Source organism: Danio aesculapii, chromosome 1 (genome assembly GCF_903798145.1).
Source record: "Danio aesculapii chromosome 1, fDanAes4.1, whole genome shotgun sequence".
NCBI classification, from domain to species: Eukaryota; Metazoa; Chordata; class Actinopteri; order Cypriniformes; family Danionidae; genus Danio; species Danio aesculapii.
The window spans coordinates 58097587-58169675 of NC_079435.1; the positions used below are offsets into that span (position 1 = coordinate 58097587).

A 72089-nucleotide genomic window follows, 5' to 3' on the forward strand; every position below is an offset into this window, starting at 1 on the left:
AAAATGTACATTTATACTGTAAACAGTTTTAGTATTTACATAGCATTTATTTATTTTTGTTTATTTGTTTTTATTTATTTATTTTTTCGTTTTTTTGTTGATCTTCGTTCTGTTATATTAGTTTATTTTATTTATTTTCATTTTATTTTAGGTGGCACGGAGGCTCAGTGGTTAGCACTGTCACCTCACGGCAAAAAGGTCACTAGTTTTTCCGGCTGGAATTGAATAACTAAATTGGCTGTAGTGCATGGGTGTGTGAGAGGTATCCTCTATGTAAAAGATGCTGGACAAGTTGGTGGTTCATTGCGCTGTGGTGACCCCTTATAAAAAAAGCAACTAAGCTGATTGAAAATGAATAAATGAAGGAATTTATTTAATTTAATAAAAACTTTTCCCAACTTTGGTTAAACTATAGATAAACTAATAGGCAAAATTCTAAATAATACATAACGGTTATATTTGGATGTTACACATTTTACCCAAATTCATGCTGAACTAACTCTGCACAGTTTAACTGTAGTTTCATAACTTGTACATAACTTTCAGAGACTAATTAAGACCATTTTAATGAATCTCTTTGTGCTTTCCATACATGGTAAAGGACGTGTGAGGAAAACTCTGCCAGCAGCTGTTCTACAGAAACGCTGCATTATTTTTAAGCCTCAGATTCTAAGCGTCAACTCGGGCTTTAAAATAATAAAAATATGGTTCACCATCTGGCTTTAATCAAACTTGAGACCTCCTCAGAAACACCTTGCCCCTGACGATTTTTATTAAACATATTCAGCGCAGCGGCCCGGAGTGGTTTACAGTAGAGGTAATGAGGCCAATCTGCTGGTGTGACGCACATCATATCATCACTCCACAGGAAGTGACCTCGTGCAGATGTTTCTGTGTCAGGACTGTGGGATTATATAAATGACGTTCTACATACCTGTAACAGCAGCAGAATACATGATATTGTTGAATCACAATAATCTCAGCATATTGCAATAGACAACTGATTCTTTTCCTTCTGTGCTAATGCAAAACACATGTTGTAGAGTCATGACAGTATGATGATTCGGTGGCTTAAACTGTGTGTTTCGTTCGTTCTTTCTTTCTTTCTTCCTTTCTTTCTTTCTTTCTTTTTCTTTTTTTCTGTACCCTTCCATCCATTCTTCCTTCTTTCCTTCCTTCCTCTTTTTTCCATCCATCCCTCCTTCACTGCTTTTCTTCCTTTTTTACATCCATCCCTAAATCCCTCCCTCCTTTCTTCCTCTTTATTCATCTATCCATCCCTCCATTCATCTATCAATCCTTCCTTCCTCCTTTACTTTTTTTCCATCCATCCATCAATCCTACTTTTCTTCCTTCCTCCTTATCCATCCATACGTCCATCCATCAATCCTTTCTTCCTCTGTATCCATCTATTCATCCATCAATTCATCAATTCTTCCTCATTTACTTTTCTCTTTTCTATCATTCATCAATCCTTCCTTCCTCTTTCCGTCCATCCATCAATCTTTCCTTCCTCTTTATCTGTCCATCCATCAATCCTTCCTTCGCTCCTTCATTTCTTCCTTCATCTTTATCCATCCATTCATCAATTTTTTTTTAATTTTATCCATCCATCCATCCATCCATCCATCCATCCATCCATCCATCCATCCATCCATCAATTCTTCCTTCCTTCCTTCCTTCTTTACTTACTCTTTTTTCCATCCATCAATCCTTTTTCTGTACATCCATCCATCAATCCTTACTTTCTTCCTCCATGCAGTAATCCTTCCTTCCTCCTTTCTTTCCTATTCATCTATCAATTAATCTTTCTTACTTTCTTCCTCCATGCAGTAATCCTTCCTTCCTCCTTTCTTTCCTATTCATCCATCAATTAATCTTTCCTTTCTTCCATTCTGTTTTTCCATCCATGCATCAATTCATTACGCCTTCCTTTATTTCTCTTATTCCATCCATCCATCAATCCCTCTTCCTCTTTTTCCATCCATCAATCAATCCTTTCTTCCTTCCATTCTGTTTTTCCATCCATCCATCATCTCATCACGACTTCCTTCTTTCTTTCTCTTTTTCCATCCATCCATCAATCCTACCTTCCTTCCTTCCTTCCTTTTTCCCCATTCATTCATCAGTCCTTCCTTCCTTACTCTTTTTCCTGTCCATGCATCCGTTAATCTTTCCATTTTCTTTATCCATCCATCCATCCTCTTTATCCGTCAAGCAATCCTTTGTTTTTCCATTCATCTATTAATAGTTCCTTCCTTCCTTTTTCCACTCATCCATAAATCCTTCCTTCTTTCCATCTATCCATCCTTCCCTCATTCCTTCCTTCCTTATTTCCGTCCTGTCTCTTTTTCCAACCATCCACCAATCCTTCCTGCCTTCCTTCCTTCCTTTAATTTTCCCATTCATCCATCAATCCTTCCTTCATTTTTTCCTCTTGTCTGTTCTTTCCTTCCTTCAATCCTTTCTTCTTTTCATCCTTCCTCTTTTTCCATCCATCCACCGATCCTTCCTTCCTGTTTTCCATCCACCCATCCATTATCCTTCCTTTCTTTCTGTTCCATCCATTTATCTATCCTTCTTTCCTCTTTTTCTGTTCTTCCTTCCTCTTTCATTTCTTCCTCTTTTTTTGTCCTTCCTTCCTTATTTACTAACTTTCTTCCCTCCATCTGCTCTATTTAAGTTATATTATAAAACGTCATAGATTTATACTGGCTAATCTACACATTTATAAATGTTTTCATTCATACTTTTTTCTTATTAGTCAATTTAAATGCTTTATCTGTCTGTTTCTGTAGATAATGGGTTACAACACTCTTATTTTAACGAATATAACTCTTTAATGAAGTAGTTCTGTGTAAATGCACCAAATCACATCAATGCACCAACCGTCCATATTCACTGAGAAATGGATCAAAATAAGCCTTGCCCTCCCTTTTGCAGAATACTGTCCTTTAATAATGTACTTTTTTTCTTCTTCTTCAAGATCAGTAAATAAGTGCAGTTACAGTAAGGCACACAATAGAGCTAAAGCGTGCCAGGTTATAAACAGTGTTTGGCACAGACGCTACACATATGGTGAGTGTGCTTTCTGTGCCAGTCTTTCAACCTCATGAACACTCTTGCAACACAAAGCTGGATTTGTTTCTCAGTTATATTTAATACCCACTATACTGTATTTGTCTAAAAACACTTACTGCATCAGTTTATCACAGTAAACACTTAGTGAAGGGTGGCACGGTGGCTCAATGGTTAGCACTGTCACCTCACAGCAAGAAGGTCACTGGTTCAAGTCCCTACTGGGCCAGTTGGCATTTCTGTGTGGAGTTTGCATGTTCTCTCTGTGTTGGCAGGGTTTTCCTCAGGGTGCTCCGGTTTCCCCCACAGTCCAAAGTCATGCGCTATAGGTGAATTGCGTGAACTAAATCAGATGCAGTGTGTGTGTGAATGTAAGAGTGTATGGGTGTTTCCCAGTACTGGAAAGGCATCCGCTGTGTAAAACAAAAGCTGGAATATTTGGTGGTTCATTCCGCTGTGGCAACCCCTAATAAATAAAGGACTGAGGTGAAGGAAAATGAATGACACGATGCAATTGAATTATGTTCTTTAATAAAACTAAATGTTCTGCTTCTACTCCTGTAATGATGCTTATCTCAATTTATGGATCCTTGCAGAAAAACTTGAGACAATCACATGTTTTTAGCTTGATTTCAGCCTCTATGAGTGTCCTTCAGACGTGTTGTGAACACTGCTGTGAAACCTATTTAGCATAGAGAAGAATTAGTTAAATAAATGTGCCTTGCTGTTTAATTAGGTTATTATGGTCCTAGTTTAGTAATCCTCTCAGCTCCATGACATTGTTGAAATAATTGTGCTTCATTTGAGGAGTTGTAAGTGATTGCAGCTCAGATGCTTCTTGTTTTATTGTTAATATGTACAGCATGCATTTTGTAAGTAATCAAATTTCAGTTAAATGCCTTTCAGTAAAAAATATTATTATATTATACAACATGAACAGTTTCAAACAAAATCATTAGCCAATATGTGCAATTTGAAATATTTTAACCCTGTAGAACCCAAATACAGAAAACAAAAATATCAAAAAATGAGGAGGCCTCTGATGAAGAAATTAGTATTTATTAAATTTTAGTACGTTTTTAGAGAAATTTTGAAACGTAATAATATTGCAACATTGGGTTAGAGCAGAATATTCTGTATTTGTACTCACTTTGTCTGAACGGGTATATAGAGCATTTAAGCATTCATTTGCAGGGTTATTCACTTACTTAGCCCGATAGCAGTATATATCATGAGTGATGATCACAAAACAATCATATATATATATTATTAATAACATTCAGTGTGTTTAATTACTTGCAGTGATGGTTCATATGACAGTTCTTTTCATCTAAAAAGCACACGCGACACCGGTGAAGTAGTTGTCTATGTAGATCTTGTAGTTTTGACCCTCTGGAAGTGTGGAGGCGAGCTTCATCACCTGATAAATCAAGTCCAGATTTAAATTGTCATATTCCATCTACAGTTCCTTGATACACATTAGAATCATAGAACATGCCAGAGATTCCAGTTCTCACCCATAGAATGTACAATAAACTTGCATATGAGCTTCAGACGCGCTTTGGTGGAGGTGTTCACTGCTCCTGTCAGCGATCTCCCATTATTATCCAGCTGCAATCTCAACCGCCATCATATCGACACGTTTAGGGTGTTTTACTGTATTTTACATTTGTCTGAATATTTTTGAATAGTAGATATTTAATAAAATAAAGGTTTAAATGAACATTTCATACAAACATTTTAGAGAAAATGTCAGACAGGTGGGCCTTCAAAAATTGATTGGAGAAAGAAGTGGGCCCCGCAGTGTAAAAGGTTGCGAACCCCTGGTCTAGCATATATTTCCTTCACAAGAACTGTTCCAGTGGCCTTCCATTTACCTACTATATTTCTGACTATATTGATATATTATTAATTAAACTCTACTAACTATTAATTATCTATTAACAATTGAATATGTATTGAAATTGCAATCCTGTCAGCTCTGTTTTGAATCTGATCAGTCCGTTTGTAATGCTGACAAATCTTAAGATGTCTTAAAAAGCAGCTGTCTGCTTTTTACAGGAACTTAATCTGGCCTGAAACGTCTGACATTGCATCGCTGAGTGATGCAATCTCAGCTTGCATCATAGAGGCTGCATCCAGATACCATTGCTGAATACAGAGAAGCCAAGACTTTTCCTTTCTCATTTTTGCTAATCTGTGTTGTTTCAATCCCCCAGTGCTCGTCCAAAAGTCCACCGTCAGCATTTTTTCAGTTCATTTTGAAAGTAAAACAATGGCATCTGCTCTGCGGCCGCATTTCATTGATCACTTTTGACAAGGTCTTTAGCCGCTAGCCGTTTAATGATTACAAATACGCTCGCTACAAAAGGCTTTTTCACCGTAATACGCCATCAAGTCTGATTGACTCTCTGAGGCGTATTAATGAATGGTGTAATTCCAGCCGTAATGTGTGACAATGGCAATATTCAGTGTCTCTGCTTTATGTGTATGACAAATGGAAAGGCTTATTGTTGGCAGATTTGTGCGTCTGTTTCTAGATTAAAAAGTAGTGGAGCATGAATATCTATTATATTCTTACATTGGCACATTACAAAGCTGCATAAGCTAAAGCACCACTGAAAAATAAATAAATGGATTAAAATCAATAACTAAATAAATGCATATATAAATAAATGTAAAAATATGAATGAATGAATGAATGAATAAATGAACAAACAATTAAAAAATAAAACAATATAAAAATATATAAATAAAAATAGATAAAATAAATAATACAAAAAATAGAGAAGCTATATTGTCACTGGAAGAAAATAAATAAATAAAAATAAATAAATAAAATACGAATGAATTAATAATAAACAAATAAAGATAAAGAGCCTCAGCTGGGTCTGTTAGCGTTTCTGTGTGGAGTTTGCATGTTCTCACCGTGTGCACATTAGTTTCCTCCGGGTGCTCTGGTTTCCCCCACAGTCCAAAGACATGCGCTAAAGGTGAATTGGGTTAGCTAAAATTGGGCATCGTGTATGTGTGTGAATGATGTTTAACAGTGATTGGTTGCTGCTGGAAGGGCATCCACTGCATAAAACGTATACCTGGATAAATTGGCGGTTCATTCTGTTGTGGCAACCCCAGATTCATAAAGACACTAAGCCGAAAAGAAAATAAATGAATGAATGAATGAACAGACAAATAAAAAATATATTTAAACAAAAATAAACAATAAAACAATGCAAACAAACAATTAAATGTGTGTGTATGTATGTATGAATGAATGAATGAATGAATGAATGAATGAATGAATGAATGAAAAATTAAAAAAAATGCATATGAATGAATGAATCTAAATGACCAAATAAACAAATAAATAGAAACAAAATAAGTGAATGAAGTAATGAATGAATGAATGAATGAATGATAAATAAATAAATGAATAATCGAATGAATAAATAAATATTAATGAATGAATAATCAAATAAATAAATAGACAATTAAAAACTAAATGAATGAATAAATAAAAATTAATGAATGAAAGAATAAATGAACGAATGAACTAAAAAGTAAACAAAAACAATAAATCAAAACAATTAAATATGAATGAATGTGTGAATAAAAACAAATAAATAAATATGAATGAATGAATAAATTTAATATACAATTAACCAAACAAATTAATGAATTCATAAATGAATGACTAATCAAAAGAATAAATAAATAAATAAGGGGGTCACGGTGGCGCAGTGGATAGGACATTTGCCTCACAGCAAGAAGGTCGCTGGTTCGAGCCTCAGCTGGGTCAGTTGGCATCTCCGTGTAGAGTTCTCCCCATGTTTGCTTGTGTTCCCTCCGGGTGCGCCGGTTTGTGGTATAGGTGAATTGGGTAAGTGTGTGGGTGATTGAGTATGGATGATTGGGTTGCACCCAGTGATGGGTTGCAGCTGGAAGGGCATCTGCTGCATAAAACATATGCTGGATAAATTGGTGGTTCATTCTGCTTTGGCGACCCCAGATTAACAAAGGCACTAAGCCGAAAAGAAAATGAAGGAATGAATGAATGAATGAATGAATGAATGAATGAATGAATGAATGAATAAATAAATAAATTGTGCCATTTTACCAGCTTAAATGAATGTGAGCTTAATGACATTAACGTATCCTGAAAAGAGGAGAGTGTGTTTAGACCCCTAGAACTTTGTAAGATGAGACTCAAACTGAGCTTGATTTGTTGAAATGCTCATAAGCTGCCACTTGTTTACTTAATGTTTTCTCTAGGCTTAATTTGAGGATAAAAGGAAAGTCCCTTTTAAGCTTCTCAAGTCAGCTCTTTGTAATGTTTCTTGGCAGCTTTTGTTTATTACTGCTTCTGTTTACTTCAATGAGAGGAAATCTGAATAACATATCTGATGCTTATCTGATCCTTTCAGGTGATCAGTTTATTTCATGTTTGTTCAGATTTTTCATGCTGTAAGACAGAAATAATAATAAAATAAAATAAAATAATACATCAAATATTTAAAGTGGTACATAACAATCCATAAAATAAGATTAAAAAAAATATTAAATTAAATCAAATATAAAATACTACATAAAATACATGAAACAATACATGAAAAGTTTTTAAAATGATACATAAAATACAATACAACTATATATAAAATAAAATAATTAAAATATAAAATAATACATAAAATATTTAAAGTGGTACATAACAATCCATAAAATAAGATAAAAAAAATATTAAATTAAATCAAATATAAAATACTACATAAAATACATGAAACAATACATGAAAAGTTTTTAAAATGATACATAAAATACAATACAACTATATATAAAATAAAATTAAAATATAAAATAATACATAACATATTTAAAATTATATGTAAAAAATACATAGAATAAAACTGTACATAAAATAAAACTAAATTAATTGAATTAAATATAAAACAATGTTTAAAATAATACATTTAATGTTTAAAATCATGCATAAAATAATATAGTAAAATAAAAATATACATACAATTATAAAGTAATAAACAATTAAATGGAAAACATTGGATTTAAATAAAAAATATATCATAAAATAATATATAAAATAAATTAATAAATACAATTTAAATAAAGCTGAAATACTAAAATGTTGATTAAAATAATAAACAGTGGGTTAAAATGTCGTTTTGGTATAATATCAGTCCCCAATCATCTTTTCATTTTGTCAGAATATCTTGTTTTAAGATACCTCTGTCTCCCATGAATATCCTAAATCTGTTTAATGTGTGTTAAAATCATATGTGTTTTAGAAAGTCTGCAGTGGTTTAATGGCACTAAATGTTTCCTCGGGCCTAATGGTTTATTAAGCGATTAACTTCCATTTACATATTGTATCTATTATTGAGTCTGTAATAAAGAAATGAGGGCTGGTGCATTAGTCAGTTTCAGCAGCTAGATATATATGAGTTTGAATGAGTTCGTTCTCAAAAGTTTATTTCTATTTTTTATTTAATTATAAAAAAATATTTAATTGAATTTTTATTCATTTTATTGTCAGCATTTTATTTTTGACAATCTCACTTTCTTGGAATTCAATGATTTCCCAACATTTTTGTAATTTGCAAATGTAATGATTTTTCTCAGAATTTGAGTTTATGCTCCACATTTTTAGACATTTCTCTCAAAAAAAAAACATTTCTTGAATTTGTTTTTTGAATTTCTCAAAGTAATGATTTTTTTTTGCTTCTTAATTTATTTGAAATCATTCTCAACAGTCCATTTATTCTGTATTTTTTATTTTTATTTCATTTTAATGAATTTGTCAGTTTTATTTAGAAATTTCTTTCAAAAAACGTTTTTTTTTTTTTGGAGTTTAATGATTTATCAACTTTTTTTTTTTGTAATTTTTCCTCATAATGTGATGATTTTTCTTTCATTGTTTCCCTGAATGAATTTATTCTCAACATTTTATTTCTTTATTTGTGAAATTAAATATATTTTTTCCAAAAATAGTAACCTTTTTCTCATAAATACATTTATTCTAGATTTATAAATCTAAAATCTAGATATATCTATATTTAGAATTTTTTTTTTTGCTTAGTTTTTTGTTTGTTTTGCTTTGCTTTAGATTTTTTTTGTCTAGCTTTTCAGTTTTGCTTTTGATTTTTGTTTTGCTTTGCTTTTTTGTTTTATTTTGCTTTACTATGCTTTTGTTTTTTTCTTTGCTTTTTTGTTTTATTTTGCCTTGCTTTTTTGTTTTATTTTGCTTTACTTTGATTTTGCTTTGTTTGTTTTGTTTTGCTTTGCTTTTTTGTTTTATTTTGCTTTACTATGCTTTTGTTTTGTTTTGCCTTGCTTTTTTGTTTTATTTTGCTTTACTTTGATTTTGCTTTGTTTGTTTTGCTTTGCTTTTTTGTTTTATTTTGCTTTACTATGCTTTTGTTTTTTTTTTCTTTGCTGTTTTGCTTTACTTTGATTTTGCTTTGCTTTTTTGTTTTGTTTTTTTGCTTTGCTTTTTTGTTTTATTTTGCTTTACTTTGCTTTTGTTTTTTTTTTCTTTGCTTTTTTGTTTTGTTTTTTTGCTTTGCTCTTTTTTATTTTGCTTTACTTTGCTTTTGTTTTTTTTCTTTGCTTTTTTGTTTTGTTTTTTTGCTTTGCTTTTTTGTTTTATTTTGCTTTACTTTGCTTTTGTTTTTTTTTCTTTGCTTTTTTGTTTTGTTTTTTTGCTTTGCTCTTTTTTATTTTGCTTTGCTTTTGTTTTTTTTCTTTGCTTTTTTGTTTTGTTTTGTTTTGCTTTGCTCTTTTTTTATTTTGCTTTACTTTGCTTTTGTTTTTTTTCTTTGCTTTTTTGTTTTGTTTTGTTTTGCTTTGCTCTTTTTTATTTTGCTTTACTTTGCTTTTGTTTTTTTTTCTTTGCTTTTTTGTTTTGTTATGTTTTGCTTTGCTCTTTTGTTTTATTTTGCTTTACTTTGCTTTTGCTTTGTTTGTTTTGTTTTGCTTTGCTTTTTTGTTTTATTTTGCTTTACTATGCTTTTGTTTTGTTTTGCCTTGCTTTTTTGTTTTATTTTGCTTTACTTTGATTTTGCTTTGTTTGTTTTGCTTTGCTTTTTTGTTTTATTTTGCTTTACTATGCTTTTGTTTTTTTTTTTCTTTGCTGTTTTGCTTTACTTTGATTTTGCTTTGCTTTTTTGTTTTGTTTTTTTGCTTTGCTTTTTTGTTTTATTTTGCTTTACTTTGCTTTTGTTTTTTTTCTTTGCTTTTTTGTTTTGTTTTTTTGCTTTGCTTTTTTGTTTTATTTTGCTTTACTTTGCTTTTGTTTTTTTTTCTTTGCTTTTTTGTTTTGTTTTTTTGCTTTGCTCTTTTTTATTTTGCTTTGCTTTTGTTTTTTTTCTTTGCTTTTTTGTTTTGTTTTGTTTTGCTTTGCTCTTTTTTTATTTTGCTTTACTTTGCTTTTGTTTTTTTTCTTTGCTTTTTTGTTTTGTTTTGTTTTGCTTTGCTCTTTTTTTATTTTGCTTTACTTTGCTTTTGTTTTTTTTCTTTGCTTTTTTGTTTTGTTATGTTTTGCTTTGCTCTTTTGTTTTATTTTGCTTTACTTTGCTTTTGCTTTTTTTGTTTTTTTGCTTTGCTTTTTTGTTTTGCTTTTTTGCTTTGCTTTTTTGTTTTGCTTTTTTTGCTTTGCTTTGCTTTTTTACATTTAGTTTTGTTTTGCTTTTTTGTTTTGCTTTTTTTGCTTTGCTTTGCTTTTTTACATTTAGTTTTGTTTTGCTTTTTTGTGTATTGTTTTGTTTTGCATTCCTTTGCATTGTTTTTGCTTGTCAATAGTCCTTATCTATATCAGACTAACACTTGCATACAGTAGATAGACCAATACCAATTATCACTGCATGCATTAGCACATTAATTTTTATAACTTGATTTGACTAATTCCCATCATTCTTTTTATTAATTTCTTTATTTAACATTGTTAAAGACATATTCAGCTTTCTGAACAGAACATGTTTTTGTCCGGCTAGTGAATGGAGTGTGTGAAATGCACAGCTGTCTCTAGACCTCATTAGCAGGTATTACACATGGAGTTTGTGTTATTGCTCAGGGTGCTGCTATTAAAGACCTAATGCCAGATTTACAGCCAGCATTTGTACTTCGCTTTAATTTAGCATCCAAACTAATTTGTAAAAAGGTCTCCAAGGTCCCATGGTCTCCGAGCACCTGTTAAACTGCGATGGAGATTTGTGTTTCAAACAGGACAAAAATCTCTCAGGCAGGACGATTATTAATGTCCACTCACTTTATATTGTTTACTGTTTATTTTTAGCGCTGTTGTGACTTTGTGTGTGGATAGAACCATAAATCCTTATAATTTTCCTTATATATGCCTCCGCTGGGTTCTATTTTTAGAAAACATGGTCTGTCTGTCCACTGTTATGCGGATGACACTCAGATTTACCTGCCCTTAAGTTGGAGACTGTAGTCTGGTAGTCTTTGAACTTTCTAGATTTGAATGACATTCATCTGCGAGGGTTTCGGATTCCCCCATAAGTCCAAAAACATGTGGCATTGGTGAATTGGGTAAGCTAAATTGTCCGTGGTGTATGTGTGTGAATGCAAGAGTGTATGGATGTTTCCCAGTGATGGGTTGCTACTGAAAGGGCATCCGCAGCATAAAACATATGATGGATATGTTGGTGGTTCATTCCGCTGTGGCGACCCCAGATTAATAAAGGGATTATTGAATGATATTGAATGATATTAATTATATGATGCAGTTCCGGAAACTTCCCATTTCTCTGTTTATCCATCGTGTTTGACGGTCAATTTCTTTTGACCTCCCCCTGTTGTTTTAAAGAATATCTCAACGGCGAACGCATCAAGTATAAAAGCCTCGTCCGTTTTGTGAGGTGCACGCAGTCAGAGGAGGTCTGCGGCGCAGTGCCAGGCGAAAGTATAAATCAGGCGTTAGTCGAGGCTGAAATGCAGGGGTGACCGTGCTTTCACAGTAGCTGGCCCTACATTGTGGAATTACTGTGCATTAGATCTATATCATATCTGTCTGTTTTTAAATCCAGGCTGAAAACTTACATTTTTGATTTGGCATTTTATCTGTTAAAATTGTTTGCTTTAGCTATAGTTTTATATCTTTCTCTTTTTGATTTATATTGTGCAGCACATTGGTCAACCTTTGGTGCTATGTATAAAAAATGACATAAATAGACTTACTTTGGAATATTAAAAAGTCGTATTATGCAAAAATCACTTTTATAAGGGGTTTAAAGGTAGTTGTGTGGTAACAACATGTGAATATAACCAGCTTCTAATGATATATATATATATATATATATATATATATATATATATATATATATATATATATATATATATATATACACATATATACATTTGATACAAACAGTGTGCAGTAACATATTGATTAACATTCTCCCTTTGTACATGAGTGGAAAAGCCCCGCCCATTAGTGACAATCTCTCCCTAATTAGCATAGACCGCCCTGAGTGAGAGGCAGCTGTCAGCCATCAGAGTCCTGTAACAAATCTGCCACTATGCTGACACACAGGCAATTGTAACCCCGCCCTGTTTTGAAAAAAACCCCAATCTCATTTGAATTTAAAGCAACAGTCATCAAAGCCTAAAAGAGGCAGTTTCACAGAGTTATAATACAGTATTTGTTTGGTATTTTGAGCTGAAACTTCACATACACGCTCTAGGGACATCACAGACTTGTTGTAAGAAGAGGTTTAATAATTCTCTTTTAAAGCATTATGCATTGTTGTGTTTTCAGCTATAGTTGGACTGTATGTTAAAACATGTGCTTGTGTAATTCATTGACCCATATGAGGATCAGCTGGAGGGAAAATCGATAAATGCAAGGAAAGAGTCGTATCAAGTGGCCTTTCTTCTCTGGAAACGCGTGTTCACTTGCTGAGGTTGAGGTGTCTGTTTTTCTTTCAACTTCAGGGCTGGATTTTGCTCTTCTGCTTCATTTAAAATAAGCTGAACAGCATTTGTATTTGTTAATATTGTAGCTGTTTTTGCTCTGTGGATGTGAGCCTGTGCATGATGTTCAGATCAATAAAGGTAGTTGTGCAGAAATATAATTGGCCACAATTAATTAGTAGTACTAACTCTCACTGAAAAACTGAAACTATTAATTAATGTTAGTTATTGGATTGGATTGTTTTATTAAAGAGTTCTATCTATTAAAACATGAGTTTAAGCATTCGTAAAGTGTCCATGTTGTGTTTCTCTAATATTACCCTTCATAAAATGTGCAACAAAGCTGTTTTGCTCTTTGCTGTTTGTCATTGGCCGGTGAGCTCGTGTGGACTCAATAAAACATCAGCGCCTACCTCATACCTCACTACTCTTTTCAAAGGTCTACTTAAAAAAAAAAAAAAACAAGTATGAGGTCTACTCATTCTTTAAGTAATATTTAAAACAGATAATTTTACTCTACTTGCACTACATTTTTAGGCAAGTAAGGGTACTTTTACTTGAGTATAATTTTTCAGTACTCTTTCCACCACTGGGAGTTTGCATGTTCTCCCCGTGTTGGCATGGGTTTCCTCCGGGTGCTCCGGTTTCCCCCATAAGTCCAAAAACATGTGATATAAGTGAATTGAATAAGCTAAATTGTCGGTAGTGTATGTGTGAATGGAAGAGTGTTACGGCCCAAAACTCAACACTGGCTCGAACAACAATAACCAAGGTTTGAGCCGAACATATGAAAGACACAGACGACTGAATTAATAAATTGACGATCCGTCAACACTCTTTAATTCGCAGAAATAAGCAGAACATTAACAAAACAAAAATCAAATAGACAGGTAGGGCAGCTAAGCAAACAGGTCTCTGACTATACTGTTTTTAAATGGACAGATCTTACCTACAACTCCCGAAAAAGGAATAAAAACAGGTGAGTCTTCCGGGCCACTGCTTACCTTCACTAAACTATATAAATACAAAAACGTGACTATGAAAAAAATAATCCCCTACCTGCTATGAAAACAAAGTATCAAAATAAACAAAACTAGTTAACAAAATGTTAACAATCACATAATTCTAAATAGAGCTAGATGCATCGCCTGGCATGCGGAGCATCGCCAGCCAGACCGCCTGAGCGCCAGCCACCACCGAACTGCGGGAGCGCAAGAGTCAAAGTGAGAGAGGGAGAGAGACTGAACCGCCATTGCTGTCAGCCTTATATAGCGGGAATCCCCCGTGACGTCACGGGCGTCATCCACTCCTAGACAAGCCGGGTAGGAAACTCCTCCTATAACTTAAGCGCAACAAGCACAAATCCGCAATAAAGAATTATGGATTAAACACAACACAGACCCACGTAACAAAGAGTGTGTGAATGTTTCCCAGTGTTGGGTCCCAGCTGGAAGGGCATCCGCTGCGTGAAACGTATGCTGGATAAGTTGGTGGTTCATTCCGCTGTGGTGACCCCTGATTAATAAAGAGACTAAGCCAAAAAGAAAATGAATGAATGAATGAATGAATATCTTACACTCTCAGAAATAAAGGTACACAAGCTGTCACTGGGGTGGTACCTTTTCAAAATGTACAAATTAGTACCTTAAAGTTAATACCTCAAGGGTATATATTAGTACCTTAAAAGTACAAAAGTGTTCCTCTTAAAATTTATAGGTACTAATATATACCTTTGAGGTACCAATATGGACCCTTCAAGTACAAATGCATACCTTTTGAAAAGGTACCACCCCAGTGACAGCTCGTGTACATTTATTTCTGAGAGTGTAGGGTAAGGGATTTGGGATATCACTTACAGTAGTTTACCCAGTTTATTTAATGACTATGAACTGAAATATTCATTAAAAAATAAATGAAAAACAGCACTGTAAAATCTATTTCCTCCTGAATTATGTTTAATATATGGGATTACTACAAGACATGCAATAATGGAGGTTATGCTTAAAGCCTCGAAATGGCATCATAAAACACCTCAAAAGCCATAAATGATAGAGTTTAAGACAGCAAATTTGAAAAGAAGAGACTTGGAATCCAAAACAAACACATAAAGTTTGTGTGTATAGTGAAGTGTGGGATTAACCAGTCTATCAGATCGTTTAGATCAAAGGAGCCTAATTAGTTGAGGGTGCTTCAAGAGGAAAGCAGACACCCTTTCCACCCAATAATTGTTCCCTCAGAAGCGTAATAAGATATCATTTGAGAGTGAGACTGTATAATCATAATTGTAATCACACACACATTGTTCTGCTTTTATTGGAGACTCACCTAGACATTCAATACGAGCGTCATCATGTCCTTCATCCTCATGTTTGTTTCAAAGTTCCTCATATCAACACTTCTGTAAAATTAACCATAATTCCTCTTTCAAATGGGAGAGAAAATGATACTTAAAGTGGATGAATGTTAAGAGATTATTTGCTGAAGTGTCATTTAATCAAATGCTTAATGTTCTTACATTTATTGATTGATTGATTGATTGATTGATTGAGGGCTGCATAGTGGCGCAGTGGGCCTCCCCGTGTTTGTGTGATTTTCCTCCAGGTGCTCCAGTTTCCCCCACAGTCCAAAGACATGTGGTACAGGTGAATTGGGTAGGCTAAATTTTACGTAGTGTTTGTGTGTGAATGGGTGTGTATGAAAGTTTCCCAGTGATGGTTTGTAGCTGGAAGGGCATCGGCTGCGTAAAACATAGGCTGGATAAGTTGGCGGTTCATTCCGCTGTGGCGACCCCAGATTAATAAAGGGACTTTGCTGAAAAGAAAATGAATGATTGATTGATAGATTTTTTGGCTGATGGCACTTGGGATTATTTGTTTGTTCGTTCATTTATTTATTTACTCCTTAATTAATTAATTTAATTAATAATTAATCCATCTTTTGCCGAACTGGGACAAAAAATCTGCATTTTGGGCCACAGCGGCCCACCACATAAAAATCTAAATGCTACCCATCTGCGCATGCCCTTAAATATGTTTACTAATTCTATAAAAGCTCAAAAGTCATGTATAGAAATATTAAGAGATGGCAAAATGAAAACTTAAAAGTAATTTACTGTTATAATTAAATTATAATCCACACTGGAAGTCCATCTTGTGTGTGCCTGTGTGTTTTAACGCACACATGCAGTTAATGATAAACAAAATACAACAAAATAAACAAGTGAGACCCTTGACTATTTTGACAGATACACATTGATGTTGCTAGCTCGCACCAGAGCCCAAAATGGGAGTTGGTGACTGAGTCAGCCCAAAGAACCAATAGACTGCAGATTGTCACATGAGCTGGGTCACATGGGCACACACACAAAAAAAAAGTCTTACTGTCAGAGCGTCACTGAACACAGCATTGTCAATTAATTAAGCAGAAAAAAAAACTAAACAATAGGCTGCTAAGCATTTTATGGGTCGATCGGATCATAAAAAGATGATCAGCCTTGCCCAAAAAGTTTGTCAGTCCAGCAGGAAACTGCCTGGTCTGCAAGATGGCCAGGGCGCCCCTGTTTGATGGCAATTATTGATATTATCATTAATAAGAGTACAAATGTAAAGCCTTTTTTAGGAAACATTAAAAGATTTATTTATTTATTGTTTATTACACAAGAACATATTAAAATCAAATCTTTTAATCGTACAATGAGGTAATGTAGACTTAAATTGTTTATCTTACAATAATAAATGATTGTTTCTTTATCCTGTGTTTTTTTTTAAAATTCCCGCTCTTTCTGTATCTCGGTATCTCTTCATGCTCACATCTGTATGAAAGAAACTAATGATCATGTCTGTGTTTCTGACATGTTTTAGATTCAGCAGAAGCTCGCTCTGTCAGTTAACGCTGTGTTTTCTTCAGCTCAATAACATGAACACTCTCTGTATGATCAATATGCAGCAGCAAGATGGATGTAATATTTTCAGTTTGTCACTCATAACAGAAAACAGTTTATTTATTTATTATTTTTTTTGCTGACAGAGTAAAGCGGTGTACAATGAAATGTTGATTGTGGCAATAAAGCTGTGCGCAATGGAAATCAGCAAGAGCCGGAGACGGTATTGTTTAGCTTTAGGCAACATGGAGCATTTAATAATGCGCTGATCAATTATAATTTATTTAATTGTCTTTTGTGAGTTTGGTTGCTGCTGTTCACATATTGTGTGTGATTCTGGATTCATGCTCTTCATGTGGATCTACACACAAAGTCTTTACTGCACTGATGGACGTGACTGTTGCTTCAAAACATCTCATTATTAGTGTTTGCTACTGCAAGAGTTTAGTCTGATAAACGTGCATTAATCCTGCTGACACAAAAGACATTCATCAGTGCTTGAGAGCCTGTTTATTTATCTATCAATCTATATATATATATATATATATATATATATATATATATATATATATATATATATATATATATATATATATATATAACTTACGTTAGTTATGTTACGTTACGTTATGTCAAATTATATTACCTTATGTTAAGTTACTTTACCATAAGTTACATTACGTTACCTTATGTTATGTTACATTAAGCTACCGTAAGTTACGTTAAGTTACGTTACCTTAAGTTACGCAACTTTGTTACGTTACATTGTCAATTCAAGTTACGTTAGGTTACATTAGATTATGTTATGTTACGGTACGTTACATTACATTAAGTCAAATTACCTAAAGTTCGTTTACCTTACCTTAAGTTACATTAGCTTAAGTTACATTACCTTAAGTAACATTGCCTTAAGTTACATTACATTAAGCACCTTAAGTTAAGTTACATTAAATTGCCTTAAGGTAAAATAACTTAACTGAAGGTAAATTAACTTAATCTTACGTATTTTATCTTAAGTTACGTTACCTTAAGTTATGTTACCTTTAGTTACGTTACTTTGTTACATTACAATAAGTTACCTTAATTAAGTTACATTACCTTATCTTAAGTTACTTTACCTTAAGTTAGAGTTACATTGCCTTAAATTAAGTTACATTACCTTCGATTTAGTTATGTTACTTTGTTACCTTAACTTGCAAATTTTTTTTTTTTTTTTTTTTTTGGACACAAATACCCAGACAGTTGTGACAACAGTAGATACATTTTCCCTCATAAAAAAAATTATGAAATGATACATATAATCATTATTTATTTATTTATTTATTTATTTATTTATTTATTTATTTATTCATGTATTTATTTATTTATTCATTCATTTATTTGTTTATGCATTTATATTATATATTTAAAAATATATATTTTCTTCTTTTGCCAACCTGAAATAAAAATTGACCATAGATGTTCAAAGCTTAATTATGAAATGTTTTATTTTCTTCTCCTGTCAACTAGGTAATAAATACAATCAGTTCATTTGCATAAACATTTCCGGGAAAAAAAACACCTTTTTTTCCCACAATCCAATCACTTTTCAGAGGATAATCTAGCTGTGCATTTTTTTCCTGCTTTGGATATCTTATTCCACCTGGACAAGTATAACGTATATAGAAAACATAACTTGATGTTTTTGTTTTGACTTTAACAGCTTCTTTCCACAAGCAGGTTTTGGTTTAATGTGGTTTTATGGTGCACTTTCACTCTGTTTTCAGCTTTGCAGCTCCTTCATAATGACCGTTTGGAGCTTCTTTTCACAACTCTCTTCTGCTTTTTAATCTTTTCTCGAGCCAGTCTGTGTGGTTTAATGTAGTCGCTTCTTTCTTATAATTAAACCAACAGCACCCGCAAGGACGTTCAAACAACAGCGTATTGTTTTTCCTCCAGTTTCCTACTTGGTTATGCATCTGTTTAACTTAACTTCTTTTGAATCTTCGCTTTTTTATCTTAAGTTCACATCTGTCCTTCAGATTCATGAATAATGATCTTTTTTATCCTCAAAATATGCTCGTTATTTTCATAGTTCAAACTGCACGTCATCGCTTGTGTCCTCGTTATCGCAGTTCATCTGAGTAAACTTAACTTCTGCTACACACACACACACATACATCATCTGTCTCTTACATATTGAAAATAAATAAGAAGGAACGTGGCAAGATGTCACTTTTTACTTCAGTGAACATGCCTCAAATTATCCACATTTAAAGTGACCCTATTACACTACAAAGTTTCAAAGATAAAAAGATAAATGTGCACGATTGGTCTACAAGTGAAAGAATCAATTTGGACTTTCTAAAAAGAGTCATTGTTGATTCCGCTCCTGCACAAACTTGCAAACACATATGAGATGAGATATTTGTGATCTATTTGATTCGATCTATGCAATACAATCTATGTGTTATATGTGATGTATGTGATGTGCTAAATGTGATGTATGTGATAAATGTGATGTATGTGTTATGTGATGTATGCAATTTGGGTGTGATGTATTTGAGGGGATGTGCGGGATGTGATGTATGTGGCGCATGTTATGTGATGATGTATGCGATTTGGATGTGATGTATCTTAGGGGATGTGCGGGATGTGATATATGTGGCACATGTTATGTGATGGTTGTTTTGCGGTGATTGTGATGTGATGCATGTGTTGATGTGCATGTGATGTGATGTATAGGATGTGGTATATGATATGTCATATACGTGGTGTGATGTATGAGATGTGATATATGTGGCACATGTTATGTGATAGTGATGTGGTGATTGTGATGCGATTCATGTGATGTGATGCCTGTGATGTTTATGTTTTGTGCTAGATGTGATGTGATGCATATTATGTGATGTATGTGATGTGCTAAATGTGATGTGAAGTGTAAGATGTAGTATATGTGATGGGCTAAACGTGATGTGATGTATAGGATGTGGTATAGGACATGTCGTATACGTGGTGTGATGGATGGGATGGGATATATGTGGCACACGTTATGTGATGATTGTGATTTGATGGCTGTGATGTATATGTTATGTCCTAAATGTGATGTGATGCAAATGATGTGCTGTGTGTGATGTGCTAAATGTGATGTGGTATGTGTGATGGGCTAAATGTGATGTGATGTGATTTATAGGATGTGGTGTAGGACATTGTATACGTGGTGTGATGTATGATGTGATACATGCGGCACATGTTATGTGATTGTGATGTGGTGATGCGATGCGTGCGCTGTGATGACTCCGATGTGATGTATATGTTAAGTGCTAATTGTGGTGTGATGCATGTGATGTGTAGGATGTGGTGTATGTGATGTGCTAATTGAGATATGATATATGTAGCGCATGTTATGTGATGATTGCAATGTGATTCATGTGTTGGGATGCATATGATGTGATGTGTTGGGTGTGATATATGCAATATACGATGTGATGTATGTGATACATAGATTGTGGTGCCTGTGATGTGATATATGTTATGTGATATGTGATTTGGTGCATGTGATGTGATGCATCAGAAATGTTGTGTGGGATGTTATATATGTGATGTGATATGTGTGACATGTTATATCTGATGTAATGTATATGCTGTCATGTATTGGATGCAAAGTGTGGTAAATGTGATATATGGTATGTTATATGTGGGATTTAGTATGTGTTGTGGTATGTGATGTTATGAATGTGATATGATGCATGCAATGTGATGTATGTATCATATGATGTTGTTTATGTGATGTCATATGTGTGATGTGGCATGACGTGATGTATGAGAAAATACATTATTCAGTCAAAATTTCCTGCAGTTTTTATGTAAAATTACAGCATGTTTTACAGTTTTTTTTTTTTTTATTTATTTTTTTTATTTTTTTTTTTTACTACTTATGATTTGGTTTTTTTGCTTGTTTGTTGTCTGTATAACAAAATGATGTAGTGTAGATGTTTGTGTAGTTATGTTGGTGAATGACAAAAAAACAAATAATTACAGGCAGTAATGTACTGTAATTTTTATTGTTATTGTTATTTTATTTCTTTAACGTTCCTACCATATTTTTAACGGTAAAATTATGGCCATCACAGCTGCCATTTTTTACCATAAATTTAATAGAACTTTTACCATCTGCTTACGATTGTGTTTTTGTCTGAATAACAAAATTATGTAGCGAATATGTTAGTACTTAAAAACATTAGCGTATGACACATTTAAATTAATGTAGTAATTTACTGTAAGTTACAGATATTTACTTTTACGTTCCTACCATGCTTTTAACAGTTAAATTCTGCCCACCACAGTTGCTGTTTTACTGTAAATTTTACTTATTATTATTATTATTATTATTATTATTATTATTATTATTTGTTTGTTTGTATATTATTATTATTATTATTTGTTTGTTTGTTTGTATATTATTTATTTACTTTTACAATGTGCAAGTTTTTCAACATGCTTCACTGTAAGACAATGGCAATGTGGCACTCATTTACCACTGCATTGTTGTAATCCAGCGGCATGAAAGTGCGAGATGTAATTTCTATTGCCCTTCAGAGGCCATTACAGCTTCTAACCCAATAAGGTAATTGACTCAGTGCGCTGGGCTTTGGGGAATATGGCTGCATGCAATTTCCTCAACGAGAGAGAAATGACTGGCTGAAATATCAGCGCTGGCCGGCTCAATCGAGCTCACCTCTTGAAGCAGATTGTGGCCTTTTAGCGATGCACTCTTACAAAACGTCCAATTTAACTGATTGTGAAGAGAATTGCTTCTGCAAGTTACACTGTCTTTGCTTTCTCTAAGTGGAAATCAGGTTAAGTCTCTTTTTTTTGTCTGCTTAAAGGAGACTTTAATTAGTCGTCTTTCCTAAAACGAGCATCTATTACTGTAGGCTAGAGCTCACAGAGAGGATTTGAACAAATTGGGAAATAAATGTTGCATTTAGATTTTTGCATCAGATCAGTGTTAGTTTAGTGTTTGATATTGGATTGTATATTCTGTGTTTATCTGAATTTTATGGAACATTTTAGTAAATTTTGTCTGATATTATGCAGATTAGATTTTTTTTGCTTTTTTTCATTTATTTATTTATTCGTTAATTATTTTGTATTATTTGCTTTTTAGTTAATTAATTAATTTATTTATTTATTTATTTGTTTGTTTGTTTGTTTGTTTGTTCCTTAATTTTTTTCATTCGTTTATTTATTATATTTATTATTTGTTTATTTATTTATTTATTCGTTTCATTCGTTTGTTTGTTTGTTTGTTTGTTTGTTTATTTATTCATTGTTTGTTCCTTAATTTTTTTCATTCGTTTATTTATTATATTTATTATTTGTTTATTTATTATATGTTTATTTATTTATTTTATTTATTACTTTTTTATTAATTTATTCATTTGTTTATGTATTTACTTATTTATTATTTGTTTATTTATTAATTTGTGTATTTATTTATTTGTGTATTCATTCACTTTTTAATTTATTATTTGTTCATTTATTTATTTAATTAATTAATTTATTATTTGTTTGTTTATTATTTGTTTATTTATTTTATTTATTACTTTATTAATTTATTCAGTTGTTTATGTATTTACTTATTTATTATTTGTTTATTTATTAATTTGTATATTTATTTATTTGTGTATTCATTCACTTTTTAATTTATTATTTGTTCATTTATTTATTTCTTATTTGTTTGTTTATTATTTGTTTATTCATGTATTGGTTCGTTCATTTATTAATTTATTCATTGTTTGTTTATTTATTTATATACTAGTTTAGTCCGTTTGTTTATCTACCTAAGTGACACTTTATTTACTTAATTTATCTCATTTATACCTCATCCATGGCAAATAAATTAAGTTAAAATGGTAAATTAATCAAATTAATATAAATTAAAATAAAATGTTTTTAAATAAAACATGCATGGATGAATGAGTGAATAAGCCATCCATGTGGATACTTGCAGAACTGGATCATTTCAAATTATTAAAGCAAATCTAAAATCAGCAGTTGTCAAAAGGCGTTCACTATAATAATCTATTACTGTTCTTAAGCAGCATTTGTGGCAGGACCAACCACTTCATATGTGTGCCATTTACAATTCTCATTTGTGTGTGTGTGTGTGTGTGTGTGTGTGTGTGTGTGTGTGTGTGTGTGTGTTTGCGTGCGTGCAAGTGCGTCCGTGCATGTTTCTGTAATTTGTAATATGATTTTAAGTCGACTATTTGAAACAGCTGACCTTTTAATACCAGGTCTGAAACATTCTGCTTGGGGTAAATTGAGAAACAAATCGAATGAAATCAATGCAAAGTGTTTCTCTCCTCCTCCTTCCTGAGTATTCTGTCAATGGCGAGAGCATCTTCCTCCACTGATTCATCCAGATCCATCATTTTAATCACAAGGCCACAGTTTACAGGTTGAAGTTCCAAACAGCAGTTTAGTTTAATGATATACTGTATTGTATGTAATCATGCACCTAGCAGAAATATTCTACTGATTCAGAAAGACATGCATTCCCCTGAAATTCCCCTGAAAGCTAGATGTTTTCAGACGTTGGCATGTAGTTTAGTGATATGGGATTTTATATTATTGTTTTGTGCATATATGAGCAATATCACACATGTAGCAGTGTGATATTGCTGTATATCAGCACTTGTGGCATGCATGTGTATCCCTGCAGTGCTGATACAACTATTTTACAGTGCTACAAGTGTGATATTGCTCCTATTTACACAATAAAATAATGTAAGATGATGGTGTAAATAGTGTAAAACAGTGCTAATAGTTTAATAATATTTATATATCAGATTGCATAATCGTGTATACTGTATATAAATAAACTGAAACAGTCTCAAAAACCCTTTTCTATTTGAGGAACTACATTATTTTTCTTTTTACTTTTTAAATTGTCCTAATTATTTGATTTATTGATTGATTAATTTATTTTTTTATTTTAATATTTATCTTTATAAATTTTTAAATAATTCATTTAATATTTAATCTTCTATTTTTTTGTTTTTTTATTTTAATTTATTTGCTTATTTTTATAAATTCATAAATTAATTTATTATTTAATTGTATTGATGATTTTTTATTGTTTTTGTTTTATTTTAATTTTTTTGCTTATTTTTATTAATTAAAAAAATAATTAATTACTTATTCATTTCATTCTTATTGTTTTGTTTTATTTAAATGTATTTATTTATTTTATTAATAAAGTAATACATGCTTTTTTATTTTAGCGTAGTTTTTTATTAATTGTTGTTTTTATTGATTTTATTGATTTTATTTTAATTATTTGGTTTATAAATTCATAAATTTATTAATTTATTAATGTTTATTTTATTGTTTATTTCTATTTTTGTATATATTTGATTTATTTTAAATTAATAAAAAAAGTGTTTTGTTTTCTTTTATTTTAATTTATTTTTTAATTTAATGTATTTCTTCTTTTTTTTTCTTTTTTTTTAAGCAACTAAAACAACCATTGTTCCTTAAATAAAGATGGCTTCTAGTTCTAGCATCGTTAGCTTGGCTTGTTGATGGCTTATACATTTTTGCCTTTTTATATTGGTGGAGTATGTAGGGCTTCTTTTCATATTTTCCTTTGCTTATAAAAGTGTAAAACCTGAATTCATCAGAAATGACTAAAGTTAAAAGTTAATCGACTGCTCGTCTGAATGATGCATTGGTGTCACTTGTGTGCTGCATCTGACATATTAAAATGTTAAGACTGAAAATGTTTTCTATCAGCATGTTTTAAAGGGCAGATCATGACATTGGATATGCTTGTGTCAGATGAATATTCTGTGGTCGAAGATGTTCATATGACTGCATTTTGATTGATGATCTCAGTTGTTTGATTGGCAGGTAATCACTTTAACTTCTCGAAAACTGTCATATGGATCAACTGATTAAACTTTATATTTAGTGTCTGGCTAACAGTTTAGAGTGATTGTAGGAAAATCAGAGCAGAGTACATTAAAACAGCAACATTAGAACTTATGCACCCTAACTAAATTATATAACTGATAATATAAATAACAAATGAGGCAGACTAGACACTTTATTTAATATAACTCTGATAAATACTATAACTATGATAACAACAACAGAATTATTATTATTATTATTATTATTATTATTATTATTATTATTATTATTATTATTATTATTATTATTATTATTGTTGCTACTACTATTACTATTGTTGTTGTTGTTGTTGTTGTTGTTGCGATTATTTGTTTGTTTGTTTTTTTGTTTAAGTTTTTTTTTTTAAGTTTTTTTTTTAATTATTATTATTTTTTATTTATTTTTTTATCATCATTATCGTTAATAAAGGTTCGTAAATAAAGTAATTACCATAAATTAAGGTAAATATCAATCAAATACAACATAATAAATAAGATAATCACAACAATAGAGGTACCAGTACATTGAAAAAAAAGAAACAATTTTAGTTGCTTTTATTATTGTTGTTGTTGTTGTTGTTATTATTTTATTTTAATTGTTATTATTATTATTATTATTATTATTATTATTATTATTATTATTATTATTATTATTATTATTATTATTATTATTATTATTTTGTTTATTTATTTTATTATTATTATTATTATTATTATTTTATTTGTTTTGATGTTGTTGTTGTTGTTGTTATGATTATTATTATGATTATGATTATCATTGTTGTCATCATCGTTAGAGGTAAATAAAGGTCAATTTTAATAAAATATAATATAATAAATAAGAAAATCGTAATAATAGAGGTACAAATAAATGGAAAAAAGTTTTGTTGTTGTTATTATTATTTATTAATTTACTTTATCTCTATTATTATGATTATCTAATTTATTTTATTATATTTTATTAATATTGACCCATATTTGATGAAAACAATGATAATAATAGTTAATTATAATAGCTATCATAATAACAGTAGCTAATATAATAGTTTGTTTGTTTGTTAGACTTTATTAAACCCAAAGTGAAAGAGAGCAGAGCTCTCCATTCTAAAAATAGATAAAATAAAAATAAGTTGTTGTTATCATCATTGTTAGAGGTTCGGGATGTAGAGCTGCGCATCGATGGATTGCTCTTCAGTGTTTGGACTCTCAGTCGTGAATATTAAACCACATTGAACTAAACTGAACTGAACTTAAACACTGAAAACTGAACTACACTGTTCCTATTTACTAAAATCTTCTATGTGAAGCTGCTTTAACACAATCTACATTGTAAAAGCGCTATACAAATAAAGGTGAATTGAATTGAATTAAATAGAGGTAAATAATAATATAATATAATATAATATAATATAATATAATATAATATAATATAATATAATATAATATATAATATAATATAATATAATATAATATAATATAATATAATATAATATAATATAATATAATATAATATAATATAATATAATAAAAAGATAATTATAATAAAAGGAAAAATAATAATAATTCTTATTATTATTTTATTTGTTTATTTATTCATTCATTCATTCATTCATTCATTCATTTTCTTTTTTTGCTAAGTCCCTTTATTAATCTGGGGTCGCCACAGCGGAATGAACCACCAACTTATCCAGCCAATGTTTTACGCAGCGGATGCCCTTCCTGCTACAACCCATCACAGACAAACACCCATAGACTCTCCTTCACATACATACACAACGGACAATTTAGCCAACCCAATTTACCTATACCGCATGTCTTTGAACTTGTGGGGGAAACCCACGCCAATACCGGGAGAACATGCAAACTCCCCACAGAAATGCCAACTGACCCAGCCGAGGCTCGAACCAGCGACCATCTTGCTGTGAGGCAATTGTGCTACCCACTGTGCCACCGTACTGCCTTTATTTATTGACCTCTTTCAATTGTTCCATAATCATCTTGCTGCTGATTTACAAACAAAGCAATAAGCTAAAGCAAAAGAACACCCATTAAGCTTGGAAAAGTCACAGCACCTTTTGGCCTCTTATAGCTTTATTGATTTATCTGAATGTGCAACAACCCAGTGTCATCAGCAGCGGCGGTAACAGAATGACTTCAGTGCTGCTCTGTGTGGGAGTCTGTCACCTCCGACACTCAGAGAGCATCTGACTCACTGCCGGACTCATGTTTACCTTCACAAACGGCATTCAGAGTCTCAGAGTTATGGAAACTGCCTGCCAGATAGAAAAGAGAAGAGAAAACGGCGTCAGTTTTGGATCCAGCAGATTTGTGCTATTAGTAGAGTCACAGATGATGGTGTTTAAGAGCTCTAAGAAGCGCCTGTCTGGATATTAGATCTGAAGGCATTAAGATCATGTAGCCACGACTGTCAGGCCACAACGGATGAAAGGAAATAAATGAGGCATTGATGACTGAAGACCTGCCGAATGTCCGATTTCTTATGTAGAAGCACTTGTATTAGCAGTTTCAGAGTGATTTTCTGACCTTAATGGACTGATAGCATAAAGGTTTATTCACTGATTCGCTGAAAAACATCACAGTTGATCCATGAGTCCATATAGAATCTTAACATAAAGATTTATCAATGCCAAGGAAAAGATTAATCACGATTTTGTCACATAGATGTTTAGCCTAGTGGTAGCCTAGTGGTACTGTGTGCTGACATATAGCACCAACGTGCTTACAGCGACCCGAGTTCGATTCCCGGCTCAAGGTCCTTTGCTGATCCTTGGGCGACGCGGTGGCGCAGTGGGTAGTGCTGGGTGGAACTTGTGCTGAGTTGGCGATTTATTTCGCTGTGGTGACCTCGGATTAATAAACGGACTAAGCTGAAAAGAAAATGAGTGAATGAATAAACATTTTCTCAGTGGGTGGCACAATCGCCTCACAGCAAGAAGGTCGCTGGTTCGAGCCTCGGCTGGGTCAGCTGGCATTTCTGTGTGAAGTTTGTATGTTCTCCTCATGTTCGCATGGGTTTCCCCGGGTGCTCCGGTTTCCCCCCCACTCAAAAGACATGCAGTATAGGTGAATTGAATAAGCTAAACTTGCTTTATTTATTTATTAGTCATTTATTCATAGTATTCATGCATTTATAATCAGTTAATTTTATGTTTAGTTTATTTAAAAGTATATTTAGTTGGTGCAAGGTGCTTAAAATTCAACATCTTAAGTGAATTGAATTTAATTTAATTTAGTTTTGTTGTATTAATTTTGTATTATTTGTAAAAATATCTAGTCAAATATTATTAACAGTCATCATGGCAAAGATAAAATGAATCAGTTATTAAAAATGAGTTATTAAAACTATTACGTGTAGAAATGTGTTTAAAAGACTGCTCTCTGTTGAACAGAAATTGGGGAAAAAATAAACAGGGGGGCTAATAATTCAGGGGGCTAATAATTCTCTCTCTCTCTCTCTCTCTCTCTCTCTATATATATATATATATATATATATATATATATATATATATATATACACACACATACATGCATACATACATACATCCATCCATCCATACATACATACATACATACATACATTCATATATATATATTCATTATATATTGGAGCCCTGAACATCAAAACCAGTCACATTAGAATTATTTTAAAATTACAATTGACATGATTTTTAAAATAAATAAACAAACAAATACATAAATAAATAAATAAATAAATCCAACTGATTATATCTTTGGAAAGCATATTGTACAAATTATATCTTGCTATTTTTGAAATCAGCATTTTACAGTATTTAATTATTTGAATATTTATTTATTATTTGATTTAATTTACTTATTTCTTTACCTAATTACTTAATAATTAATAATTACTTAAAATATTGCATTTCTGGTAAGCTTATGAGCACAGTAACTAATCAGATGTGAGGGAAAAAAAAACTAAACAGACATATATTTCAATAATGCAAGTATTTAATCTAAATCTTGACCTTGAGTGCATGTGTCTTGCTTTGTGAGTCTGGGCATATTATTTTGCTGCTCTTCACAATCATAATTCTCCAGCATTTTCCTCTTTGAAAGCAAACAGTGCGTGAGGTGTTTGTGTTGTGTGCTCATTTTGACCCGTCTTTTAACCGTCTTCCTTGACTAAATTGGACTTTATACAACTTTATACAAACACTTAATGGCTTCGGTTTTACAGGGAGACTGAGCGGTGAATGCAGAATTAATTTGCAGATATAAGTCTTGCTTTGATGAGGTGAACAATTACAGTACGAGCACATGCTAAGTATGCTGGCAATGAATGTCGCAGCCATTTTCAAAACAGCGGGTGTCTGGCAAGTTGTGAGATAAATAATTAATGCTACGTGAGATGAACCGCTCAGAAATTGATGCTTAATGAGATCAAATTATTACACTTGCTGCTCCTGATATGTAGATATGAGCGGTAAAACGATATAGTAAATGTCACAAACCTTTTGAGAGCATCATGAGAACAAAGACATTAGTCTATTTATAGGACAGTTATGGATGTTTCTTTCCATAATTGTTTTGTAATTAATTCATTATTTGTTGTGCTGCATTTATAGTAATATGCAAAAAGCTCTTTAGGTTTCAGTAAGAATTCTTGAAACATGTTAATAGTTTTAGTAATTAAGGATATAATAAATCCATAAAACGTTTGAACTGTTATTCATTTAGATAATAATAATAATAATAATAATAATAATAATAATAATAATAATAATAATAATAATAAGTTTCCCAGTGATTGTTTACAGCTGGAAGGGTATCCGATGCATAAAACAAATGCTGGGTAAGTTGGCAGTTCATTCTGCTATGGCAACCCCTGATTAATAAAGGGACTAAGCTAAAAAAGAGAATGAATGAATAATTAATAATAATAATAATAATAATAATAATAATAATAATAATAATAATAATAATAATAATAATAATAAGAGAACTATTGTTATTATTATTATTATTATTATTTTATTTATTATTTTAATTTTTTTGTTTATTTTATTATTATTATTAGTATTGTTGTTGTTGTTGTTGTTGTTGTTGTTGTTATAATTATTATTTATTTATTTATTTAGGTATTTTATTTTATATTATTATTATTATTATTATTATTATTATTATTAATTTTTTATTTTATTTATTATTTTTATTTATTTTGTTTTATTAATATTAGTGTTGTTGTTATAATTATTATTTATTTATTTAGGTAATTATTTATGTTCTTATTTGTTTTATTTAATTTAATTTCTTATTTATTATTATTATTATTATTTATTTATTATTATTTATTATTATTTAATTTAATTTTTTTTGTTTGTTTTATTATTAGTAGTATTGTTGTTGTTGTTGTTGTTGTTGTTGTTGTTGTTGTTGTTGTTGCTATAATTATTATTTATTTAGGTATTTATTTATTCATGTATTTTATTTAATTTTGTATTAATTTATTATTATTATTAAATTTGTTTGTCTTTTTTTCATTTATTTATTTTTTTTACTATTATTATTGTTATTATTTTAGGAATGCAATTTCTTGAGCAAAAGTCAGCACATTACAATTATTTCTACAAGATCACATGATGCAAAAAACTAGCAATGATGTTGAAAATTATTCTATGGATCACAGAAATAAATGACACATTACAGCATATTTCAGTAGATAGAAACATGTTTTAAATTTGGGTAGATTTTTTATCAACTTTACTCAAAAACCAGCAAACTTAAAATAAAGTGAAATAAATTTAAAAACAATGGTAAATTGTAATTATAATAAAAATAAATAATAAAAATATAGAAATAAAATAGAATGCAATAAAAAAAGTATAAAAAAAACTTGAATTTAAAATCAAATCAAGAATAAATAAATAAATAAATAAAGTTAATTGATCAATATTAATTGTCAATATGTTTACCTTAATCTTCATTCCTATTTTTTTTCTTGCTGATTATTTTTCCCCTTTCTTTTTTCAGGCTATATGAAATCCAAATCTTACATTTATTATCAAGACAATTTCATTTGTTCCCCTTCTCCCCATGTGCTCTTCGCTCTTCAGTTTCTAGGACCCCTGTTGGCAAAAGTTGCTCTGTTGATTGGTTTCCTGCTGTGTCTGTCAAATAAATAAATCATATACCCACCATGAACATAAAGCCAATCAAAGCGGTCCACAATCAAAGTCAAGCTGCTATATGTCTCTGAGAGAGAAATCCATGGATGTTCTATCAAATCAGAAATATCGGAAATATAAGCTGCAAGGCATCATGAACAATGCATGTGATTCAGCCCGACATTACTATTATTATTATTGTCCTAGCATTGCATCAGCAGCAACAATCCTTGATTCTCAAGAGCCAGCCGAGAAAATAAGACTTTAAATAAACAAGATTGTCTTTTCAAGGAAAGCTATTATGCAAAAATCACTTTTATAAAGGGTTTAAACATAGAAGTGTTGCAACAGCGTGTGAATATAACCAGCTTCGAATGGTAAAAAATTATTAATTCTGTTTTTAATAGTTTTTATGATGACACTTGACAAAAAAAGACCTGCTTGCATCATCTTTTAAAAGTGACTCGTATCCGATCATCTGCATTTACACAGCACACGGCAAAGGCGCAATGACCAGGAAAAATAAAAAGCGGGCGCTGACTATCAGCTGATAATTAAAGAGTATGTAATCTGTTCGCAGCTTTTGACAAGCTCTTTTACTATAGTTTATAACTGAAAGGTTCTCATTTGTTCATCTTCTTTTAATATATATGCTTTATTAAACCAGTAGGCATCTTAATGTCATGTCCATGGTGTGAATATGCACGTCATGTATGCGCCAGTTTTATAATAGTTTATATTGTTTACGTGGTAGACATTGTGCTCTCTCGCTCTCATTTACATGCTTAAATACCTGTGCTATATGACAATATAAAATCTGTTTTAGGCCTTGTGTATAATATTTAAGGTTTGCGTCTCTGCTGAAGTCTGTTCTGAAATGAAAGTGTCAGACATGACGTCATTCGCTACGGTTTTTAATGATGCGCGACTCGCATTGACAGGTGAAAATCCGATCTACCTGCTTACACTGCAGACATAAGGGCACAGATCAGATTCATATCGGATAAATTTCTACATATGACAAAGCCTGAATCTGATTTGAGTAAATCGGAATCCATGTGATTTGTTCCTGCTTACATGTACATGGGCCATATCCGTTCTGTGCCACATGGGAGAAACGAATCGGAATTGAGTCACTTGAACAGTGCAGTGTAAATGCGGCCTTAGATTGACATTCTCCCTTTCTACGTGTCATCAGAGGAGAAAAGCCCCACCCATTAATTCAATTCAATTCACCTTTCCATATCCATTTCCATCGTTCCATTATTTGTATAGGGCTTTTACAATGTAGATTGTGTCAAAGCAGCTTCACATAGAAGATTATAGTAAATTGAAACAGTGTAGTTTAATATTCACTGCTGAGAGTTCAAACACTAAAGAGCGAATTCATCGATGCGCAGCTCTACAGATCCCGAACCATGGAAGCCAGTGGCGACAGTGGCGAGGAAAAAACTTCACCAATTGGTTAAAGTGAAGAATTAAAAAAACCTAGAGAGAAACCAGGCTTAGTTGGGCACGACCATTTCTCCTCTGGCCAAACATGCTGTTTTTAATGTACTATATAGTATGAACGTGTGCGCTTTTGAATGCAGCCTTTGTGTTGTCAACATGACTATTGAAACCTTTAAAAATGGAGAAGAGACTAGTGGTCGCTGGTTTGCGTTATCCAGAGCTGTATGACTTCACAAATTGTGAATATCACAATATTATTAAATATTACAATTATAACAATATCAACAGCAGCTTTCGCGCACAATATGCAGCTGATTCAGTGGTTGCCTAGCAACGTAAAAAGCGCAGCACACTTCAACAAACTAAGGCAGTGCAGTACGCCTTGCTTTCTCAGAATTGAAAATCGTGTTTGGTGTGACTGACCATTTAGGTTTAGTGTTTGCCTAGTGCACCACACTTCTTTTTAGCCTTGTCAACAAAGAATATAAAACCGCATTCGTTGTGAGCCTCTTATGAAACACAAATGAACACTGCAATCTCCATAAACCACCATCTTCTGAGACACTTCTTTTGACATTTTCAGCTTTTCACTGATATTACATCAGTCATTGTTTTGAATCCGCCGCTATGCTGACACACAGGCATTTGTAGCCCCACCCTCTTTTAAAAAGAGCACAATCTTATTTAATTTAAATCGACAGTCACCACAACAGCACAATTAAGCTCAAAGCCTAAAATGGACAGTTTCAAAGAGTTCTAAAACATTATTTGTGAGTTATTTTGAGCTGAAACTTCACATACACACTCTGGGGACCTCAGAGTCTTATTTTAGATTTTGTAAAAATGGGAACAACAGGTCTCCTTTTACAGGCATGGCAGTAGTTGACCTGAAAGAGTCCACTGACTGTCAATGAATGCACATTTGTTGAGTCACATCCTGCGGTCTGACGCATCTCAGAGAGCAGTGATGCATGAAAACACGCTCGTCCATGGAAACAACTCTCATACAAACAGAAGAATTAAGATATTCAAAAGAAATCTTATAGGTTAAAGCTGTATACAAAGATCACAGGTTTGATTCTGCACAAGAATGCAGTGGACAGAAACATCTACAACTGCATAAATGTTACGTAATTGTGGAATATTATTATATAATATTATATGTATGTGTGTGTATGTATTTGTGCGTGTATGTATTTGTGTGTGTATGTATTTGTGTATGTATATGTGTGTGTATGTATATGTGTATGTATGTATGTATATGTGTATGTATGTATGTATATGTATATGTGTGTATGTATGTATGTATGTATGTATGTATGTATGTATGTATGTAAAGGTGTATGTGTGTATGTATATGTATATATATTAATTAAATAAATTAAAACAATTTAGGAATAAAATACGAAATAAAAAATACAACAAAATGAAACACCTTAAAAAAATAAAATAATAATTCAATATAAAATATTAAAGAAAATATGAAATAGAATATTTAATATAAACTTGATATATAAATCTAAAATCAAAATAAAATGGTAAAATAATTATCAATTCAAGATAATGTAAAATTAACGAAAAATGGCAAGTCAAAATTATGCAAAAAATATAATAATTTTAATAATATATTTATAAATAATAAAGTTAATATAGTTAATATTGTTTCAATTCCCAAATTATGCATCCCGTGTTTAAATGGAAACTTGGGGTGTGATGCAAATACACTTCAATAAAAGCATCAACAAAATGTAATGCAAGTATAAATTGACACTTTATTGGATTAATTCGTTTATTCATTTTCTTTTCGGCCTAGTCCCTTTATTAATCCGGGGTCGCCACAGTGGAATGAACCGCCAACTTATCCAGCACGTTTTTTTACGCAGAGGATGCCCTTCCAGCCCAACCCATCTCTGGGAAACAACCATACACACTCATTCACACTCATAAACTACGGACAATTTAGCCTACCCAATCTACCTGTACCGCATGTCTTTGGACTGTGGAGGAAACCGGAGCACCCGGAGGAAACCCAAGAGAACGCAGGCAGAACATGCAAACTCCACACAGAAACGCCAACTTACCCAGCCGAGGCTCAAACCAGCGACCTTCTTGCTGTGAGGCGGCAGCACTACCTACTGCGCCACTGCGTCGCCTATATTGGATTAATATCTTTATATTTTTTTTAAGTAAATCAAACAGCTAGTTTAATGCATTCACTGTAAAAAATAAAATCACCATTTGTTCAGCACACTGTACTTTTTCAGTCACATAAATATATGTTATGTCAACAATATTCGCTAAATGTTATGTTTACTTGTTTAACTGGGTTTTCTGGACAAACATTTTTGTTTTGAACAGGAATGTTGATATTTAAATAATGTGCACATAGCTGTGTAAAATGGCAAAATTGGCGGTTCACTCTGCTGTGGTGAACCCTGATGAATAAAGAGACTAAGCCAAAGGAAAATGAATGAAGTAGTAAGTTTGTGTTTGTTGTTTTTAAGTAAAATGATTAAAAACAGGATAATATGCTAACTAGTACTAATTACTTATTTTGCCAATTTGAAAAATATCATCCACTAAACAGAAAAAAAGGAATTGACTCAATAGCAGTAACAATTGCTTCAGTTGATGTGACAAGAATATCTTTATTAGTAAAATACAATAATCAACATTGCATGAATAAACAAAATTATGTTAGCTGAACAAAATATTCTTACTGAGAAGAACTAAAAAACAGCTGTTGAGACAACTCAAAGTTCTTACTGTATCAAGTTGCCCTGTTTTTTCATGTTTTCTCAACAATTTAATTTTTACAGTGTTGGTAGCCTGTATTAATACATGTAAACCAACTGATTTTGAATATTCCTAGTCAGCAATGTTTGCTTTTTCACACTTTTAACTTTCGCCATAAAGCAACCCAACAAGCAAATAAATGTTTTCCTGTCATAAAACAAAAGTAGACACAAGTCATGGGTTCTATTCCCAGGAAATACAACAACAACAACAAAATTAATTTGAATTAAAACACAGAGTGCAACATACACATACAATGCAGCTCTACCTTGGTTTAATATATATTTCTCACATTGATTTAGATTTTTTTTTAAATCTGCTTCATTAATAAATGTAAACAATATAGATTAGTCCTGGTCAGTTACATTTTATGTGTTGTACATGCATATAATTAGCATTAGGCCTAAACAGACACTAATAAAAGGCTTGTTAGCAGTCTACAGAGTGCTTTTGGCCAGTGTGAATGATAGAGTTTTTGTAGGTCGCTCTTTAGTGTGCCGGTCAAGCTGTTCAAACACAGGCTGATATGATTGTTGACCGACTGGAGAACAGCGCAGGGGATCTGATGTGTGAGCTCTGGATTCAGTTCAAACACCTCCTTCCACAAGGGTGACGTGCTTTAAAGTCACCCAAACGCTTGTGTTTGAATGCATGGAGACTTACAGCTCTGGATACAATGAAAAAGTTGTGAATGATAATATTATATAAGCATTGGATAGATTTACAGAACCGTTATGATGATGTTTAGAATTGCTCAACATCTTCATGTTTTTTACAATGGTTGCTTTTAGCAGAGTTTGGTTTAGATTTGAAAATAATGCGAGCAGTTTGAGGAGGTTTGTTTAATTTAGTAATTCGAAGAGCTTGGTGATTAACATTTTGTGAAAGAAAGAAAGAAACAAACAAGCAAAAAAAAAAAAAAAACAAGCAGTTGGGATTTGCTCGTCATTATATTGATCATGGAAATGTTCAAGCTTTATTTTTTAGTGTGTGATGTGTCCTTTTGTTTGTTGGTTTCTTTTTTTAATGCATTTTATTTTTATTGTATTTTAATTCTGTTCATTCGGTTGTTTGATCCTTCGTTCTTTTATTTCTTCCTTTGTTCGTTCGTTCCTTTGTTCAATCGGTTTTTTTGTTCGTTCATTCATTTGTTCCTTTTCTTTCATTCATTACTTCCTTTCTTCGTTTGTTTCTGTGTTTGTTCCTTCATTCATTTTCTTTGTTCGTTCATTCGTTTATTCCTTTTTTCTTTCCTTCCTTCCTTCCTTCATTCCTTCCTTTTTTCTTTCCTTCCTTTCTTACTTTGTTTCTTCCTTTCTTACTTCGTTTGTTTGTTTCTTCCTTCCTTCCTTCTTTCCTTCCTTCCTTCATTCCTTCCTTTGTTTCTTCCTTCGTTCGTTCATTCATGACCTTGTTGGTTTCTTTTTTAATGCATATTTTATTTTATTTGTGTTTATTCGTTTGTTTGATGCTTCATTCATTTCTTTGTTCCTTACTTTCTTCATTCATTCCTTCCTTCCTTCCTTTCTTCCTTCATTCATTCGTTTGTTCGTTCATTCGTTCATCGGTTCCTTCCGTGCTTGCTATCTTTGTTTCTTTGTTTGCTTCTTTGTTTGTTCCTTTATTCCCTGCTTTGTTTCTTCTTTCGTTTATTCCTTTGTTCATTCCTTCCTTCCTTTCTTACTTTGTTCCTTTCTTCCTTCTTTCGTTCATTCCTTCCTTGGTTCCTTTCTTTGCTTGTTCGTTTCTTCGTTCCTTAATTTCAAATTCCTTTGTTCATTCCTTTGTTCGTTTCTTCGTTCCTTAGGTCCTTTGTTCATTCCTTCGTTCGTTCCTTTTTTCCTTTGTTCATTCTTTCGTTTGTTTCTTCATTCCTTAGTTTATTTGTTAATTTCTTCCTTTGTTCCTCCCTTCATTCCTTTGTTCCTTCCTTTGTTCGTTCGTTCCTTCATTTCTTCCTTTATTTTTTCGGTCCTTTCTTCGTTCCTTTTGACATTCATTCATTCCTTTGCTTCTTTCTTTGTTCATTCATTTGTTTGTTCATTTGTTTGTTCGTTCATTCATGTGTATGTGAGTGTACTGTGGGTAAATAAAAAGCTAACTATTATGTAGGAAATTTCAACTTTTGCATTTAGAGGGGCAGTTAATCAGAAACCGTTCTAATTTGCTGGATAGTATTGACAATATTAACATATTGGTGTAACATTTATTATTAACAATATAATGCATATAATTTATCCATTAATATGTGCAGCAAATGCTTGAGCATTATTGACATTGTAAACAGCTGTGCTGCATACTGTAAACTTTTTTTTTTATTTATTTTGTTTTATTTGTATTATATTATTTTTTATTTTGAATTTATATTATATTATATTATATTATATTATATTATATGTTGATGTACTTGCATTTACAAAAAAAGAGCAATAAAAAAACAGTTATTATATATATATATATATATATATATATATATATATATATATATATATATATATATATATATACTGTATATATATATATACTGTATATATATATATATATATATATATATATATATATATATATATATATATATATATATATATATATATATACTGTATATATATATATATATATATATATATATATATATATATATATATATATATATATATATATATATACAGTATATATATATATATATATATATATATATATATATATATATATATATATATATATATACAGTATATATATATATATATATATATTATACAAAATTGGATCTAGGACAATATATCATCCTCTGCATGGGTATACCATACAGTACGTCCACAGGTACATATTATTTAAGTTGTTGTTTAGTTGGTCTTTACATCCATTCATTCCAAGTGTGTCTTAAGTGCCTGTGTACTGTCAGAGTCATCATACGTCTTGTGTTATCGCGAAAAACCCATTGACCGAACTTGTGAAGGCCAAAGAGTGTCCGCATAAAAGCTAAACGTTAGGTGTTACACCACAAAGTGTAGCTTGAAGATGCAGCGCCTTTAGACACAGCAAATAGCATGAAATTGCTATATCAAATTGCCTGCTCCGGGGGGCTGTCCATAAGTGTACTGTATGTAACTTTGGATAAAAGCTTCTGCCTTGTGCATTTGCAGCTTCTCTGCCAGTTCAAATGTTTCTGGCCATTCATTGCTGACCTTGATTGATTCCACACAAGTGTGTTTTGCCAATATTGCTACATCTAGACCTCTTTGCCATCTGTTTGCATTGTACTGTCAGCCTCAAGCAAGACGCCCACTGTTCATTCACTGACCGGTTTATCTGTACTGCACTGCACGCTGGACCAGAGCATTGCAGATGCATGCATTAAAGTCTGTGTGAAATCAACTGCCTCTACTATGTTTATTCTGCTAGCACACATTGTCATTATTTAGGTGAACAATTAATCTGTGCAAGTTATTCTACTGAGAAAAGTTTGTTTTGGTAATCTTAAATCACAGTCTGAGCATCTGCTTTCACATTTGGAGTGACGGCCAATGAGAAATCATTATAATTTGCTGAATATTATTGACAAGATATCCATGCTGCTCAATGTAAACTGCTATTGTTTAAAATTTTTATTGATTATTTTTTAGATTGCTTATTTTTTGCTTAAATGTTGAAAGAATAGCTTTTATTTGGCCTAGAAATATTTGTAGCAAAATAAAAGTATTTATTGTAACTAATTATTGAATACAAGTTGGCTAGCTAGCTATATGGCTGGTTGGCAGGCTGGCAGGCTGACTGGATGGCTGGCTGGTTGGTTGGTTAGTTAGTTGGCTGGCTGGCTGACTGATTGAATAATTGCTTACCTGGTTGGTTGGTTGGTTGGTTGACTAGTTGTTTGGCTGACTAGTTGGTTGGTTGGTTGACCTATTGGATAGTTGATTGGATGGCTGGTTGGACGGTTGGTTGGTTGATTGATTGATTGATTTTGATTTGGATTGATTGATTGATTGATTGATTAATTGATTGGTTGGTTGATCAGTTGTTTGGTTAGTTGGTTGGCTAGTTGCCTGGCTTACTGATTGGCTGGTTGGTTGGCTGATTGGCTGGATGGCTGATTGGTTGGTTGGCTATTTGATTGGCTGACTGGTTGGTTGTCCTATTGGCTAGTTGGTTGGTTGGCTGGCTAGATGGTTAGTAGTTTGGCTGGCTAGATGGTTAGTTAGTTGGTTGATTGGTTGATTGACCTATTGGCTAGTTGGTTGGTTGGCTAGCTAGATGGCTGATTGGTTGGTCAGTTGGCTGGCTGGCTAACTGATTGCTAATTGGTTACCTGATTGGTTGGTTGGTTCGCTTGGCTGGTTGGTTGACCCATTGGGATGGTTGGTTGGTTGGCTGGATGGTTGGTTGGTTGGTTGGTTGATTGATTGATTGATTAGTTGGTTGGCTAGTTGGTTGACTTACTGGTTGGATGGTTGGCTGATTGTCTGGTTGGTTGGATGGCTGATTGGTTGGCTGACTGGTTGGTTGGTTGGTTGGTTGGCTGAATGGTTGATTGACCTATTGGCTAGTTGGTTGGTTGGCTAGCTGGATGGCTGATTGGTTGATTGGCTAGTTGGTTGGTTGACTGGTTTGCTGGCTGATGAGCTAGTTGGCTGTCTTGTTGGTTGGTTGGTTGATCGATTGACTAGTTGGTTGGTTGATCGATTGACTAGTTGGTTGGTTGATCGATTGACTGGTTGGTTGGTTGATTGATTGGCTAGTTGGTTGAATGGCTGATTGGTTGGTTTGTTAGCTGATTAGTTGATGTATTTTATTGTTTACTTTTTGACCATGCAATATTTCTATTGATGTTTGTTCATGTCACCCAATAATGATTTTCTATCTGCCAAATGTTTTGATCTGTTTATCTCCAATTCTGCTCATTTATTTTTAGACCACAGCCGGTTTCTCAAAACTAACTTTGGTTACTTTACATATCAGTCAGACGGCTGTTTTCCTGAATAATTGGACAGCATGCTCGTCAAAGTCAACAGTCTGCCCATGTATGACTGCTAGCAGTATTAGATCACAGTCAAATAATGTTCTATTGTTGACTAAGGAGAAAAAACAAACAAACAAAAAAACCAAGTGCCTCTTCAGAATTCAAACGCAGAGTTGCTAGATTGTTTTGGAGATGCACATGACTGTTAACATTTCCAGTTGTCTTATCACTCTTTCTACCTCTACAGTAAAATGTGCGGAGATAATTGAGCAGAAGATTAATTGCTGACTGTCAGAGGAATTCCAATAGACCTGACTGAAATAAACCTGCGCATATGAAACTCAAATTAATGGTTGCTGAGCAACATCAATCCTGCACGTACTCGCAGACTCTCTCCTTTTCTCTCTCTTTTTTAATTTTGCCCCTCTGCTTAAATTAATCTGTATTTCATTGAGGCCGTGAGATAATTAATGCAAATTTCAAATGAGAAACTTATTTAGTACGAACTCTAAGAAATAAGTTAACAAGCCTGTGATGTCCCAATTATTTATTAATATTTTTTCCTCCTTCAGCACACCAGGAGGCGGCTCGTCCTTTTTGCTTTACACCACTGAATTTCATTTCATTATTCAGGTGGAAGTGGCATTACTCCGATCAGGAGAGTACACTTGCAGAAACATATTCAAAATGAGTTGTGCCGCTTGCTTATGAACTCTATTAGCGAAATGAAAGATTATGGAGTCCACGTGATCGTTTTAGTCCACTGCAGAAAACCAAATGCTAATAAAAAAATGAAGCAAACCGAGCTAAGCCAAATTGGCTGGCTTTCTTCCACTAGTTGAGAGCAGTGTGGCTGTTTTGGTGTTCATTATTTCTATTTCCACTCATATTTATTGCTATATTTTGCAGTAGGTCAGACTCGAGGAAATAAATATGCTTGTATATGTAAATATGTCTGTCGTATATATCCGTCTGGCTCGTCATCCTTGTTTGATATCTCCAAGAGGCATGTCGCTCTCTACCTAATGCCAAGCTGTAAATCAGAGGAGTCTCAGAGCGAAGAGACCGTCTCAGTAGTGCAAATTTATGTAAATACTGGAGTGTACTCCTGGCCCATATCTGTGGTTGGCCGTGTTGATATTAAGGACACCGTTCATGTTTAATGCAGTCTTTCATTTTTGTCGCTATTTGACTGGATTTCTTCCCCTTCCCTGCACGGCTTGAAGAGACGACGGTTTTGGGAAAACCCACTGAAGTGAAATATGGCTGCAGATCCTGCAGACTGTCATTTTTCAAGGGCATTTTTGTTTAAGTCAAATCCGGGCATTACAGTCGTATATCACTGAGCAATGACAAGGGGTTGTCTCTGGAAATTTGCATATTTAGTCATGGATGGAAGTTGAACTGCTCAGTCAGTAAATTCATTCGCTTATACATTTTTTATTCATTGTTCACCGAACCACTCACTCACTCACTCACTCACTCACTCACTACCTCACTCACTACCTCACTATCTCACTACCTCACTACCTCACTCACTCACTCACTCACTCACTACCTCACTCACTATCTCACTACCTCACTACCTCACTACCTCAACCATTAATTCACTCTGTCATCTATTAATTCTCTCACTTTCTCATCCATTGATTCATCTATCGATCCATCAATCCATCCAATAACCCATTCATTCACTCACCAAGTCTTTCACTCTATTATTAATTCATTCATTCACTCTTTTACCCACTCATTTTTGTACTCGCTCACTCATCCATCCATGCACTCACTCATCCATTAATTCATTATTTTTATTTACCCTAATTTGCTCATATATTCATTAGTTGTCATTCACTCACTAACTCATTTGTTTTCCCTCAATCACCCTCTCATCCACCCACTTACTCACTAACCCAGTAATTCATTCATTCATTCAATTATTCATTCATTTGATCACACATAATTAACTGACCCATTCAATCATTTTCTCACTCAGTCACTGATTCACTTGTTTTAATGTTTAAATTATTGACTCTCACTAATTCATTTATTCATTCACTCACTCACTTACTCGTCACCAACCCAGTCAGGTTTTCACACACACACACACACACGCACGCGCACGCGCACACACACACACACACACACACACACACACACACCCATCCAGTCTTTCACGCTTTTATTAATTCATTCATTTATTCATTCACTAACTCACTTGTCACCAACCCAGTCAGGTTTTCACACACACACACATTCATCCATCCATCCAGTGTTTCACTCTTTTATTAATTCATTAATTTATTCACTCACTCACCCACTCATTTTCTTAGTCACTCACTCATCCATTCATTCATTTTTTTATTCACGTCAATTTGCTCACCTATTCATTAATTGTTTTATTCACTCACCAACTCATTTATTTTTCACTCACTCAACCATCCTCCCATCCATCCTCTCATTCACTAACCCATTAATTCATTACTTTCTTTGCTAATTTGTTTGTTCTTTCATTCAGTCCTTCATTAATTAATGAATTAATTCATTCATTCTTCATTCGATTACACATAATTAATTCACCCATTCAATCATCATTTACTCACTCACTTGACCCTTACTTAAGTTATTTATTCTCACTCAGTCACCCATCCAATAATGTTTTCAATCACAAATCCATCCATCCATTCATTAATTTGCTCACTCATTCATTTGTTAATTCACTCAATCATTCACTCTCACTTACTAATTAATTAATTAAATTAATTAATTAGTTAGTTAGTTAGTTAGTCACTCATTCATTCATGTGCTCACTTACTCATTCATTCATGTGCTCACTCACTCATTCATTCATCCATTCACTCATTCATTCACTCATTTATTTGCTTATTTATTTGCTCAATCACTCATTCATTTATTCATCCATCTATTCACTCGCTCACATTCTCTATTCATTGACTCAGCTATTTGTCATTCACTTGTTTGTTTGTTTGCTTGCTCGCTCACTCACTGTGTGAGAGTATATGCTGTATGCCTATAGTTTGTCTTTTCTAATGACACTGGTGTTTTTTTTTTTTTTTTTTGGGGGGGGGGGGGGGGGGGGGGGTGTACTCATTCTGTGATCCCAAAACATCCTAAAGTAAGCAGTGACTTGTAGATAAACATTTCCTGTAAGGGAGCAGATGAAAGTTGTAGCTCGAGGGCAGTCAATTTGCTGAGCTAGTGAAAGATGCTCCCATTGTGAGTGCTAAAAGCCATATGATAAATCATAAGCAGACGTGGGACCGGTGGCGCCGGGTGTTTGCCTCTTTGAGCGTCGTCTTTGCAGCCTGATGCCACATATTTTGTCAGCAACTGTTATCTTTGTTTGTTTGCTCACAACACGAGACTCCGACTTTCAATGCATCCACCAAAGCTGCAGCACGTGTAGTTTGGAGGTGAGATGTAGCCACTGGCCCTCCTGTAATCCTGTTGATTGTTTATTTCTATTTTGCATTGCAGTGTCTGGACATGCTTCATTTTCTGCCCTCCTCTCTTGTGAGAGAGCAGTTATTGCATGACAAATCCACCAAATGCACAGCTGTGTCGTCGCACTTCGCACAAACCCGAATCCAAAAAAATTAATGGCCCAGAAATAATTTGACGAATTACTGTTTATTTTTAGGCTCTATTCGCAATGGAGCTCCAGTATGAGACTGGAAATTACCAGCATGTGCTGTAGGGGCAAAACAGTTCAATGGACTTATTGAAATAAATAAATACTTGTTTTTTTTTTTCAGCTCTGCATTTTTGCCTCATGTAAAATAGAAAAAACTAGTAGCTGAGCATACGGTGAGGTTATTTATTGATTCTTTTTTAAGCAAATATGTAAGCAATTGATATATTTGAAATATTAGCATTTATACAAGGTTTAATTTAGATTTTTTTTCCATCCATTCATTCATTAATTTGCTCAATCATTTGCTCACTCATTCATTCATTAATTCACTCAATCATTCACTCTCACTTACTAATTAATTAATTAACTAAGTCATTCATTCGTTCGTTCGTTCACTCATTCGTTCACTCATTCATTCATGTGCTCACTCACTCATTCATTCATTCATTCATTTGTTCATTCACTCATTCGTTCATTAATTTGCTCATTCATTTATTCATTCACTCTCACTAATTAATTCATTCATCCATCCATCCATTCATTAATTTACTCAATCATTTGCTCACTCATTTATTTATTAATTCACTCAATCATTCACTCTCACTTACTAATTAATATCTAAGTCATTCATTAATTCGTTCGTTCGTTCATTCGTTCATTCACTCATTCGTTCATTAATTTGCTCATTCATTTATTCATTCACTCTCACTAATTAATTAATTCATTCATCCATTCACTCATTCGTTCACTCATTCATTTGCTTACTCATTTATTTGCTCAATCACTCATTCATTTATTCATCCATCTATTAATTCATACAAGGTTTAATTTAGATTTTGTTCATTCATTCATTCATTCTTTTTCCTTCGCTTTATTCATCTGGGGTCGCCACAGTGAAATGAACCACCAACTTATCCAGCATATGTTTAATGCAACAGATGCCCTTATAATGCCCTTTCAGCTGCAACCCGTCACTGGGAAACACTCATTCACACACATACACTACGGGCAATTTAGCTCATTCAATATACCTATAGTGCATGTATTTGGACTGTGGGGGAAACCGGAGCACTGAGAGGAAACCCACGCCAACACGGGGACAAGATGTAAACTCCACACAGAAATGCCATCTGGTGCAGCCAGGACTCGAATCTGCAACCTTCTTGCTGTGTGGCGTCTGGCCCACCACGTCGCCAATTGTGTTCAATGTTAAAGGAACACTCCACTTTATTTATTTTACAGCTCCCCTTTTTTTAAAGTTAAGTTTAACCATTTGTGAATCCATTCAGCTGATCTAAGTACCTGAGATCATTTTTAGCTTAGCTTAACAATTTAGCCGGTGTGGTGAGAAATTGAGTGCGCTTTGGACTCCAATGGATCGTCTGCGTTGAAAGCCTGATCAAAAGCTATTACCACGATACATAGATATATTCACTAGATATTGCATACGCAACCTGAGCATGCGTCAATAGCGCCGCCATATTTGTACAGTGCTCCCAGTACAAATGTCATTCAACAGAACTAGTCAAGACAGTGTTCCAATGTGAAGATGCTAGACTAGTGTTGTGTACGAGTGTTTTAAAGAGCAAACAAAGAAAACAAGCATAAAGTCAGAACATTTCATAGGTAAGGTTTCGTTCATTACGTTTTTTTGTATGTTATGAACATGAATGCTAAACAATTAACGTTATTAGTGATAATACAGTCTCTTACTGAATTCACCATGAGGCAAAGTAGCACCAACTTGCACTAAATACTAGGCTTATGCTAATTTTGTTGTATAAAATATGCAAATGATGTAAATGAAATATGACAAACACAACGCTGCGGTGCTAGAAACTTGTATTATTTTCGGTTAAGTGAACGAGCCATTCATAACGGGGGTTCATTCACAAATGAATCGCTCCCTCCTTTAGTATGAGAAGTGAGAGCGGAAGAGGGGGTGTGTTTCAATAATTCAGGAGGCCTATTAACGTCAGCTGTCCATTTTAAATAAAATCAAAAGGTTAGAAACACTTAATAATAAACGTCATTGTGACTTTTTTTGAGTGATATAGAGACAATCAAATGAATTTATTTGTTTTAACAACTTAAATGGATTTGCTGTCTTAAACACTGGTCTCAGTCCTGTGAATTCCCAAGGACAGAAACTTCAGTAATGCTGTGGCACTTTTGGCCCAGATCGATTTGCTTTAAAGCTGGACATGAGGCGAATGTTAAGCTGGCCGTGCAGAACGCCTGATTGTCCCTTGTGTTGGCGGCTGCGGGACGACTGCACAGCGCACTCACTCATAAGTTCAGCTGATTCAGAGACGGCCATGTGCAGTCACATCTCCAGAGACGGGCAATTTCATTCACGTCGTCCGTCTGTGGACCTTGGCTTTTCAAATATTACTCTGACAATACCAATGTTCTGCAAAATGTGTTATTGAATGGAGGTTCACAGGAGTCGGCGTTATCATGCAGTGGTTCACATTTGCGTAAATGCTAGATGTATATATTCCATCTAGTCAGACAGAGAATTTGTTCGATTTATTTATTTTTTTACATTTTTTTATTTTTTTTCTGTCTGGGGAAACTTTTTTTTTTTACTTTTTTTTTTTTTTCTTTGCGTGTTATTTTTATCAATGTTATATATTGGAAAAGTAATGACTGTTTCTTTATGCCACAAAATAATAATAATAATAATAATAATATTAATAATAATAATAAAACGGCATCATGGTGGCGCAGTGGATAGCACGATCACCTCACAGCAAGAAGGTCGCTGAGTCGAGCCCAAAGTGTAAGTGTGAATGCAAGAGTGTGTGGGTGTTTCCCAGAGGTTGCGGCTAGAAGGGCATTGGCTGGGTAAAACATATGCTAGATAAGTTGCCAGTTCATTCCGCTGTGATGACCCCAGATTAATAAAGGAAATAAGATGGAAAGAAAATGGATGAATTAATAATAATAAATAATTAAATAAATAAATCTGCATTTCTCGGCAGATTCGGCAGATTTGTATTATTATTATTGTTATTATTATTATTATTATTATTATTATTATTATTATTATTATTGTTGTTGTTGTTATTATTGTTATTGTTATTGTTATTGTTATTGTTATCATTATTATTATTATTATTATTATTATTATTATTATTATTATTATTATTATTATTATTATTATTATATGCGAGTCAGTTTAAGATATGTTAATGATGATCTGTTCACACTGCAATTCTGATATTGGCCACATTTATAACAACAGTGTGAACAGCTATGCATAAAAATCAGATCTGAGAAAAAATCTGATTTGAGCACTAAGCCTCACAGTGTGACTGTAAAGCGGGTTTGATTGTAGTAAGACAGAAGGTTGCTCAGATAAACAGGAGCTGGACTATTTGAAGCCTTATAAGTAACAAGCAATAATTTATACACAATATAGAATTTAACAGACAGGCAGTGCAAGGAAGATCAAATTGGGGTGATATGATTGTATTTTCTCGGCTTGGTATCAGCTCTGGTAGCTGCATTTTGCACTTGCTGAGGTTTATTAATAGCCCGTGCATCACAATCATCAGAGCATCACAGTAATCTAATCTAGCGGTCATAAAAGGATGAACTAGCTTTTCTGCATCTGAGATAGATACCTTGGTTTTGAGCTTAGCGATATTTCAGTGATGAAAGTAGATTGTTTTCAAAATGTTAGTTGCTGCTTAATATACTACCCAGAGATACAGAGGAAAGAAAAAAAAAAAAGAAAGAAGGAAAGAGCGTCTCAGATGACTAATTGTCTATGTAATGCTGCTTGTCTTGTGTTCAAAGCATCTGCAGCAAAGCCTCAATTAGTGCTTTTCAAAAAGAAGATGCTTCAGAGGACATCTCCAGCACTTTACAATCTGTGTAAAAGCCATTTACTTCAAAAAAACAAGATAATCCAAAAGCAGATAAAAGCGATTTTTGGATTCCATTGCTGTTATTTTCACCATAAACGCATTGTATCACACATAATCAGACGTTTATAGCACATGAAGCAAGATGAAATATTGTTAATACGCCGCCTTCATTCACAAAGAAACGAAGACAGAAAAGAAGCCTTTGATGCGTCTAATTGCATTGACGAGAATGCATATCTCTAATGATATTATGCAAATCTGCTTTTGTATAACGCAGGTGCCCCTTGACTACTTCATACTTTTAATTATGAGGATTTGAACCCGCCGCTGATAAAGGAAGACCCTGGTGATGACTTTAGAAAGGGACTGTGATGATTTTCATCTTGTACACTTGCAAGCGCAAAATCTGCTTTGAAGGCAACATTTCACACAGAGGTTTAGCCTTCAAGTTCATTTTCTCTTTCATCTTTTTATTTCCCCCCTCTAAAGGAGTCAGATATTATATTGTAGAGCAGACGTCAGGCTTGTTTGGTTATGGATTTATGTACTGTGCTGCACATAAAGAGCTGTATTCATGTGTTTGAAATGCTAGTTTCATACATATTTACATTATATAATGTTGAAATGCATGATATGTTTGTAACGCCACGCTTATGTAATAATGCATGCTACGCTTATGTAATAATTTAATAAGGTCACACTTCATTTTGATGGTCTGTTTGTTAAATTTAACTACATTGCATCTACATGCCAACTAATTCTCATTAGACTGTTAGGTTAGGGTTAGGTTTAGTGTAAATTGACATGTACTTGCAAAGTTTCTTATAGTCAGTTAAATGTCTGTTGAAAGAGCAGTATCAGCAGATATTAAGCAGACAGTCTACTAATACTCAAATGGACCATCAAAATAAAGTGTTACCATAAATAGTAATAACTTTGACAAGTTCTGAAAATAAAGATGGATGAAAGGATTGATTGATTGGATGTTGATGTGTTAACTTTTACTAACAATTAACTTTATTTTATTTTTGTTTATTGTTTTTGCTTAATTTTTTATGTTTATCTTATTTTTAAAATTTTATTTTTATTATTTTGTATTATTTTGGTATAACTATTTTCATTTATTATGTTTTTATGTATTATTATTATTATTATTATTATTATTATTATTATTATTATTATTATTATTATTATTATTATTATATTATTTTTGTATCTATTTGATTAATATTATAATTTTGCATTATTAATTTAATTTAATTGTTTATTATTTTTCATTTATTTTGTTTTTATTTATTATCATTATTTATTTTTTTATTATTTTTTTCGTTTGTTTTCATTTATTATCATTATTTATTATTATTATTATCATTATCATTATTTATTATTATTATTATTATTATTATTATTATTATTATTATTATATTTTGTTTATTTTATTTTTGTATCTATTTGATTATTATTATTATTATTATTATTATTATTATTATTATTATTATTATTATTTTGAATTATTAATTAAATTTAATTGTATATTGATTTTTTTCATTTAATTGTTTATTTATTTATAATTTTTTTGTATTTTTTCATTTGCTTTGTTTTCATTTATTAATTTTATTTTTTACAATTTATTTTATTTTTGTTTTTATTTTATTATTATATTTTGCATTTACTTATTTATTTTTTATTATCATTTTTTTGAATTATTTATTTATTATTTTTTAATGCATTTATTTTATTTAATTTTATTTTTCCCAGAAGATTCTAATATGCACTTCTGAATTCAGAATAAAGCTTGTTTTTTTATATAAACACACAAATTGTGCTATCAGATGTGATTTACTGAAACTGCTAGCACATATATTTGTTTTAATTAAATCACAGCCTGTGTAATGAGACAGCTGCACTAAACCATATAAAAATATCCGTTTTATTCTGATACATTGTGCATGCAGCCCTTTTACAGATGTTATTTTTCATTTAACACACACACACACACACACACACACACGCACACACACACACACTTGCTCTTTAATTTTAAACTATAAGGCCAGATGTGTGAAAGATGCAGTTATATTTTGGGGGCTTTTGTATTTCGTTCTTACATTGCGTTAATCACTGTGGATATGTGTATAAACTAGAACACTGTGTTATAAGATCATCCCATCCTTGTGTTATGAGATCATTCCATCCCATTCCCCTTCAGCTGTTCATAAATCATTAGAATCAAGCCTGACCAGAGTACACAAGGTCAAAAGAGCAAAAGTTCAAGATTACATTGTATTACATCTCAATGTTCACTCTGAACGAGGCAACCGATTGTTTGCACCACATATATGGTTTCATGATCACAACTTTACCCTGAATAATGTATTATTACATTGCATTACTAATATTACTACTATTACAAAAATAAATAAATAAATAAATAAATAAATAATAATAATTATTATTAGTATTATCTATAATTAATAATAACATTGTAATAATAATGTAATATCAATAACATTAATAATAATAATTAAATAAATATTAATGCAATAATAATAATAATAATAATAATAATAATAATAATAATAATAATAATAATGATGATAATAATATTTTCGTCTTATTCTTATTATTACATTGTTATTATTACAGAATTATTATTATTATTATTATTATTATTATTATTATTATTATTATTTTTACAATGTATTTATTATTATTATTGTTATTTTGTATTATTTATTTTATTTTCATTTATTTTTTTATTTAATTTAATTTAGTTTTAATTTAATTTATTTTTAGTTTCTATTACTTTTCATTTGGTTTATTACAGTTTTTTTAAATGAATTTTTATTTATTTATTTATTAATTTTTTTTTTTTTTACATTTAGTTTTACAAGTTTAAACATTTTACATCAAAACACATAAAAATGTTGATGGAAAAGAAGTATATCTTAGTCATTGAGGGTGTAATTCAATCGATTGAATGTAAGCAATGTATTGATTTAAAATTAAAATAAATTAACATTTTAAGCTTGCATTGTGAACTTAAAAAAATACAATTCTCATGTCATGAAATTATTCTTCCATCCATATCCCCTATACCCTAAACTATTAAGCTATTTTTACAAAATAGTTTCCCCAAAACTGTTTTGCTTTTGTTCCTGGATAAAGTGTACATCATTGCTTACTTTGTGTCCTGTTGTCTCCAATAAAATGTGAAAGCATGCATAAAAATGCCATTAAAGTCATGCATAATGGACGTAAATGTGGTCCGAGGCGCTTTTACATTTAGTTTGGCTAATGATGCTTTTGGTTAAAAAAAAAAACTAAAATAAAATATAAACGCTCTGTTCAGAGAGCTGCAGTACTAGTTTTTTTTCTTCCTTATTTCATTTTGACCCGACCTGAAGACACAGGGCACAGTATTACAGGTATTACCGTAAATTTGAAGAGAGATGAAGGCAGCTTTATCTCAACCCCTCAGCGTTGTCCCCGTAACATCGCAGGTCTTGTTAAGGCTAATCTGCGAACACCTAAAAACGAGAGTGATTATCCGTTGAGTGGCTTCCAGCAGAGCTGCGTCTTTAGCCAAATGTCAGCCTAATTCCTTTTGACTGGCTGCTGTAATGATGACACTCCCTTGATGAACAGCGACAGCCCGAGTCCAAGCGGAGGAGGCCCTTTAATGATTTTCATCTTGGCTCGGGTTCGCTCAAGCCGAACGTGCATTGGCAAAAACCACCATGGAGAGTGGAAACCGTGCAACACAATGGAAATCTGTTCCCTCAATCTCCCTCTAGTGTTTGGTTTTTCGACAATATCTATTGCGATATGAATAGTTTCAGCAGGTGACTTGAAAAGCTAATGCTGTCTTGCAGAAATGATTAACTTTGTAATGTAGTACCTCATTTGTATGAATTTGTATGTTTTAATTCCTACAATTTGCTCCTAATGAGGGTTGGGTTTAGGGGTGGGGTTTGATGCCATGCCTCCTTTTAAAATCGTGCATTGTTGTACAACCGATCTCATGCAAATTCATATGCATTTGCCATAGAATTGACAAAACATAAAATAGTTACGTTTAGGGCTGCACGATTCTGGCTAAAATGTGGATCACGATTTTTATTACTTAAAATCAAGATCACGATTCTTTCTCACGATTCTTTAGATGTAAAATAAAGGTTAATATGAGTAGGCTGTTATTGTTAATTCTCAAAATATCGTCACCTATATATTCTCCTATATATATGTTAAACATCTCTGTCTGAAATGTCATTCATAATGGTCGTGAAGTCAGAAATTTGACTTCGAAGTTTAAAATTGACTTTGTGGAACTTGCAGATATCCTCTGGGTGTTATCGGGGAATAATATTCATTGGGATGCTGTGATTGACCAATCAGAGTCAAGTATTCTAGAGCGCTGTGTAATAAGTCAAGTCATCTTTATTTCTATAGCACAATGTTAAAAAATAATGTAGATGACCATCTGTTCTGGATACGGAACGGATCTAAGATTATGTGGACCTCGGGTTAAGAAAAACAGACAGACAAATACGAGTGTTGATATCCTTCAAATTATAGTGTATTTCGGGAAGTGTTTTCAGCTCCAGTTCCTCTGAATAATGGAGCTTAACAAACCTTTGGAAGATTTGGATTTCAAAGTAAGCAGAGCAAAGATACAGAAAAATGAACAATGCTTTTATAGTTTTCTGAGAAGTCTAACAATATTAATACAATTGTAAAATGTTTATTTAATCTCTGCTACTAATTTACCTAATAAATATTTTCTAAATAGTTTTACTTTAATATATATTTTAAATGTATTGTTATAATAATAATAATAATAATAATAATAATAATAATAATAATAATAATAATAATTATTATTATTATTATTATTATTATTATTATTATTATTATTATTATTATTATTATCATCATTGTTGTTGTCGTTGTTGTTGTTGTTGTTGTTATTATTATTATCATCGTTGTTGTTGTTGTTGTTGTTGTTGTTATTATTATTATTATTATCGTTGTCGTTGTTGTTGTTGTTGTTATTATTATTATTATTATCGTTGTTATTGTTATTATTATTATTATTATTATTATTATTATTATTATTATTATTATTATTATTGTTATTATTATCATTGTCGTCGTTGTTGTTGTTATTATTGTTATTATTATCGTTACTATTATTATTATTATTATTATTAATATTATTATTATCGTTGTTGTTGTTATTATTATTATTATCGTTGTTGTTATTATTATTATTATTATTATTATTATTATTATTATTATTATTATTATTATTATTATCGTTGTTATTATTATCGTTGTTGTTGTTGTTGTTATTATTATTATTACTGTTAATATTATTATTACTGTTAATATTATTATTATTAGTAGCAGTAGTAGCAGTAGTAGTGTTGTTATTGTTATTATTATTAGCCTAATTATTATTATTTTTGTTGTTGTTGTATTTTATATCTGTTGTTGTTGTTGTAGCAGCACAGCACAATAAAATCTGTTAACTCAATCTTCCTCGGGTGTTAAAAGCAGAAGGCTGAAGTTTGTTTATAGCTCATTCAGCTTGATTTTGGCATGTTTGGAGTTTGCAAACGTTTCAATCATTCATGTGAATTCAGCAACGCCGCAGAGAACATGTCGATGAATCTGATGTCAACTGGCATTGAAACGTGCATGAGTGCATCTCTCACTCTTTCTCCGTATATTTGTGACACACGGCACGAATGTTACATGATGAAGAGTTATGACTCTGACTCAGTTTAATGTTGTGCACCCTGTCATTATGATATATTTATCACGTCCATGCAAATCCCGGCCACGCAATTAATATTTACTGACCCATTTACATACTAAATAAACAGCTTGTGTAGTGTGTGTGTGTGTGTGTGCTTCTGTCATGCATGAGTGTAAGTAAATGATGCAGTTTCTTACTGAGTGTCTTGGATGATAGCAGTGTGCTTGCTAAAGGATTTAGTGTGATATTGATCTCAGACTAGTTGATATGCACATTGATTGATAGTGAGTGTATTCAGCACTGCTAGTGGAAGAAGAGTTAAAGAGATAATTCACCCCAAAATGAAAATGTGCTGTTGATTTACTCATCCTCTAATCCATCTAGAATTAAAGGCGACTTTTCTTCATTAGAATAGCAAGGATATTTTAGCTGAACCTGTGATCTTTGGTTAAACATCACTACGATTAATATTAATAATAATATGTAAAGCGGCAGGGTGGCTCAGTGGTGAGCACTGTGGCCTCACAGCAAGAAGGTTGCTGGTTCGAGTTCCTGCTGGGCCAGTTGGCATTTCTGTGTGGAGTTTGCTTCTCCCGATGTTGGCGTGGGTTTCCTGCAGGTGCTCCGGTTTCCCCCACAGTCCAAACACATGTGCTATAGGTGAATTGAATAAGCTATGTTGTTCGTAGTGTGTGAGTTTGTATGTGTGAATTAGTGTGTATGGATGTTTCTCAGTACTGAATTGTGGCTGGAAGGGCATCCGCTGTGTAAAACATATGCTTGAATAGTTGGTGGTTCATTCTGCTGTGGCGACTTCTGAAATAAAGACTAAGCTGAAGGAAAATTAATGAATGAGTAATATTGATGTGATTTAATATTAATGTGGCCATTGGTGATGCATTGGGGATGATGCACTTAACGTTAGTCAATGTTTTTTTTTTTATTTTGTTTTGTTTGATCATTTTTAATGTATTTTTTAAATTTATTTGTGCATACAAGTCTTTGTGACATTCTTATATATGTAATCAGTTATTGAGAGCAGATTTTTATTTTATTTTAGTTTATTAGATGAAGAAAAATTCGGTCCGAATTAAAGATTAATACATTTTCAATGTTCTTTTGACATTGACTTATTTAATCAATGGATGTCTAGAATAACATTTTCCAGCACAGAAGTCATATTTGCAAAAACTGAACAAAATGTATTTGTTTTAATATTTTTGAGCGTTGAAAACACTCAAAAATACTTTTGCTGCTTGTTTATACTACTTATTTTAAATGAGTTGAAACAACACAATTCCTATGTTTACGTTTTTGAAATTTTTACTTAGTTATTTTATGTTCAATCCACTTAAATTTGTAAAAAAAAATATGTTGGGAAAACATGAAGGAATGAACCCAGCATGTTTTACAAGGAAAAGTTAATTTACAAAATAAAAAAAGAAAAAAAAATTTTCTTTCATTCATAACAAATAAGACTTTCTCCAGAAGAAAAAATATTTTCAGACAATTACTAATGTGAAAATTTCCTGCTCTGTTAAACATAATTTGGGAAATATTTAAGAAAGAAAAAAAGAATTCAAAGGGGGCTAATAATTCTGACTTCAACTGTGTGTGTGTATATATGTGTGTGTGTATATATATATATATATAGCCTCCAGGATCTTTGCTCACTTTGGTGTCTGAATATATTGTAGCTGTTTTTGTAGCCGTTGCCTTTAAATGCAAATTAACTGCTTCTCCCAGCCCACTGTTCCCAAGTGCTTGTCTGCTTCTCATGCCTTACATCAGATGAACAGCAGTCAGCGATTGAGAAAGACACGGATGAATCTGAAATAAGGTCACTAGTCAAAAATGCCAAGTTAATTTATTTCATGTAAATGGGGTGGAGTTCATTCTAGCCTTTCTGAAATGAGTCACAACAGGCTGATCTCACGAGAAAACGTAACTATTTTATGTTTTGTCAGTTTAGTGGCTAATTCGGATGAATTCGTACGAAAGTTCAGTCGTACGAAAATGTACAATTTTAAAAAGGAGGCGTGACACCCAACCCCACATCTAAACCCGACCTTCCTTGGGTGATTAGCAAATTGTACTAAATTGAACGAATTAGATCTTACAAATTGATACGAATTAGCCACTAAATCAAAAGTCACGAATTGCTGTAAGATTGAGTTGGTCACACACATGCTGCTTGCAGTACTAACACACATGCACATATATGCACATTTACTGACACCATGCGGCTGTGGTGTTTATATTGGTTAAGAATTACGTGCCAATTTTCTGTCTTTATTTCAAATATGCACTTTTAAAAGCGTTTTAAAAACCGTTTAACGTTTATAGAATTTATATTTATAAAACAAATATTTTAATCCCAGTTTAAATTTTTAAAATCTTCTGTGGACATTTTGTATACATGTTATAGAAACATGGTGCCTGTCAATCAATTTGGTGGGCCGGGAAAGGTGCCCTTCTACATCACGATGCTATGGGCTTCAAAATCACTGGGATTTGGATCTTATTTTAACGTCAGGAAATTATAGACTTGTTGAGTTTAAATTCAATTCAATTCAATTCACCTTTATTTGTATAGCGCTTATACAATGTAGATTGTGTCAAAGCAGCTTCACATAAAAGGTCACAGTAAATAGGAACAGTGTAGTTCAGTTTGTAGTGTTCAAGTTCAGTTCAGTTTAGCTCAGTTCAGTGTGGTTTAATATTCACTACAGAGAGTCCAAATATTGAAGAGAAAATCCTACGATGCGCAGCTCTACAGATCCTGAACCATGCAAGCCAGTGGCGACAGCGGAGAGGGAAAAAAAACTTCACTAAAGGCGGAAGTGAAGAAAAAAAACCTTGAGAGAAACCAGGCTCAGTTGGGCACGACCATTTTAATTTCTCCGCTGGCCAAACGTCTTGTGCGTCTTGCGCGTCTCAGTGGCGGAGGCTGGAAGCTGGCCTCAGCGAAGACTCGTCTGTCTCTGGAGCGTCACAGGAATCAGTCTCATGTTCTCCACTCTTCCATGACCATCACAGTAGCTGCTCAGGATTCGGCCAGGTCCAGGATATAAAAAACCTTGGGATCATCTCGTCGTTGGTCTTGGATCGAATCAGTGACTCTGCATAGTCTGAGGGCCTCAGGAAGAGTATCCCCAGGTGGAAATGGAGAATAAAGAAAATAATTAGCGTAGCTGCTGTTCATAGTGTATATCAACAAGATGCATAACCTGTGTGGAAGCCCCCTAAGTGGTGCACTAAGTGTATGCTTTACTGAACAGATAGGTCTTTAATCTAGTTTTGAATTGGGAGAGTGTGTCTGAGCCTCGGACGTTATCAGGAAGGCTATTCCAGAGTTTAGGAGCTATAAATGAGAAGGCTCGACCTCCTTTACTCGACTTTGCTATTATAGGTACTACCAGAAGCCCTGAGTTTTGAGACCTTAAAGAGCGAGTTGGATTGTAGCGAGACAGAAGATTGGTTAGATAAACAGGAGCTAGATTATTTAAAGCTTTATATGCAAGAAGCAATATTTTAAATTCAATACGAAACTTAACAGGCAGCCAGTGTTAGGAGGATAAAATTAGGGTGATGTAAAATCACTCCAATATGACTGTGGACACACTATACCTACACACAGTTCTGTCCAAACAGCTTCCAAAAGTTGATTTGCATCATAGGTGCTCTTTAATATCAGAGTATATGTAACTAGTGACCCAGCCATTAGATTGAGATGCACTGTAAGTGTCAGTAAATCTTCACAATCATGCATGAATCTCCAGTCTCAGTGACCTGGGGCATGGAGTATGTACATTAGTGCATTCTCATGGTTGGACTCCAGCAGAGCTGCACAATCAGCCAAACGCTGACACACTTGAGACTTTGTGATAAATTGTTGCTCTTTTAATCATCGTCCTGCAGCCTGAGGTCATGACCTTTACACTCAGAGTCGCAATTAAAGCGGCATCAATCTGAAACTAGTTTGAGTTACAGCCGTCCTGCCGATACCTGCTCCAGATTGTTGCTTACCTTCTGCCCCTGGTGTCTCATTTACGCCTCCGTTCAGCCAGATTTGTGCCGATCGCCGCAACCTTTGGATTGTTCATCTTCTATAACTGCAGTTCCTGGTTTTTCTACTGCATGTTTGCTGCGGTTTACAGTCCCCGGTGTGGCAGGAGAGTTTATATCTCTCTATGAATGAGCAACTAGGCATGAATGGATGAATGATCTAGTCTGAGGTCAAAACATGTTCAGGTCTGGGTTTCAGCATCAGGGCCAAACGAAACTGCTTACACGGCAAAGTGAAGCTCCATTGGTTAACATTTGGTTTAAATACAACACATAATATTTAAGTGAACTTGATGTACTCTGGCAATTTTATTCATTCATTCATTCAAAGCATTCCTTCTTTAAATTACTTATTTACTAAATGTATTAAATATTACAATGTTTGTCTCTCGCTGGTTCAAAGCATTGCATTGCATATGTATGTGTACATTCCTTCATTCATCTATCCATCCGTCTGTTCGTCCATTCGTTCATGCATCCATCCATTCATTCGTTCATCTGCCTGTTTGTCTGTTCATTCATTCACTCGTCCATGCATTCATTCACAGTTTGCCGTCTTAGTTTACTTATTTACTAAATATATTGAACATAAGTAATATTATAATTCATTAATCTGTTCACTCATTCATTCAAAACTCTCTTGTTTTAATTTTACTTAAACTCATTTAAAAAGTTTTCTCTCACTGGTGATTGGTTCAATACACTGCATTGCATATGTATGTGTTCATTCATTCAACAATCTGTCCATTCATACATCCGTTCATACATCCATCCATCTGTTCATTTCTCCATTCACTCACTCACTCACTCACTCACTCACTCGCTGGATATTCATTCATTCATTCATCCATCCATTCATTCATTCATTCATTCATTCATTCATTCATTCATTCATTCATTCATTCAATGTTTGTTTCTTAATTTTACTTAGTTACTTTTTATATTTGATATATTATATATGAAATTAATATAATTCATTCATGCATTCAAACATATCCTTTTTTTTTACTTATTTACTAAATAAATATTACAAATGTTTTTAATAGTTTAGAATGTATTTGTATGTCTGTTAGTTGATTCAATACATTGCATTGCATACATATGTGTTCATTCATTCATTCATTCATTCATTCATTCATTCATATGACAGTTCATTAATTCATTCACAATTTCCTTAAATGTACTTATTTAATTAATGTATTAAATATAAATAAAAATATAATTCATTCATTTGTTTGTTTGTTCATTCATTCACTCATTCGTTCATTCATTCATTCATTCACTCATTCATTCAAAACATTTTTTTTTACTTATTTACGAAACATATTAAATATTACAAATATTTTCTAAGTAATTTAAAATTATTTGCTTGTTTCATTCAATCATTCAATCATTCATTCAATGTCTATTCATTCATTCATTCACATTTTTTTCTTTATTTTAAATACATATTTTTATTATTATTATTATTAGTAGTAGTAGTAGTAGTAGTAGTAGTACGTACACACACACACACACACACACACACAATGAAAAATGGCTGGTTCTCATCAACTGCGCATGTGATTGAGCTGGGTGTTGTTAGTGTTAAATATGTAAGTCTTTGCAGCCTGTAAAGAGCATTAAGGCATTCATGCACAAGCACAGTTTGTCAGAGATGTTAAATGAGGTCATGAACACCCAGTTAAGCAAAGGTTATAAAGAGCAGGCTCATTTGATTCCTTTATAATTGCCATCTACTGTACACATAAACCAAGCTGCAGCATATTCATCTTTATGTATATGGATATTGGGCTGCTTTTTTTTGGAGGGGGGGGGGATTCCTATCTAAAGCCCTTATTTAAATGCAGAGCTTTTGTAATACCTTTCAGTTCATGCCAATCCGCTGAGAGGCTGATGCCAAGCGAACTGCGCTGGGCTTTCTTAAAGGCAGACAAATGCTAATGCATGATAATTTCTTGCAGAAGTTACATTCATACAGCACCCAACAATTATTCCCTGGGGTCAGTGTGAAACAGGCCATTGTTGTCGTTCAGACTTCTTATGAGATTTCAACAAATATGAACAGCATTTCCATCAGCGGATGCCTTATGGACAGTGTTAAAATGATAGTTCTTCCAAATAATGCAAATTTACTCACTATTTACTCACCCTCAAGTGGTAGCAAACCTTTATGAGTTTCTTCTTACTGTTTAACACAAAGGAAGATGTTTTGTATCTCACTGGTTAAATACATAGTTTTGCATATGTATGTGTACATTCATTCATTCATCTATCCATTTATTTATGCTACCATCCAGCCATATGTTCATTCATTTATGCATCCGTCTGTTCGTTCATGCGTTCATGCATCTATCTGCCCCTTTGTTCATTAGTCTGTCCGTCTGTCTGTCTGTTCATTCATTCATTCATCTTTTTCATTCATTCATTCATTCATTTATTCATTCGTGCTTTTTTGTTCATTCATTCACAATTTTACATCTTAATTTACATATTTACAAAATAAATTAAATAAAAATATAAATATAATTCATTCATTCATTTATTTGTTCATTCATTCATTTGTTCGTTCATTCATTCATTTATTAATTCGTTCATTCATCCATTCAGTTGTGCATTTTTCATTAATTAATTAATTCATTCAATTACAATGTTACTTCTTAATTTACTTATTTACAAAATAGATTAACCAAAATAATATTATAATTAATTCACCTGTTTGTTCGTTCGTTCATTCATTTATTCATTTATTCATTGATTTATCTGTTTGACTATTCATTCATTCAGTTGTCAGTTTTTTGTTCATTCATTCATTCATTCACAGTTTTACTTAATTTACATATTTACAAAATAGATTAAATATCAATAATAATAAAATTCATTTATCTGTTTGTTCCTTTATTCATTCATTCATTCGTTTGTTTGTTTATTCATTCAGTTGTGCATTTTTAGTTCATTCATTCATTCATTCATTCATTCATTCATTCATTCATCTGTTTGACAATTCATTCATTCAGTTGTCAGTTTTTTATTCATTCATTCATTCATTCATTCATTCATTCATTCATTCATCCATTCACAATTTTACTTAATTTACGTATTTACAAAATAGTTTAAATATCAATAATAATAAAATTCATTTATCTGATTGTGCATTTATTCATTCGTTCGTTTGTTCGTTCATTAATTCGTTCATTCATTCATTTAGTTGTGCATTTTTTAATTCATTCATTCACAATGTTACTTAATTTACTTATTTACAAAATAGATCAAATATAAATAATAAACTTCATTCATCTGTTTGTTTGTGTGTGTGTGTGTGTGTGTGTGTGTGTGTGGTTGTTCATTCATGCATTCATTAATTCATTCATTAAATTTGTTTTCTAGATAGTTTGTGTTTGTTTTGTGTCTCACTTGTTCAATACATTGCATTGCATATAAATGTGTACATTCATTCATCCATCCATCAATTCATTTGTTCATCCATCCATCCGTCCATCCATCCATCCGTATTGTTTAACAAAAAGGAAGATAATTTGAAGAAAGCTCAAAACCTGTAGCCATTGACTTCCATAATAAGAAAAACAAGTGCTGTGGAAGTCAGCCACTAACATTTTCTAACATTGTTCAAAACATCTTTTTTTAAAGGTGAATAAAAACTACAGCGCTACCAGCTGACCACCTGCCTCTGTATGAAGGGTTTTTCCGATGTAAGCAGTTTGCCCAGTGGCTTGCCGTGTACATCAGTGGATTTGGGACGCAGAGCGGAGTTGACTGGGACAATGGGGATCGAGTCCGGTGAAGAATGGTTCCAGAAACCAGGTAAAACAAAAGCAAAAAATAAACAAATAAACAACAGACTGAAAACGTGGTGAAATCATGCTGCTGCCAAGGCTTTCTTTTTTTTCTAGATTGCTTTTGAAAACACTAGTGGTTGGGTATAGGGAGAGGGTGGATGGGTAAGTCGGTCAGTCAGTCAGTAGATAGCAACCTGGCCTGGTCAGCTGAAGTGTAAATTACGCTCTCTAGAGGAATTACACCAAAAGAGGATGCACGCTAAAAAATTGAGATCATCAAAAAAATGACACTGGCGTCTGGTGGTATTGCGAAAACAAAAACTGTGAGCAGACATACCTCCGGTTATGTATTTCACTGTCCTCGTAAATGTGGATCTGGTTACGTTTCTGCAATGAGCTTGGGTTGGAACTGTTCATTTAATGCAGCACTGCGTGTATGAGTGTAAATAAAGTGAGATAATTATTAGAATGACGGTTTGATTGAATTGTGCCTTAAATCAGATTAAAATGTTTGATTGAATAATGTTGACATTAAGTGCATCTGTAGCGTTTTTAAAATACTCGCAGCCTTTGACCCAATAGCACACATCTGTTAGTCAACATTGCTGAAATTGTGGAGGAGTGTAATAAAATATAAACGGTTGATATGAAGTTGGATGGATGGATGGATGGATTTATACAGCTGAAGTCAGAATTATGAGCCCCTATTTGAATTTTTTATTTAAATTTTTTCTTCACTTTTCAATTTTCACAGTAGGTCTGATAATTATTTATTAATTATTTTTCCAGGAGAAAGTCTTGTTTGCTTTATTTCGACTAGAATAAAATCAGTTTAATTTTTTTTAAAAACTATTTTAAGGTCAAAAGTATTAGCCCCTTTAAGCTATGTTTATTTTTTCGACAGTCTGCTGAACAAACCATCGTTATACAATAACTTGCCTAATTACCCTAACCTGCCTAGCTACTCTATTTAAGCCTTTAAATGTCACTTTAAGCTGTATTGAAGTGTCTTGAAAAATATCTAGTCAAATAGTATTTACTGTCATCATGACAAATATAAAATAAATCAGGTATTATAAATGAGTTATTAAAACTATTATGTTTAGAAAAGTGCTGAAATCTTTTTCGTTAAACAGAAATTGGGGAAAAAAAACAAACAGGGGGGCTAATAATTCTGACTTCAACTAGAGATAGATAGATGGATGGATGGATGAATGTATGGAAATCAAAATATGGATGGAAAAATGTTACCAATTTTGATTTGAAATGAGACGTGTTACTTTTCAAATTACAATTAATTTCATTTTAATGTAATTTATTTAATTGTATATTTACAATTGCATATTTTAAAATGATTTTTTATTTTAAAAATATTTAAAATATTTTATAAAAGCCACAACTCTTTGTTCAGTGATCATTTGTTTATTTAATTATTTGTTTATTTAAATTTTTATTTAATTTAATGTTTTTATTTATAAATTTATTTATTATTTTTAATATTTATTTTAATATTTTTAATATTTATACATTTTTAAAATGTATTTTCAATAGTTTCTTTGTATTGTTCTCATTTATTTTTAGATCAACAACAATTTTTCACTTAATTTTCAATTTAGTCTCTAGTTAGATTTAAAGTTTGCTTTTTTCCCAATGTTATACTCGCACAAGAGAAAGACTATTTAAAATAACATGATATTTATCTGAAAATATAAAAATGCTAAAATGTTTTCTGTAAGCCATAGTTTTAGTGTTGCATTTACATTTATGTATAATAATGTTAGAATATGTAATGTATAAAAACAGTACAAGTTTTTCAAGTCCTCACAAAGATGATCTCTAAATGTGTGTATGTGTGTGTGTTGACCTTCCTCAAGCCACGAGCTTCATTCCGCCTCTGGCAACAAAGGGAAGCTAATTTGTAATCTGCAAACATTGCTTATAATCTCTGGGTCCTTTATGAGCTGTTGCCTAGCAACAATATGGCACCTCTACATTGAGTTATGTGCAGCTCGCAGTAAAATGTGTCAAACAGAAAAGATAAACTCATATTGTGGAATGCATTTTGTGTGTAGACATGCAAGAAATTGATACGGACAGTAATAAGAAACAAATCCATACGAGTTCCTAAAACACACAAATAAGCCCCTGCATTATTGATGGAGAGAGAGTGAGAGTGAGAGAGTGTGTGTGTGTGTGTGTGTGGTCACATGTCACAGATTATATCACACCTGGTTGGCTGATTTCAACCTTGCAGAGGATGACACTTCCCTCATATTCAGCTACTAATGTTGTAATCATTCACCGCAATGAGCCTTTATTTAAATACAGCATGCAGAGTGACTGAGTTTATTATTATATTTTCAGAAATATTTAGATAATAATTTTTATTATCAATTTTGTCAGGAAAACAGTACTCAAATGGATAATTGTTTTTAGCAGAAAATGGGTATTATTATTATTGTTGTTGTTATTGTTATTATTATTATTATTATTATTAGTAGTAGTAGTAGTAGTAGTAGTAGTAGTAGAAGTAGTTTTTGTGATATTAGTATTATTATTTTCATGCATATTTTTATTATTATTATTTGTATTAATATAAAAAAAAGGCTTAGGCTGTGTCTGAAATCGGCTAGTACTCAGTAGGTGCTGCATTTGATTTGGGGGGAGGGAGGGGGTCACATTTAGAGACAGACAATTTAGAAAAAGTTGATTAATAATGATATGAACATAAACTTTTGGATCTCATTCAGCTCTCCCCCCCACTTATAAAATGTCCGCTACATCCCATGCGTACTATATAGTATGGAAGTATGCAATTTTGGATGCAGCCTAAGTTTAAATAAGTTATCAATTTAGATTTACACATAGACAATCTTTTTTTATACTTTAAAAGCTTGAAGTATTTTTTAATATAGGTATTTATGTAACCAGCAATGTGTTCTATTCTATACATAATATATATATATATATATATATATATATATATATATATATATATATATATATATATATATATATATATATATATATATATATATATACACACATATATATATATATATATATATATATATATATATATACACATATACATATATATATATATATATATATATACACATATACATATATATATATATATATATACATATACATACATACATATATATATATATATATATATATATACATATACAGACAATATTGTAACAAATACTAGGTACTTGGCTTACTGCAAGAAGGTCGCTTATTCGAGCCTCGGCTGCGCTAGTTGGCATTTCTGTGTGGAGTTTGCATGTTCTCCTCGTGTTGCCGTGGGTTTTTTTCAGGTGTTCTGTTTATAGGCATGCTCTATAGGGGAATTGGGTAAGCTAAATTGACCGTTGTATGTATGGGTGTTTCTCATTGAGAGTTGTGGCTGGATGGGCATCCACTGCATAAAACGAGTTGGCGGTTCATTCCGCTGTGGCGACCCCTGATTAATAGGGACTAAGCCAAAAAAAAAAAAAAAAGAATGAATTATTATTATTATTATTATTATTAATAATGATAATAATATAGAAAAAGGACACTGACCCACTTTGAATATATAAAATTATATTTTATTTACTTCTTCTATTTTCTCAATTACTATCACAGTATTTCTGATTGTCAATATTATTGCATAAACATCCTTATCTAAGGAAATAAGGAAAAAAGTGTCACATTTCTCTATTCTCCATTTTATCACAACGGATAAATGATTAAGGGCTTGAAGACTGCCATCAAACAATAAAATTAGTCACAAGCATAATAGGATAAACACATTCATGAGATATGATCGTGTCACACATTTACTGAACCATGCTAGCGATTAAGGTATAACAAATTGTTTCCAGTGAGAAAATACTGTTCGCAGCTCTCTACGCTTTGGGAGGGGCATTATTTATGGGGTGAAGGGTATGAAATGCCACACGCTGTATGATAATTATTGTTTTAATGATTAGAGATTATAGTGCATGCGTTCAGAGCATACACTCAATGCTTTATAATGCTAGTATGGAATAAAGTTTGATATATTTTAGAGCTTTTACTGATTTGTCAATGTAATAATAAAGAAAAAAGTACTCAGAAGTTGATGACTGTCATACTTTCTGGTTTTTAATATAAACAAAATAAAGAAAAGAACATTTATTTATTTAATCATTTATTTTATTTTTATTTTATTGATAAGTATTATTTATTTAGTTTTGTGTTATGAATGAATGAATGAATGAACGAACGAATGAATATAATTGTAAAAAACATTTGTAAATGCATTCATTCATTTGTTCATTCATTCATTCATAAAACATTTGTAAATAAATTAATAAAAATAAGGTTGTAAACACATTTATAAATACATGAATAAATAAATAAATGGATGGATAAATACAATTGTAAAAACATTTGTTAAATAAATAAATAAATAAATAATTCATCCATTAGTTCATTATTTTGTAAAAACATTTGTAAATAAATAAGTTTATAAATAAATAAATAAATAAATAAATAAATAATTCATCCATTAGTTCATTATTTTGTAAAAACATTTGTAAATAAATAAGTTTATAAATAAATAAATAAATAAATAAATAAATAAATAAATAATTCATCCATTAGTTCATTATTTTGTAAAAACATTTGTAAATAAAAAATAAGTTTATAAATAAATAAATATAAATAAATAAATAAATGAATGAATTAATTATTTTTTAAACATTTGTAAACTAATTCATTCATTCATTTATTTATTCATTATTTTGTAAAAAATATTTGTAAATAAATAAAAATAAATAAGTTTGTAAACACATTTTAAAATAAATAAATAAACAATCGAACAAACAAACGAACGACCGAACGAACGAACAAACAAAATAATGTAATTGTAAAAACATTTGTAAATTAATTAATTCATTAGTTTATTATTTTGTAAAACATTTGTAAATAAAATAAGTTCGTTAATAAATAAATAAATAAATTTGTAAACACATGTGTAAATAAATAAATGAATGAATGTATACAATTTTAAAAACATTTCATTCATTCATTAATTCATTATTTTGTAAAAACATTTGTAAATAAATAAATAAAGTTTGTAAATGCATTTATAAACAAACAAACACAAATAAATAAATAAATAAATGTAAAATAAAAAAGTATACAATTATTATGTACTGTCATCTTTGCAAAAACAAAACAAATTAGATATTTGAAATTAGTTACACACACACACACACACACACACACGCACGCACACACACACACACACACACACACACACACACACACACACACACACACACACACACATTTAAATATAGCTTCATAAATCTCACAATATGGTCTTATCATCTAATATTGGATTACATTTTTCAGTAGTTTTATATCATTAACTACTCTTGTTTCATATTCCTCTTATTTACTTTCTCGTTTTCTCTTCTTTTTTGTATATGACTAAACACAATGATTAGAGATTAGGACTCAGTCCTTTTAGATACGACTGGATTTGATCTCTAACTGTGAGAGACGTTCAGCAATGCCAGCACGTTACAAAGTTTGATTCAATTTCATGCTTTTATTGAATCGTCTGCATGCAGGGAAATGCAGAATACAGTCCAGGGAAATGTTTTCTTCTTCCAAAATAACCATTTCCATATCGGCCTGTTTGTAGCATCAGAGCCGCAGCTGTTTGTCTTCAGCTGGACCAATGACAGGCCTCGCTCTGATATAATTTTGCATCTGCAGAATATGTGCATCTTGAATGAGAATTTCTTTCTTTTGTCCATCTGTTTGTTTTGGGCAGGGTTTGTTGTGGGTTTTATAGTCTGAATTGCAGGGCAGTGGCTGTTGTGATGTCGCTTGACTCGCTGTGATTAATTCTGGGCTTTGCAATTAGCATGCAAACACAGTTAAACTCTGTGCTACATTTTGGAAAGGAAAAGTTAGTGATGGTTTGTTTTTGTTTCCATAATATATACTGTTCGCAAATAGAGCCATTCATTCATTCATTTAATCTTTTGTTAATCCATCAATCCTATCAATAATCCATTTCTATACATTCTATCATTAATCCATCCATCATCCTTCCATTAATCCATTCATCTGTTTATTCCAATCCTCCCTTTGTTAATCCATCCATCCATTCATTCATCCATCCATCCATCTATCCATTCTTTAAACCATCCATCCATTCGTTAATTCATCCATCATTCCGTTAATCCATTCATCCAACTATCCATCCATCTTTTCGTTAATCCATCTATCCTTCTGTTAATCCACCTATCCATAAATCTCTCCATCCTTTCATTAATCCATTCACCCTTTCATTAATCCGTCCGTCTGTCTATCCATCCATTCATCAATTTGTCAATCCATCCATCCATCCTTTTGTTAATCAGACCATACATCCATTCATTAACTTATCCATTCATTTTTTGTTAATCCATCCATTTTATCATTAATCTATCCATTTTATCATTAATCCATCCATCATCCTTTCATTAATCCATCCATATTTTTATTCTAGTCATCCCCTTGTTAATCCATCCATCTATTCATTCATCAGTCCGTCTATCCATCTATTAATCCATCCATCCGTCCTTTCTTTAACCTATCCATCCATTCCTTAATTCATCCATCATTCCATTAATCCATCCATCCTTTCGTTAATCCATCCATCCTTCTGTTAATCCATCCATCATCCACCCATAAATCTATCCATCCTTTCATTATTGCATCCGTCTCTCCGTCTATCCATCCATTCATCAATCTGTCAATCCATCCATCCTTTTGTTAATCCATAAATCCATCCATTCATTAATCTATCCATTCATTTTGTGTTAATCCATCCATCCTATCATTAATCCATCCATCATCATTTAATTAATCCATCCATCATCCTTCAATTAATCCATCCATCTGTTTATTCCAATCATTAATTTGTTAATCCATCCATTCAACCTTCCATTAATACATCCATCCATAAATCAATCCATTCTTTTGTTAATCCATCCATCATCCTTTAATTTATCCATCTGTTTGTTAATCCATCCATCCATTCGTTCATCAGTCTGTCTATCTATCTGTTAGTCCATCCATCCATCCTTTCTTCAACCCATCCGCCCATCCATTCGTTAATTTATCCATTTCGTTAATCCATACATCCTTCCATTAATCCATCCATCCATCCATTATTCCATCCATAATTATATCCATCCTTTCATTAATCCAGCCAGCCATCCTTCCATCCATCCTTTCTTTAACCCATCCATCCATCCATCCGTTCGTTAATTCAGCCATCATTTTGTTAATGATCATCCAACAATCAATCCATCCTTTCATTAATCTATCCATCCTCCCATTAATCCATCCATCCATCCATCCATCCATCCATCCATCCATAACTCTATCCATCTTTTCATTAATCCAGCCATCCATCCTTTCTTTAACCCATCCATCCCTTCATCTGTTCATTAATTCAGCCATCATTTTGTTAAGCCATCATCCAACAGTCTATCCCTCCTTTCATTATTCCATCCATACTTCCATTAATCCATCCATCCATAATTCTATCCATATTTTCATTAATCTAGTAGTCCGTCCTTCCATCCATGCATCAACCCATCCATCAATTTGTTAGTCCATCCATCCATCCGTTCGTCCGTCCGTCCGTCCGTCAATACACCCATCCATTCTTTCGTTAATCAATACATCCTTTTATTAATCCATCCGTCTATCCATACAGGCATCCATCCATTCATAAGTGTGTGAGCAGCAGATCATAATATTACAATAATTTCTGATGGATAACTGAAGATGCTGAAGTAAAAACACAGGGAAAATAGCTTTAAATCACAAGAAATACATTAAAAAAGAAATCTCTAATATTAACTTGCAGGAATACTTCACAACTGTATTTTTGATCAAATAAATGCAGCCTTGGCGAGCAGAATAGGCTTTTTTTTTTTTTAATGATAACAAAATGTATTGTACTCTATGTGAAAGCTTGGCTTTAGAAAAACCTCTATAATAGAGATATGAACTTGGACAGTTGTGTCTGAACTTTTTCAGCCAGGGTTTTCGTGGTTTGTAACCCAGTAAGAAGCGACCGGTTCTGCCTTCTTGATTCCAGTGTATTCTTAGGCTGAAGGCGTCTTTGTGTCGGTGTGGATAACAAGGCGTCTGAGCCTCGGGTGAAAAAGTGTGGCTGCGTCTCAAATCCTCACAGCCTAACGAGTCATTAGGAAACGCTGCATCAAAACACAATCATAACCCTATGTGTAAAATCCAGGTCAGCGCTCTAGCTTTAACATCTGCACTGCAACAACACATATTAAAGAGTTTGAGAAGAGCCTTTTAAAGACCGCAGGCCTGTTCTGTGTTTAGCTCACATGTTTTTTTTTCCCTTGTGTTTTATCTGGTGTGAGTTGGAAATAGTAAAATTCAATAAAATGAAAAGAGTAAAATACAATACAATAAATTTGTGATATAATAAAAAATATACAATGAAGTGTAATTTGAAACTAAATACTTCTTGTTTCTGATCAAAATTGGTAGCACTTTATAGTAGTAAGATCCATCCATCCATCTGATATTCTGATATCCATCCATATTTTTGATATCCATCCATCCATCCATCCATCCATCCACCCAGTATCCATCCATATTTTTGATATCCATCCATCCATCCATCTGATATCCGTCCATATTTTTGATATCCATACATCCATCTTTTTGATATCCATTCGATATCTATCCATTCGTCCAATATCCATCCATATTTTTAATAACCATCCATCTGATATCCATCCATATTTCTGATATCTATCCATCCATCCATCCATCCATCCATTCATCCATATTTTTTAACTCCATCCATATTTTTGATATCAATCCATCCATTTGAACTCCATCCATATTTTTGAACTCCATCCATATTTTTGATATCCATCTATCCATATGATATCCATCCATATTTTTGATATCCACCCATACAATGTCATCCATATTTTTGAAATCCATTTATGCATATGATATCCATCCATATTTTTGATATCCACCCATACAATGTCATCCATATTTTTGATATCCATCCATCCATCTGATTTCCATCCATCTGATATCCATCCTTATTTTTGATATCTATTCATCTATCCATCCATATTTTTGAAATCTGTCCATCCATATTTTGAAATCCATCCGATATCCATCTGATATCTATTCATCTATCCATCCATATTTTTGGAATATATCCATCCATCTGATATCCATCCATATTTTTTATATTAAACCATCCGTTATCCATCCATATTTTGGATATCCATCCATCCATCCATCCATCCATCCATCCATCCATCCATCCATCCATCCATCCATCCATCCATCCATCCATCCATCCATCCATCCATCCATCCATCCATCCATCCATCCATCCATCCATCCATCCATCCATCCATCCATCCATCCATCCATCCATCCATCCATCCATCCATCCATCCATCCATATATAATATTTTATTATTATGTTTGTTTGTTTTTTATTTTAGTTTTTTTTTATTTATTTATTTATTTATTTATTGCCATTGCTTTATTTAAATTGTTGTATCTTTTTAGCAAAAATTGTCAAATATATTGGGGTACACTTAAATTATAGATATAGATATTTTATTTTTTTGTTTGTTCGTTTACTTGTTTTTTCCTTTTACTACTCCTGGGTGAACGCAGATACAGTTATGAAATTAGGTTTACATGAATATTATAATCTGTATAGTCAGGTTTTGCTCTGCATTCAGTTTGACCTTGATTGAATTTTCTTTCAAATAAACTAATGATGCATGTGGAGTTGCATATGGGCAACATTAAATATGAAATCACAGAATATGAATATAGAGAATACAGAGAGTGTGTTTGTAAGCATTATATAACAGAGTTGTTGTTGCAATTAAATAAAATAAGAAAACTATTGTTCATGCAGAAGAAATGAAGTCGAGTAAAAGAAAAGAAAATAATAACAGAGTTTAAAAAAACGAAGGCTTGTTACGTGACTGATAAGTAATGCTCTTTGAAAGCACGATCAATCAAGGTAAAAGCATAAAGCTCTGTTTAAATGCCTGCCATTAAAAAGCGGGAAACTCATTAACCCGGAAAACTTCATTTATATAAACAAATGGCATTAAAGTCTTTTTGATTGACACATTCACATTTGATCATTAATGCTGCACTGCATCAGAAGCCTATAGTTCTTCAACAAAGCTTTGCAGGACTTATTGCAGTGAATTGGAGTCGTATTATGAGGATTAACAACTATACAAATACTCATTACTGTTGAACAAAATTATGAAGGAAATTAGTGAAATATGAAAGACTTTTAGCAGTTTATGACTGAAACTGGCTTAATGTTGTATGTGGTGATGATGAAGATGATGATGATAGTAATAGTAGTCATTGTCCTCGTCGTAGTAGTCATCGTGAGAAGTCATGATAGTAGTAGTTTAGTAATAGTAGCAGTCACCTTTGTAGTAGTAGTTGTTGTAGTAGTAGTAGTCGTCGTCATAGTTGTAGTTTTAGTAGTAGTCATCATAGTTGTAGTAGTCGTAACAGTAGTAGTCATCATAGTAGTCATCGTCATCATCATAGTAGTAATCATAGTGGGAGTTGTAGTCGTAGTCATAGTAATCATAGATGTGGTAGTAGTAGTTGTTGCTGTTATTGTCGTCATT

At 32.3% G+C, this 72089-nt stretch overlaps 1 protein-coding gene across 1 annotated transcript; it reads right to left on the reverse strand.

Moving 5' to 3' along the window:
* Window positions 1-4408: 4408 nt before the first annotated feature.
* LOC130221397 (probable serine/threonine-protein kinase clkA) lies at window positions 4409-53116 on the reverse strand (the record flags this gene model as incomplete). Its single annotated transcript, XM_056453872.1, is given in 10 exon segments — window positions 4409-4498; window positions 25022-25176; window positions 25447-25572; window positions 29894-29948; window positions 30228-30264; window positions 46838-47015; window positions 48862-48924; window positions 49104-49232; window positions 50368-50421; window positions 52600-53116. Coding segments are annotated over 10 exon segments (1404 nt in total), but the record flags the coding sequence as incomplete, so codon positions are not given.
* Between the last annotated feature and the right edge of the window lie 18973 nt (window positions 53117-72089).